At 34.4% G+C, this 72,089-nt stretch overlaps 5 protein-coding genes and 1 pseudogene across 13 annotated transcripts in view; 3 read left to right on the top strand and 3 right to left on the bottom strand.

Annotated features, from left to right (window-relative positions):
* Positions 1 to 8,912: 8,912 nt before the first annotated feature.
* Positions 8,913 to 9,817, bottom strand: LOC129886813 (putative RING-H2 finger protein ATL12). The gene has a single exon (XM_055961675.1). The coding sequence runs from the start codon at positions 9,570 to 9,572 to the stop codon at positions 9,132 to 9,134; it is 441 nt and encodes a 146-aa protein (XP_055817650.1). The 5' UTR covers positions 9,573 to 9,817; the 3' UTR covers positions 8,913 to 9,131.
* A 12,478-nt stretch (positions 9,818 to 22,295) lies between these two features.
* On the top strand, positions 22,296 to 24,721 carry LOC129886812 (uncharacterized). The gene is made up of 2 exons (XM_055961674.1): positions 22,296 to 22,527; positions 24,219 to 24,721. Exons 1-2 carry the CDS (start codon positions 22,360 to 22,362, stop codon positions 24,612 to 24,614), a joined length of 564 nt encoding a protein of 187 aa, XP_055817649.1. The 5' UTR covers positions 22,296 to 22,359; the 3' UTR covers positions 24,615 to 24,721.
* Positions 24,722 to 24,878: 157 nt separating this feature from the next.
* Positions 24,879 to 30,217, bottom strand: LOC129886811 (UMP-CMP kinase 3). Of its 2 annotated transcripts, XM_055961672.1 has the most exons (10): positions 30,067 to 30,217; positions 28,869 to 28,930; positions 28,140 to 28,191; positions 27,198 to 27,315; positions 26,746 to 26,902; positions 26,563 to 26,643; positions 26,306 to 26,413; positions 26,119 to 26,190; positions 25,221 to 25,271; positions 24,879 to 25,109 (listed from the first exon to the last, which is right to left on the bottom strand). In XM_055961672.1, the coding sequence occupies exons 2-9, from the start codon at positions 28,896 to 28,898 to the stop codon at positions 25,260 to 25,262; spliced, it is 630 nt and encodes a 209-aa protein (XP_055817647.1). In that variant the 5' UTR covers positions 28,899 to 28,930; positions 30,067 to 30,217; the 3' UTR covers positions 24,879 to 25,109; positions 25,221 to 25,259. The 2 variants fall into 2 exon arrangements, with proteins under 2 accessions (XP_055817647.1, XP_055817646.1); XM_055961671.1 differs by lacking the exons at positions 28,869 to 28,930; positions 30,067 to 30,217 and adding an exon at positions 28,446 to 28,647.
* Positions 30,218 to 37,405: 7,188 nt separating this feature from the next.
* On the bottom strand, positions 37,406 to 47,165 carry LOC129886810 (pentatricopeptide repeat-containing protein At1g06270). Of its 8 annotated transcripts, none has more exons than XM_055961664.1 (4): positions 46,985 to 47,165; positions 46,082 to 46,273; positions 40,846 to 42,009; positions 37,406 to 37,814 (listed from the first exon to the last, which is right to left on the bottom strand). In XM_055961664.1, the coding sequence occupies exon 3, from the start codon at positions 41,957 to 41,959 to the stop codon at positions 40,958 to 40,960; it is 1,002 nt and encodes a 333-aa protein (XP_055817639.1). In that variant the 5' UTR covers positions 41,960 to 42,009; positions 46,082 to 46,273; positions 46,985 to 47,165; the 3' UTR covers positions 37,406 to 37,814; positions 40,846 to 40,957. The 8 variants fall into 8 exon arrangements, with proteins under 8 accessions (XP_055817639.1, XP_055817640.1, XP_055817638.1 ...); XM_055961665.1 differs by having other exon boundaries at positions 37,406 to 37,974; positions 46,082 to 46,195; XM_055961663.1 differs by having other exon boundaries at positions 46,082 to 46,195.
* On the top strand, positions 42,062 to 44,640 carry LOC129884077 (very-long-chain aldehyde decarbonylase CER1-like; annotated as a pseudogene).
* A 23,494-nt stretch (positions 47,166 to 70,659) lies between the features above and the next one.
* LOC129884821 (uncharacterized) overlaps positions 70,660 to 72,089 on the top strand; it is a 1,480-nt gene continuing 50 nt past the window's right edge. The window contains exons 1-2 of the mRNA XM_055959099.1: positions 70,660 to 71,565; positions 71,896 to 72,089. The exon at positions 71,896 to 72,089 is cut by the window's right edge and continues 50 nt beyond it. Coding sequence (XP_055815074.1) covers positions 70,794 to 71,565; positions 71,896 to 72,011 — 888 coding nt within the window. The 5' untranslated portion in view covers positions 70,660 to 70,793 and the 3' untranslated portion in view covers positions 72,012 to 72,089. The remainder of the gene's footprint in view (positions 71,566 to 71,895) is intronic.

The following is a 72,089-nucleotide window of genomic DNA, read 5'->3' as shown; positions in this document are numbered from 1 at the left end:
GCATAGTGCCTATTTGGGAAAGCGCTCACTACTATTCAAATCCTAGTGAATAGAGAAACAGTTCATTTATTACACCACATTCTTTGATGGTTCTTCTTAAGTACACTTTCACACCTTGTTTACATGTATAATTTTTAATTGTTTTTGGGTTCCTATTTTTACTCATTATGTGTATAACATACGTATGCCGCATTATATAATTTATGTATAATGTTGTAATTATACTTGTTGTTGATCGAAATAACAATTATTCCGTAAAAATAATTGAGGTCGGCAGTATAATTTTAGTATGTAAATAACTTTTTTTTCGGAGTACAACTACGAAATACAACTTATGTATTTTCCCCTTAGTTATAACATTGTGTAAGATAAAAAGCTGGCAGGTTTAAACAACAAATGCCTCAAATAGATGGCAGATCATTTGGTTTTGGATTTCTTCATTTGTCCTTTTCTTTCCCTTTTTCACTTCTTATGAATCTTTTAGAAACAAAATGTAAAGGGAAACGCGCAATTTTAATTCTTGAGTTATTGTATTATTTATATTTTGATTCTTGTATTATTCAGCTAATTAATTGAGTGCATTAATTTGATCCAAATAAGTAGTTACTATTTTTTAATCCCTAAACGTAACTGTGTTACAAAACTTAAAATAAAAATTTAAAAGGTGATTGAAAGTTCTGCCATGGATAGTGACAAAAATTTTTATTAAGGAGTTCAAAATATGAAGAAGTGAACATACGAGCAAGTCGAAGATGGTTCAACACATAATATATATATATATATAAAATATTTATCATATATAAACAATATAATTTAATTCCGTCGAAGGGATTCATCTAAACCTTGGAGCCTTATTAGCTCCGCCCCTGGCCATAGACATGCTTCAGCAGTGGTGACCCTAAATCCAACATTAATGGTTTGACTAGAACAACGACCCCTTAAATAATGATTAATCTCTCTAATTATTTGATTTATTATTTCCTTATTTACAAGTTCAATTTAGGCAAAAATCTTGCTACTACCAAAAAACAAATATCATGGTTTTAAAACTTGAATTTTTCATGCTTAAAAACGGATGGATGGTGTACTAAAATGTACAAAAAAATAAAGAGGGTTTTTATTTATTAATAGAAAGATATTAGGGGAGGTATTATTGAAAATCTTACAAAATATTTAACCACTTAAATGTTAGGGGTTCTTTTAAGCTTGATACATGTCAGGGTAAGGAGGTTTAGAAATAGATCATAGAGTTTAAAGGGTTTAAGTTGAGCAGAATCAAAGTCAGTTATTTAAATTTAAAGTGCAAGTTTAATGACATTATTCACTAGTCAGATGTGGAAGTTAGCATTAATATTCAGGTAGTCATTATCAAGAGAACGTTTAAGTATCTTGAGTTCATAATCTAAGAAAATGGTGAGATCATCCAAGATTTCACACATCATATTGAAGCAGAGTGCATAAAGTAGAGGTTCGTATCGAGTGTCTTATGTGAATATACAAATTTAACTTTAAAAGTACGATTTTATAAAGTAATAATTTTTAAATTAATTATATTATATTGATAAAATATTAATCGATCAAGAACTTACACGTTTAAAAAATAAAAATAACAAAAATAAGGATATTAAGATGGACTTATTAAGTTTAAATAATACAACCTCTAACAAAATTCATGAACCTTCTAATTTAATATAAATAGCAAGTAAATAAGTTTTCACAGAATATGTATGTGTCCCCTATGATCCCCTCTTGACTCTTGAGTATATCCAATAGACACCGTATGGCTCGTGGGTGCCAGGAATGTAATTAAATTAACAGAAAAATTATCCTAAAGCCAAGCTGCTTAATTATAACGCACGAGAATTTTAGTAGTTTAGTTAGTTGATTATTTAAATTTTCATTTTATTGATGAGAGCTCGATTTTTCATCTTATAGTTCTCTTTCTATTTTTATTTCCCTGCTAGAATGTAATTTTTTTAAAAAAATTTATTAACTATATTATTTATACATAAACTTAAATATTCCTAGAAAAAAAAATCAAGTGATATCCTAGCAAATTTTACTGTCCTGAAATTGTATTAACAATAAACATATGTATTTATTTAAATTAATGACACACATTACAATTTTATTGATGTGGAATTACGCCATGATACGTGATTCTATATTTAAATTCAAGTAATTTTAGATTAATTTTCAAATTGTAGTTACTTTGTAAGATATGTATATAAACTTGAACAACTTTATCAAAATGGAAAAAATAAAATGACTTTTACTAGATAATTTTATTAAGTTAATTGATCATTTGAGAAATTAAAATAGAAATCAAGTTGATGCCAGAATTAATCAAGCTTCCTGATTTATTCAAAAGTTTTTTAAAATATTACAAAAAAGGTACAAAATAATTTTTTTTATATAATTGTCTGCTAAGAGCCCGTTTGGATTGGCTTAAAACATATAAGTTGCTGAAATAATTTATAAATTATTTTTAGTTTTTTCGAGTGTTTAATTTGTCAATATAAAGTAATTTTGTATTTAAAATAAGCTCAAAAAAATAATTGAATCTGTTTGTATCAGTTTATCTACAATAGTTTATAAACTGAAAGAAGTTTATAAATCAAAAAAATAAATTAAACTATTCTAATTTTTTTAACTTATAAATTATTTTCAACTTATAAGTTGTTTTAAATAAGATAAACGAAACATATTTTAAGTCTTGAAAAATTATATGGTCGAACATCAATGTAATCACCAAGAAAGCATCGACTGTTTTGAATTTAGAACACAAACAAGACAAATTATGGATAAGGATGTAAGATGGATTCACTCCTCTTTTTTTTAACCCTTTGACAGTTGAATTTATGTTGTGACATTAATAGTTATACAAACTAAAATTTTATCTGACCATAATTTAAGAGGTATTATGTTACATTCATAAATTTATATTTTGCAAAATCTCTTTCTTCACACAAATCTACTAATTAATCTAGAAAGCCTCGTAATTATTATTTTTTATTGTGTTATTATTGTAAAATTTCATATATTTTTTTCCGTCGTTCTTATTTTATTTTATTTTCTTTTCGGCCTCACTTCTGATTGTTCCCCTCTCTAATGTGACACGTTATAAAGAGCATATAACAGAAACAAAAGTGCAAATGACCTGAGATAAAGCACATGCTGCCGGGGGACCCAACATTTGATTCATAAAATTATCTTTGATATGCTCAAAAAAAGATAATATATATGTTATCATTCTTTTCAAACCTTAATGGAAATTTCGCAAATAACTTTTATTTTCTTATGGCAACTCTGCCATATAAGATCATGATATAAAATATGAGATTAAGTTAAAATTTTATTTGGATATATAATTTAGATTTTTATATATGTTGTATATTTTTTTATAAACATAAAAATTTTATAAGTTGTAAAATTATTAAAATTATTTCAATTCTTTAGACAATCTTACTAAATAAGCAAAGTTTATAAAATCGCATAATACATTAGTACAAAGTTATTTTTAAAATGTACAATATTTATTGATCAAACTTTAATTCGATAAAAAAATAAAAGTGAACATAAGTTGTAGTGTACTAGTCTTTAATATAATCCTCCCACATAGTATGGACAATCTCCTCACGTTGATTTAAAATATTTTTTTATCAAACGTTGATTTGAAGTAATAATAATGATTTTGGTGAATAAAAATGATAAAGTAGGAATTGATTTGAAGTAATAATAAATTTTTATATTGGTGAGAATAGTCGTTATATCAGATATAAATGCTTTAAAAAGTAATGTTATGATTTATAAATTTTATTATATATGAAATAAGTGGTTACTAGAGATAAATGTGGATTTTTTTTTTACAAAATAAAAATATGTAGGTCAATTTTTGTATTGAAATAATTTCAAATCATACTTTCGAGAAAATTTGAGATTTCATCTCATAATTTTACATCGCAATATAAAATCACATATCCAAACTCCTGGTTAGAGTTGCAAAATTTTGCAGCACCTTCTACGTATTTACTAAATCTTATATTTTTATATATAAAAAGGTATGTCACACATCGTATTGGGCAGGATGGATGAAATGGAGGCTCGCCTCCAGTGTGTTATGTGACAAGAAGGTGCCACCACAACTTAAGGGCAAGTTCTACAAAGTGGTGGTTAGACCAGCTATGTTATATGGGGCGGAGTGTTGGCCAGTTAAGGTCTCCCACGTGCAAAAGATGAAGGTTGCCGAGATTAGAATGTTGAGATGGATGTGTGGGCATACCAGAAGCGACAGGATTAAAAATGAGGCTATTCGAGACAAGATAGGAGTGACCTCGGTGGAATACAAGATGTGGGAAACGCGACTAAGATGATTTGGACATGTGAAGAGGAGAGTCTCAGATGCACCAGTGCGGAGATGTGAGAGGTTGGCCATGGATGGTTTCAGAAGAGGTAGGGGTAGGCCGAAGAAATATTGGGGAGAGGTGATCAGACAGGACATGGCGCATTTACGACTTACCGAGGACATGACCTTAGATAGGAGGGTGTGGAGGATGCACATTAGGGTAGAAGGTTAGTACATAGTGGCTTTATTCTCCATTATTCGTAGGCGTATTAACGCACTATGATTTCTTGTACTCTGATTTATAGGGCTGGGTGTTCGGTATTCGGTTCAGTATTTTTAAAATTTGGGTTCGATAATTCGGTAATCGGTAATTCAAAGTATATACCAAATACCAAACTTTCAAACTTCGGTTCGGTAATTCGGTAATCGGTAAATTAAAATTCGATTCGGTACGGTATTCGGTAATACCATATTGAAGTCGAAGTCCACACGGAATATGTTAGTACATCATATTCACATTAGCAACAATAAAGATGTGAAGATTTTTAATAACAAACTAAACAATGCTGCTGCTGATGCATCATCCAAGCATAGTCACAATTGCAGCAAAGTTCAGACATGCAGACTGCAGCAAAGAGCAACACACAACAACAGCAGCAAACAACACTACAAGAGCACTCAACAACATACAACATCTTAGAGTTCACACTTCAGAGTTCAGACCTGCAGTAGTGCAGCACCACTCAATTCTTTTTCTTCAGTAACATAGACTTTCATCCCTGCCAAATAGAAGCATCGGATGAATTTAAGCAAAAATCAAACTCAAAATGTCTTACTTTAAACCATCATTATCAAGATATAAAATTAGAAATCTATTGCATCCAAGTTTGACATACTCCACAAGTCAGAAAGCATATGGGAAGGCGAAAGAAGATAAAGTGTCAAAGACAACATGATCAGGTATACCAATTAAAAGCATGAGAAAACTGTAGGAAAGATGAAAAGTCATAGGACATCTGCATGTGAACATGGATAATGCTAATGAAGGACATCTAACACCTCTGCTAATTCATTGACAAGCAAATCAGAGAAGTGAAAGATGAAATGCTTCAGAGTTAGTATCGTCTGGACCATTTCTTTGAATAGAATTGCCAAGCACCATATTTATTTCTTCAACTAATGCTTCTATATCCTAAGTGAAAGCTAAATAGAGTAGAGCCTAAGAGCTGATACAGTGATCTCTGCTTCAACATAACTCCAGAGTGGAAGTTCCAAAGATTGGCTTGTCAAATGCACCAACTTTTAGCTACTGGAAACATACAACTTACTTTTACAAAAACTCAATCACACGATGTCCACTGTAGTTGATGTATGGGAAGGAATACATTAAGTTTCATGATGTTTTTGTTATGGTTGTCCTAGGAATTTTTCTAAAATCTGCAGATGAGTAAACAAAGAAATTGAAAAGGAAACAATAAAATAGTAAGTAAGAGAATAGAAGGAGGCATGAACATCCTTTGTGTGTCCGACGAAACGACGAGCAGTGGTACCAGCTTGAAGATCCCATAAACGGAGCTCACCGTCCAATGAATCGGAGAGTGCAAACATACCTTCCAATGACAAGACGACATCTTCAACGAAATGGCCGTGTCCTGTGAGGCGGCGGCGAGGGACACCATATTGTGCGCCGTATTTGGTCAAAGACCAGACGATGATGGACTTATCCATGGAGGAGGTGACAATCATGTCGGAGTTGTCAATTGGAGTTGCAATGGCGGTGACCCAATCAGTGTGGGCTCTCATGGTGCCGCGGAGGACTAGTGATTCTTGCGACATTTTTTCAGATAGGGGGCGGCTGTTCGTGAAATCACCTTTGGTGGCAGAGAACGGAGAGGCCGAAGACTAGAGGAGATGAAAGTGCAGAGGAAAGCTAGGGTTTTATGCGGATGTATTTATATGGGGAAAATACTTTAGGGCTTTTTAGAGTGCTGTGAATGGTAGGCAGGCAAATGGGTCTGGGTACTGAATTTTGGGTTGTTAACGCATAAAAATTGGGCTGGACTTACAGTGGGCCTATATCCCTTTATGTTTAAAATGAGTCTTTTAGTTTTAGGAGACCCATCCAACAGAAATAATTTCGGTATTCGGTATTTCCCGAATACCGAACGGTATAAACATAAATATCGAATACCGAACTCGAATATCGAAAATATGATTTTTGGTACCAAATACCGAATCGAATTACCGAATTACCGAATACCGAAATACCGAAATAGCCGGTTTGATTCGGTAATTCGGTTTTCAGTATTTTATGCCCATCCCTACTGATTTATGTTATTTATGGTATTTATGTTATTATCTAATAATATCTACTATTTTTTGTGCTTTGATTATACTATTGTTTGGACCGTTTTTGTTATCTACTTATCTACTCTAATATTCTTGTCTGACCTTTTTCTATGCTTCTATTGAGCCGAGGGTCTTTCGGAAACAGCCGTCCTACATTGGTAGGAGTCAGATCTGCGTACACTTTATCCTCCCAAACCCACGATGTGAAATTTCATTGAGTTGTTGTTGTTGTATAAAAAGGTATGCATGGAGCCTTCAATTTTGATAATGTTAAATTTAGTTAAAGTTTACATTATATGTGTGTAAATTTAAAATTATGCAATTTGTAGTGGGGCCCGCATTCCAAGAGGGGCAGGTGCCAAATGAGAATTACAATGAAAAATGTTTAATAAGACCCACTTTTTTATCTGACACAATTCCCTCCTATCACATGTGAATTGAATTTTATTTGTGAATGTCAATAAAAATTAAATTAAATTCTGATAAATATTACTTGGATTGATGAAAACTTATCTATTGTATAGTTCAAAAGGAAAAAAATACACAAAATCACAAAATATCAGAAATGCCCTCATCACCAGACCGGCACTTCTATGGGACATGTTCAAAACCTAACTTTTATCCCCGGGAAAATAAGGTAAAAGGGACTTTTGAGAGTGAAATGAAAGATAGGGGATTTGTATTTTTTTTTATTTTTTTTATTATAAATATTTAATTAGATGTTAATTATGAAGAGATGGGGTTGAATTAGAATATTTAAAAGTTTAGAATAAAAATTAAAAGATCAAAAACTTTTAATAAAACTCTAATTTTCATTCATTTACTCCACTTTTTTAAACTTATGTTCTCTATTTCCCTCTTGTCTTCTCTTTTCTTTACTCCATTTTTTAAAACTTCTGTTCTTCATTTCCCTCCTCTCTTCTCTTCTCTTTTCTTCATTTTTTTAAACGCTCTTGTTTCTTTTTCTTTCATCTTCTTCTTCCTTAACTTCTTTACTTTTTTTCTTCTCCGTTTTTTCCTTTCTTTTTAAACTTTTTGTGTTTTCATCTTCTTCTTCTTCGGATGTTGTCATTCTCATTTTTTTCTTCATTCCGATTTGATTGTGAAAATTATATTAAAAAAATTGATGAAAAGAGAAGAGAACAGAAGAGAGGATATGTTGTAAATGTTTATATAAACATGAGTTGTTCAAGCAACCAAGAAGATATTTAAACAACCAAAAGTTGTTTAGTTCAAACAACCAGAAGATATTTAAACAACCCTAAATTGTTTAGTTCAAACAACAGAAGTTGTTTAAACAACCAAAAATTATTTAAACAACCAAAAGTTGTTTAGTTCAAACAATCAGAAGATATTTAAACAACCTTAAGTTGTTTAGTTCAAACAATCAGAAGTTGTTTAAACAACCAAAAGTTGTTTAGTTCAAACAACCAGAAGATATTTAAACAACCCTAAGTTGTTTAGGTGTTTTTTACAACCCTCTTATATGTTGGACCTATTTGTAAATAGCAAAACTTTGGGGTGTATAAAAATATTCTTTTTTAAATTAGCATAACCCATTAATACCTAATTATACTAGAGTCCCTTTTACCCAATTTTTAAAACTTGTGTCCTATATCCTCAAATAGATAACTCAAAAGTCTCTTTTAATTAAAATCCCCAACTTTTATACCACTAGTCAAATTCCTCCTTGTTTTTTTTCCTTCTAAGCCAATTTATATCAAAAAATAAGATATTTAGCGATTTTTTTTTTATTAATGAACAACAATAAAAAAAATATTTATAAGAATATATATAGATATCTTTGGATAAATTTATAAAAAGTAATTTATAAATCAAAAGCTAAAAGTAATAAATAAGAGATATCCTACTTTTGCTTTGATTTATTTTAAAACTTTTTTGGTCTATAGGTGAATGCTTAAAAATATTTTTTTTTTTCAAACACTTTCAAAATTAAAAAGAAAAAGAAGCTTAAAAGTAAGGTAATTCAAACACTCCCTAAGTATAATCTCAGATTTTTGAGAAGAAATGAAGGGAAAATTCAGTAAGAAGCAAAATATATGCGAACTTTTAAGCTAATTTGATATGTTTGAATTTTCTTCTGAGTTCACATCCGTTTTCCTTTTTTTCTTCTGCCAATCAAACATTGCGGTGGTGGTGGTGGGGTTACAAAGAAGAAAAGAACCCAAAACTATCTACGTTTTATTCCCCAGTGCAATTTCGGATAGTACGAGGAAAAAAAGAAGGGATTATATCAAATTTAATAGGTAAAACATATGCATATGCTTAACAATAATTACAGGAAAATTAAATCATTTCCTCCTACGAATAAAGTATAATTATAATGCTAAATTTGATACATAGATTAAACAAAATAATAAATCTCTTTAGCCTCTAAATTGTAGGCAAGAAAAAAATAATCAAAATGACTAAAAATTCAAGGTCGAGGTAAAATTACGCTCTCGATCAAAGTCATCATGAGTTCTTCCGTAAAAGGACTAAAAATCTTCACCATAAAATCTTCACTCCGGGAAATTAGATAGGACAAAATTGTATTTTCATCTTGCTTCTTCGGAAGATCATCAGTAACTTGCCTTCTGCAAATTGGGCACGTCCAATTGCGCTCTAGCCACGTGTCCACACACTCGACGTGAAAAACATGACCGCATTTCGGCAGTTTCCGGCAATCCTCGCCGCCGACCACGTTGTTCAGGCAAACAACGCAGCAATTGTCATCGCTGTAGTTTTCATCGACGGTGAACGGCGGCGGTAGGCGGTTGTCGGGCCAGAACCACCGTAATTTGATACCGCAAATTATGAAAGCGGTGGCGGCGGCGGTTGCTATTGTCGTTATAAATAGCTGAAAAGTAAAATCCATTGGGCTTCTGATCAGGAATTTCCCCAATTGGTGTGTTGTTAGGAGAAAAAGAAAAAAGAAGGTATAGTGGATAAATACAGATGAATGATCTGTCGAATTGGCTATGGAAGTTGCTTTTTGAAAAAATGTAACACAATCAACTTGACCAGGTTCGATTGTAGATTCCTTTTATCTTTCTTTCTTTTTTATATTTATTATAATAAATTGATCAAAGCCAAATGGATAAGACTTACCAGTTCGCCCAGGGACTCTACGGATTCTGGACACCAAATAAGAAAAAAAAAAGAATAAGACTTATCCGATGAATTGATTTTATAGATCATTTATAACGTATAATTTTATCATCTTTTATAACAAATCTTCATTCATAAACATAAGAGATGGTATTATTTCTTCGGATTTAGTACAACAACAATATTGACATCGAGAAAAGATCATAAATATACTTAACGTATTAAAAATATTTTTAAAAGAGAATTAAATTTATCTCTCCTTTTATCTATTAGGTTTAAAATAGCTCAAAATATCCTCATTTCACGTATTGGATCAACGTACTTCTAACATCATTTGAAGAAATATTTTTGCTATAACTTGACCCTTTCTTTTTTTTGGATTAATTCACATAAATTTCTAATCTAACCCAAAAAGATCCGACCCATCCACGTATCAATCCAATAAATCTATTCTAAATTAATTCAATTAAATAATAAAATTATTTTTTCATCACCCCATTTCAGTTAATTAATTTCAATAATTTGCGTCTCTCCGAAGTGAGCATCTTGCTATTTGCTTAAATAAAGTGTTACGTTAAAGATTTGTTTTTGTCCTGGAAATGAATTGAAGTATAATTTGAGTATTTCCAGGACGTGTCGACCATGTTTCGTAGTTCTCGGTGTTGTGGCCTAACTAATTACTCCATCCGTCCCATGTTACAATAGAAAAAGGCTTAAATATGTCATTAAATTTTGAGAAAGGGTTCATTTATTCTATCAGCTAAAAGTTTGGCTCATCTATATCATTGTCGATTGAGAAAAGGCCCATCTATGCCATTATGTTTTAAATCGATTTAGCAAAATCATCCAAACAACTTTTAACACTTTTCTATTGGAATTTTGAATCAAATGTACTCTTTTTGCTTCTTCTGCTTCGAAAACACCAAGAACACACGAAGAACACCAAAAACTCCAAAGTTCCAACTTTTTCATTTTTTTACAAAATCACCTCGAATTTCAATAGTAGCATTCTCCGAGCTAGATACAAAATCCAATATCTTTTGAGCTCGAATTCAACATAACCCAACAAGACACACTTAAAATTTCTTCAAACTTTCAAAACTTTAACCTCTTTTAATGATAGAATTTTCCGTATAACTCCAAATTACTTGAAATTTTAAACATGAACTCAAAAAACACTATGTTAAAATTCACTATGTGTATGAAAAATTACGTGGATCAATATACAAAGGCTGCATATTTAATTAAATGTCATGTAATTGTGTCATTAATTGGGTGATAGTTTTAAGTTTCGAAACAGCATTTGGGTAAATTTTAATCAATAGGTGAATGAAGGTATTTTTGAGTCATTTTTCATACGCTAATGACTATTTTGATCCGATAAATAAAAACAAAGGGCAATTTAATAAATAAATACTTTTTAATCATTTTTAATTCGTTAAAGCATATTCTTTTTATCTCTTTCTGTGTTGACACTAATGGTATAGAAAGAGAATTTTTAAAATGATCACCTAGTTTGATGAATTTATCTATTATAGTGTTTTTTAAAAAAAAAAAATCACCTGGAAAACACACACGACACATTAGACACTGGTCACATCATTCATCTCCACTTGGTCTCTCTGATTTGTGTTCACCAATTCCTTATACAAAAAGTCATAATGATCATAAATGTATCCTATACTCCTCGTCCCTCTCAAAATATTTGCATATTTTAGTATTCGAGAGTTTATTTTTATAAATTTTAAGTTATATTATTTCATTATATTAGCATATGAAATTAAAAAAATTGTTCTCAAAACTATAATTTTTCCCTTTTAATTTATTTATCCTATGTTGATTTGACATAAATTTAAAAAAATTAAAGGAGATTTTTAAATCATGTGATCTTAAATTAAAAATATGTCAAAACTTTCAAAATATTTTTTAGTCTTGTAATTTTAAACATGCAATATGAAAATTAAAATTAAAGAGTTACTGAAAAAAATAAAAGACATGATCATTTTTAAAATGCTAAAACAAAAGGTAGGATAAATAAATTGAAATGAAAATTGTTCTTGTTTTAAAATATGTAAATTTTAGTTTTAAAAAAAATACTAAATTAGCATAATACAATTTACATTAAAAAGTTGATCAAATAATAATTTTTAAAAAGAAATATGATAAGTATTTTGGGACGAAGTGAATAAATGTAAATGTGTATTAGATGAACTACAGCTGGTGATGGGGATTGCGTTTACAGGTACTTCTCTTTATAGGTTTGGTTGTACATGAAATTAAAGATTCTCAAAGATGAATGACTTACGTGTAGTGGTCCTTCTATAGTAATTGGAAACCATTTTTATGGTCCTTCTATATTAATTGGAAACCATTTTTATTGGTATTCTGGTCACCTAATTAACTCATATATACCAATCCAGAACGATAAATAATTTGGAACGAACTGAAGTGTATTCGTCATTTATATTCAAATCGTATTCAAGTCGGTTGACATAAAATGGGGATGGTTCATATATCATTAATTACACGTTTTATTTGCCACGATTAACCATTTTAAGAATTGGCATAATACATAAATTGACTTCTAAATTTAGCTTCAAATTTTAAGTATGATCTTCAATTTTTATAATGCATAAATATGCATTTTAACTATTCATTTTTTAGAAAAAAAATTGCGTGAATCCAACAGTTAAAATGTGTGATATACAAATGCTCCTACGTGAATTTTTGAGCCATTCAGTGATTGTTAGGTAATTAAAAAATTTACACGTATTTTATAATTAAAAGAAGAAATTAAAGAAAATGGGATTTTGATTTGAAATATATATATATATATATATATATATATATATATATATATATATATATATATATATATATATAGATAGATAGATAGATAGATAGATAGATAAATAGATAGGGATTTACCGTTGTAGGCCTTGAAAATTACATTTGACGCACATGAATTGCATCTCGATCATGGGTTTTGTCAGGTTGGATTCGCGTATTTTTTGTCCGAGAAATAGATAGTTAAAGTGTTTATCTGTGCACTATGAATGTTCAAATTCTTTTACGCGGTATCCCTGAGGAATTTGTTTTGGTCCCAGCTCTAACACACAAAAAAAATGAAGTAGAAAAAAGAAAAACAACTCATCTAATCAGGTAGTTAGAGGCGAAGTCGAAATTTAAATTTTATGAGTTTTGAATTTTATAAAGACAATTTCAAGTGTAAATAACTGAATTTTAAACTCAATATTCCTATATATTTAATAAACTTCTTAATACAAATACACTATTTAAATAAAAATTTTAGGATCCGGCTGAATCCATACTTGGACTTCTAGCTACGCCGTAAGGTAGCCGGTAGCCACTACCACTGGGCAGCCCGGTGCACTTAATCTCCCGCTATGCGCAGGGTCCGGGGAAGGGCCCGACCACAAGGGTCTGTTGTACGCAGCCTTACCTTGCATTTCTGCCAGAGGCTGTTTCCAAGGCTTGAACCCGTGACCTCCTGGTCACATGGCAGTAACTTTACCAGTTACTCCAAGGCTCCCCTTCAACTCCGGCTGGTAGCCACTACCACTACCATTGATATTTAGATCTCTTCTCTGGATACTCTAGGACCACCTTAATTTATTGTTGGTCTTTGTCTAGTCCCAAAAAACAAAAGGCACCAACATAAAAGTTGGTAAAAAAAAGAAGAGAAGAGAATATAATTGAGGTATACTTGTCCTTGTCAATTGTACGTATAAATGTTTTCATAAATGATTCGAAGCCACCCCACCCATCCATGAGTTTAGAATTATGCTTACACTAAGTTCTAATTATAATCAAGTCTCATAGTAATTGGATTAAGGCAATCAAACTGTAATAGAACTGCAAGATTAAATTTAACACTACCATTTTCACAACGCATGCAACAACAAAACAAACATTACATGCGATGGAGTATGGACACTATATTCTGGTTTTACCAATTTAAGCATAACTGGCTGCTAACAACTATATATGTAACATAGAAGGTGCATATGGACAATAATATAGGTGTCTAGATACATTTTGTAATATTTACAAAGATTGCATAATAGTTATAGTAATAGTATGTTATATGAGATGTCTATATAGATTAGGAATCCGTGTAAACAATCTCTGTTTCATTTTATTTGGCTTATATTAATTTTGCAGAACCCTTGAAGAAAGGGTCAGTAAGGATATATTTTACTAATTAAACTAATTTTATTGATGATATTTTAAAATTTTAAATTTAACTACTTCTGCTTTATGTATGGAAAAAAGGTTATAAAACTCTTTTAATATCTTAAAATGGACAAGTAAAAGAATTTATTTATTTTTAACATGAGAATCAAGTAACTAAAAAAAGAAAGGAGTACAATTTATAACATTTATAAAGACTTTAGAACAACAACATATATATACATAAGAAGGTGCTACTGCAGTAGGGGAATGTTCTGCCCGTTAAACAGAGGTTCTGAATTCGAACTCTGAGTATGAAGAAAATAATATTGCACTATTTTTAAAATGAGTTTTGCAATGTGCGATTCAAATCTAATCTATTTTTTCTGTTCTAATTTATGCAACACTTTACGTTTTTTGAGATTTTAAACTATATAAATTTTGATTAATATTTGTTGATATATTGACATATAAAAATTATAATTATAATATTTTTCATATAATTTTAAAATATTTAAATTTTAATTAATTTAATTTATCAAAATTGAGCGTCGAACAATAAAAAAATATCACCTGAATTGAGAATGGGGGTAGTAGTTTAACTAACATAGAGAATATTAATGTTCAAGCCTCCAAGGTTAGATGTGTTTCTCCTTTTATCTTTTTGTCGGGTATAGTTTCTAGATCTGCAAGCAAACAAACAAACAAAGCAACTTTAGTTAATAGAAATAATGATAAATAAATTGTTTTGGTGTGGCAACTGGCAAGTGGCTTGAGTGTAGAATGTCTAAGCTTGACATTTAATCCAAATCCGTATCGTATTTAAAAGGGGGCGGCAGGGCACATGCTTCATAGCTATACCAAAGGAGATTAGGTCCAACCTAAAAATCGAGCGAATCAAAATAGATTGAGTTAATAAACGGAATAATTCATCTAAAAATTAAAATATTTTGAAATGAATTAAAATAAGGATCATAGTTTAATTCATTTAATTTTAATCATTTTATTAATCTTTCAAATGTATCTTTAATATTTCTTTCTATGTTACTATGATTATATATAACTTATCAAACTTAAAAAAATATCTTTTTAAAATATATTTTGATAAAATTTCTCATGAATTATTTTGATTAGATATCACTTAATTTTTTATGAATTAAAATATGTTAACCTAATAAATTAATAGGTCAATAAATTAGTCCAAACTTATCGATCTGTAATTTCATAAACTAATTTTATCAATATGGAAAAGGATACTTGAATTCTCTAGTTGAAATTTCAAGATTCCCATGGCCACTCATTAGGTTGCCGTCTTAATTTGGTTAATGTTCTATGTGAACTAATTATGTTGCCGTGTTAATTTGGTCAACATGTTCTCTGTCCTCCAAAACAAAGTTGGATGCATCGAAAACTCGAATCTCCATTTATTGAAATTTGAGGACTTGTTCAGTGGACAAAATAATTAAAATTTTCATCTCAATTTATATGATATTTTTATTTTTTAAAAGTTAATTTAATAAATTTTAAAATTAAATTAAATTAAATTAAGTCAATAATTATATTAAAAATATTATAAAACAATGAAAAATATATTTTAAAATATTAATTAAAATTTTATATAATTTAAATTTTAAAAAGATAAAAAAAATATCATATAATTGGGATTTGGATGCAGTCCTAACATAATTATTTTGATAAAGAGATATTAATTGACAATGATGGGATAAGAACAGCTCGGGCAAATTGCTTGTGTATAGTAATAAATATAGTTGGAACTCATTACTTGTCCATTAATTTAGGTTGTTTTTGACCTTATCACAGGTCGCCGGTCGGTCATAATTAAAACAGGCGGCGGATGCAATGTGCACGTCGTTGATAATTTTATTTACAATGAGTTGTTTGATTCTGAGTTTGTCATATTTTTTTTATTTAAATTAAAAATGTATTTATGTTAGAATATAATAGGAGGAATATATTTGGATTAAAAATTTAATAAAAAAAGTATATTTGAATTGAAAGTATAGTAAAGAAATATTTTAATTAATTTTAATAGTACAAAAATATATTTGACCTTTTTTTTATAACAATTGTCACTTTTTCCTTGTTGAAATAATTTGATTTAATTTTTTTTCTTTTATCATTAATGAAATTATTTATAGCAATACAAACTTTTAATATTTATTTTAGACCATAATTTTTTTTCAAAAAAATTTATTTTTTATATCAAGTCAAAGTCTTTCACATAAATTAAAGAGGAAACCACACAAAATACATTATTATTGATGTTAATTATATGAAGAAACAATAATTTTCCTAGTTACATTTTCTGCAAGAAAAATATTATCCGTTATACATGTATCTCATGAAACAAATATATGCATCTCAGATACATACGAGTCAAATCAAGTATAATTTATTGCAGAAACACTATAACTAAGCGTGATTCGCATGTATCTAAGATACACTGACTTTCTCGCTCTTCTAACTCCCCTCTCACTTGTCTCTCTCCCTATGTATTTATATTTCAGAATATAATATGTAGATGTAACTAAGCGTGATTCGCATGTATACAGTTTTCGTAATTACATTTAGATGTAAACTTATGAGCCTTTTAACTCTTATTATTATTATTATTATTATTATTATTATTATTATTATTATTATTATTATTATTATTATTATTATTATTATTATTATTATTATTATTATTATTATTATTATTTAAAGGCTTATTCGCTATCCTCCATCTCTCTCAATGGACTGAATGGAACAGAATTGTATGGAGTTATCTGTCCACAAATCATGGCCTAACCTGTTCTTTTCCGTATCAATGCAATTAGAGGCGTCAATTATGCGGATTCTTTTTTATTGAACTTGCGCGAAGTAATTAAACACAACCTTTGAATAAATAAATATGTTATTAACCCACTAAAACATTATTTAAATGGAGCTGAGTTAAATTGATCAGATGGATTATATAATTGAGTATATTCTAACTTCTTTAACTCTTATCAAGTTTTTCTTCTGCGCTTTATTTTTCTTATAATTTGTTTAACGGAAAAAAAAGTTTAAAATACCACATTCTAGGACAAATAGATCACAAATATCCTCATTCTTCTTTCGATCATCTTCTACAAAAAAAAAAAAAAAGTTATTGGTCATTGGTTGCATACCTCGTGGCCAATGAACTCATGAAAAATTGAACACATGTGACCTTCTCAACAGATATAACTCCCCCAGTTTCAAAATTAATGAATTTTGAAATATGATCTATTCCATATATAAGAAGCTTCATGATTGATATTAATTAAATAATAATTTGTCATTATTACTTCCTCCTTACATATTATTTGACTTTATACTAAAAATAATTATTTCAATTTATTTGTCCAATTTATAAAATTAAAAAAGACTTTTATTATATTTTCTCTCTTTTTTTAATAGACAAATTTAGAATTTCAAACCTTAATTAATAAAATTAATTTAGAAAATATATTTCTAATAAAAGTTTTCTTAAGAATTGTACCAAATTTACACAAGTCAAGTAAAATAAAATAAAGACACTAACAAGATGTCATATAGTGATTTCACCATGTTTTGGATTTACAATTATAGTCATTGTATTATAATGAGAACATATTTAATATAATTTTATATGTTGAATTTAAGATGAGTAATGTGTAAGCAATTTTATCTTTAGATCGTGATTGCAGTGGGTTATTGTAGTGAATTATATAAAATTAGATACAAATTATTTATCAATTGATGTTGATCATTGGTAGGACATTTCAGGTAAGGAAAGAGTCGTGGTGGCATTAAACGGATGTAAGGAATCTATCAAACTTGTGACATGTAAATTGCCAAAACTTAATAAAAATACTTATACAATTTAGTTAAAGTATTCTTTTTGTGATGAGATAAAAAATTCTTTTCTTCTTCAAGTATTAGAAACAGACAAAAGTGAGACAAAGAAGGTTTATCCCTACTTTTGTTTCTTTCCAATGATGGGGTATTTAAATAAAAATATAATGATACACAGAGATGAAATATCAAGTGCAAGGGCCCGATCGGTAGGGTGAAAGGAGAAAAATTATATTATTTAAATATTAATTTCTTTTAAAAAAATTATTTACACTTTTATATTGAAATTTTTATTAACTCTGTCACTAATTAGATGTCATAGGGTTGTATCGATTGATAACTATTTGCTTCGTTGTTAGAAATATATTAGTAATATACTGCGTAAATTTGCCCGAATTGAAGCTAAGAAAAATTGAAGTTCCATTGCGTAATTTCAAACATTAGATAAGAAACATATCTAATTATTGCATATTTGTGGAGATCATATTTATGTTAACAATAGAAACCAACCTAAGAACTATCTTTCCTACTGAAAAAAATTAATTATCCGCGTATATATTCGATAGCTAAAATCAAATTCGTCACTAACTGTTTTATTTAGTGATAATTTATCAAACAAAGTTGTTAGTTATGCCGTATGCTCACTTATGCGATCAATTTAGCGACGAAGTTTGTAAGTAATGCAGTGTTTTTATAGTGTTCTTTCTAAATGTGTGTATATATAGCAAACTAGCAATGTAGCATATTTTTCTGTCTCCAAACAAAGTTGGATTTGTCTCTAATCATGTGTAGCCAATAATGACTTGAGCACTTAATTAATTATACGGACTATTCATTCAACTTTTCTCTAATAATGTGTAGGCAATAGTGATTAGAGCACTTAATTAATTGTTTTAGATTTGTCCCCCCATTTTGACATCTCCAATATATAGAATTATTTTCCACTGCCTCTGCTTCTTATAAAGAATATAAATATATGAATTAATTAATCAAGTGTTGTGATTGTCTCACTTGGGACAAACCAAACGTAGTCCGCGATTACTTTAAGGTAATCGCAGTACTAATATTCTCTAACTTTAATAATTGCAATTTACATGAACATTCGATGCACATATCCCCTTGTTCTACTTTAACAGATAGTTTTAAATTGAAATTAAGGAAGAGAAGGGACTAAAAACCATGTGAAAGAACATGGAGAGGACTAATGAATTGGTTTCTCTGTTTGTTTATAAAGAAAATGAAATATGAACGCATATATGTGTGTGTGACATATTCTTTTTGGGTCATCAGTACTCCGCGTTCGAATATTCAATTTGTATTTAATTCATACTGAAAAATTTCACATTTAAAGTAAAATGCTTTGAATTGAAAAAAATAAATTTTAAAACTCAAACTCGAAATCTGTCATAAAAGGAAAGAAGAAAAGCATCTCACGCTAGTTCTTGTAATGATATTCAACTGTCATATTCATAGGAATTCAAAAAGAGTTAACAAAAAAGAAAAGTTATATTTTTTTAAAATCGACTAAAAAAATAAAAATACCATAAACAAATTAAAACGAAAGAAATATATATATTTTTGGTAATTAAATAAACTTTTTTATTAATCACCAAAGTGAAGCTTTACAGGATCATAGCTAGGTTAAACACAACCTGCTGTCTCATAAGAAAAGTACCTAGCAGACAGATCTGTTTGTTCAAGAAGTTGCAAATAAATTTGTCTAATCCTTTCATCCTACACCACAGGTGAGCCAACTGTGTGATTAATTGCCTGCTTGACACATTCTTTCCAAGTATCAAAGCTTTGACTACTCTATTTGATTGGAATGTCCTCTGTGTCTAACAACGAGAATTGCTTGTATTTTTATTTTTTTTCATATTTCTACATATATAAAGTGTTCTTATGATATAATTGAGATATTTATTAAAAATAAAATTATAATTCTTTATTATACGAATATATGTAAGTCAAAGTCGACAAAAAAAAAATAAAAAAAATAGACAGATAGATTTTGTCCTCTGCTTGTGGACTTGTACAAAGCACCAACGTAGGACCAAGGTCCAACAGGCAAGAGCCCAGTAGACATTAGGAGCAGCCCCTCTTAAATGGGCCTCTATAAGTTCATTTAGGCTTAGTAGGCCAGTACTTGGAATACATAAAGGCCCATTTAACATGGTATGCCGAGTTAAGTACTTAAAGGAAAAAAAAGTTACTGCATGGGAGTCAAATATGATCCAAAAATTAAGGAAATTCACTACATAATTTGACGTATTGAGGCTGAAGGTGAGGAATCGTCAATTAAAGTAGATGCAGCTTTTCTAGAGTAAAATCTCACCAAATTAATATAAATGGAATTATGAAATATTATTATTTTGTACAGGTATTATTTAATCGATAAATTGATATTTATTAATTTAAAGAGTGTTTTGAGATTTAATGAAGGTTAATTTGATTACATTAAAATTATTGTATTTTACAAATTTATATATCATATTTATTGATTTCACATGAAAAAAATTATTATACATAAAGTACAATGAATACATCAAAATCATTGTATCTTACTAAATTATGTATCATATTTATTGAATTCATATAAAAAATAAACTCATTGTACATAAAGTACAATGTATGCGTATGATTCATTGTAATATATTTTTTTTGTGAAATGATTCATTGTAAAATAAATTCAAGAATTCGTTGTAAAAGTAAATTCATTATACTTAATATAATTTTTTTTAATAATCAACTATTATTCATTGTATCTTTATTAAAAACATTCAATGTATGATGGTTAGAGAATAAACTATATAAGCAACATAGGAAATTTTATAGAAATCATATCCAAAAATGGCTTCTCATTTAAAAGGTCTCAAAAAATCAACAATGATAGATCAATTACTTAAAGCATTATGTGAGTACAAAAGAGATCATTACACATGCACCCAAAAAGATTTGCAGTCATGACAACACCACAACTTTTGGATTTAATAAGAAAAGTTAGAGATGAGCTTTAACTAAATATAAATTTAACAAAAAACGAAATAATAAAATCATATTTCACTAAATTATCTTAGATATATTTGTACTTTTAAAAAATTATTAATTTATAATATTAATGAGACCATATATTTATATAGGGTTCTTCTGAAAATATATTATTTTATTATCTTATCATTTTATCGAAATGTGTTAATTTTTCCGTTGGCCCAAGTTAGGACAGGAGAAAAATATTATCTTAGGGAGATTATTAATTTACCAAGTATTAATTTAGTGAGGTTTTAGTGTACTTCACTCCCATATATACTATTATAATCTATACTTTCAAAATATCACGTATCTTACCATTAATTAAAAGTTTCCAACCATATATTGAGGAGGATACGCTTAGATACGTGTATTTTTGCTATCAGATACACTAAAATAGGAAGAAAGGTGAGCGCGATGGAAGGATGCAAGTGAGATTCATTATTTATCTCGGATACATGCAAGCCACTAGATATATGTATTTGTATGTATATGACGTGATTCACATGTATTTGAGATACCAGATACATAGGAGAGTGGCGAGCGAGATGGGAGAGAGACGATGGAGGCGAGCGAGGTTTCTCATATATCCCAGGTGAGCGAGGTTTGTTATGTATCACAGATACATGAGAATTCACTTGTATACAATGTATCTAGAACATATTACTTCTAATTTTAATCTCATATATCCTGAGATGCACGTATCTGGATGTATCCAAAAGTATCTGGACGCATCAAAATCTGGTAAGATACGTAATAATATAAAATAGAGTGCATCTAAGTAATTAGCTCGTAAACTAGTGAAATTTAAGCGAGTTTTCCAAAAATTAATGACACTTTCAATTTGCCCAAAACTTATGAGTTGGCTTAGACTCTTCTTTTTTTAGCACATCCAACATAACCCAACACCCAAGGCCGACAGTAGTTTCCTTGTGTTCTTCCTCATCCTAAAAAGGAGAATTTGGCAAATAGCCATTTGATTTGGGATCATTAAATAAATTTTAGTCAACATTTTAAAGCTATTCAACATTTTGATAAGAATATTTATGTATGTAACACGAAAAAATTCTACAAAATATGAATAATTTGAAATCCATGATTTATTCTTGAATTCTGAATAGAATTCAAACTCAAATCGTAAAAAAGTTTAAACTATATTAATTAATCCTCGAGTTTAAAACTCTAGCAAAATCTTAAACTCCAATACTTTTTGCCAATGCTTCAAATTCAAGTATTGTATACTATTATTATTTCGTATTTGAAATTCCAGCAATTTTTTAAACTCCAAAATCTTATTCAAATTTTATTTTCGTATTATCAAGTGATTATTTTTTTTAATTTTTTTTTTTGGGGGGGTGGCGGGGGGTGGGGGGTGGAGTAGGCCTATCCCCTGTGTTCTTTGGTTGTTTTCTTTTGACAGGAATTGGCAAAATAAATCTTCCTTTACCTTACTGAAGAAGAGTTCACCAACAATGGCTTCTTCTTCTTCAATGGCACCTCTATCTTTCTCCCTTTCCTCCGAATTACTTCCATTTGGGTCTACACACAAACCCAATTCCCTTTCATGGTCATCTTCCTTTCCCCAACTCAAAATTTCTGCTTCTTACATTCCATGCCCTTCAAATCCCTCACTCCCCAAGGTATCTTCTCTCTTTCTACATCTCTTTAGAGAATTTTTTTCTACTGTAATTTCTAGTTAATTCTGTCAATTTCTTGCTCTAATTTGAATCAATCTGCATACAAATTTCATCTTCTTATTTTTTTGAAGAGTGAATGGGGCAAACTACATGAGAGAAATTTTTTTGAACTCCATACGTTTCAAGGAAAATGGGACAAGTATTGTTGACTCTAGTTAGTAACTAGGTCAAACAAAATGTGAAAGAGGGCATAATAGTTTGTGATATTTCTGCTTAACTGCAGCTATATGTTTCCACCTTATCTGATTGTGAAAAACATAGGATACTTTGATATTAGAAAGGAAATTCAGCTGAAAGGACAATGTTCCTTTTGAAAGATTGGATTTTTATGAGATTTAAGGGTCAATTTAAGAAATTCTTAAGCAAAGCCCATAGGTCACATGTTTATTCTCATGCATAAAGAGATTGACTCTTGTGGTTTCTAAGTTTTTGATTGAACTGCTACCTCTCTTGGGGAAGGGGAAAAAGAAGGTGGTCGAAATGAGGACGTAAAGATGGGAAAAGGGATTATCCAAACAGTTGCTAAATATGTTCCGTATTTTCAACTTTGCTATTTGCACTCTCAAGAGTCTGAATATCTTCGAATGATCATAGTTAAGTAGAGAGTGCTCAATGAAGTTCCTGACCCGTGTAAAGATTATTAGATCCGAATTGGAATGTATCTGCCTAATCGATTAACACCTCTTTTAATCGTTAACTTAATGTTCATTGCTGCTTTAGTGTATCATGACATAAGGTTAGCTTCGATCCACTAGTATTGCATTTGCATTTTAACTGTTAATGTGGGATAGAGTTAGTACATACCAGGCACGGGATAGATCTTCCAATTCCTTGAATAAGCCAATTCCTTTGGGACCATGCATCCACTCTTTTTCCTATTCAAAGATTGCCCCCCTGGGTGTGTTTTCACACCGAGAACTATTTGCAGAGAAACCTTGTTATAGTTTCATCACTGTCTCACCTTTACCTTGTATTGATGCATCATGTTTCTGTCATCTTTACCTGCAATTATACTCAGGAAAGCAATATTCACATGTGGAGGTTTCTTTTACGAGTATTGCTTTGCTTGTTTATATGTTGTTTTTATTATTTAATTATTAAACAGATGTGCTGCTTTATGGAAAGTATCTTCTAGAATTGAGCATATGTGATGTATAGTAATCAGTCATGTGAGTAATTTGAATATCTTTATCTTGCTTTTCAAAAAAAAATTGTAGAGTAATTGACTTCAAAATCATATCCATTGTGTTTCTTCATTACTTACCTAATAGCATAGCTGCCTCAGCTAACTTTTTTTTCTGCAAGTACATATCTTTTTGACTTAGAAGACAACTATTTTGTTTGATATATTATAAAGAGGTCACAAGACGAGATTCTTTCAAGTTGGGGAACTTTTATCTATGAAAGAAGTCATCATTTTGGTCGAATAAGGTACTTTCTCTAAGAAGAGATAAGATTTCGGATAAAAATATGAGGTATTCATACAACTTACAATTTCCAAAAGTATAGCGTATTCTGACATGTTAATGTCCTAGCTTAGAATGGATAACAGATAGAAACAAAAGAACTTAGAAACTGCAGCATTGATAGCTGTTTCATGTGGATTTGAGAATATACATGTTCATGTTTTGTAGAAATTTGTCATTGAGGCTGCATGGACTAGAAGATCTCGGAGTGAAGCTGCAAAAAGGCCCAACAGGAAATCATGGAAACAAAGGACAGATATGTATTTGAGACCTTTTTTACTAAATGTTTTCTTTTCAAAACGATTTATCCATGCCAAAGTCATGCATCGAGGAACCAGCAAGGTGATCTCTGTTGCTACCACAAACTCGAGAGACTTGAGGAACACATTGCCATCCCTTACTGATAACGATGCTGCTAGGGTTATAGGCAAATTGATTGCAGAGCGATCAAAAGAAGCTGATGTGTATGCCATTGCATACGAGCCTGGGAAGGATGAGCGAATAGAAGGCAGACTTGGGATTATTCTTGATACTATTCAACAAAATGGCATCATATTTGTTTAAAATTTCACCTTGTGTACTTCTTACTTGCAATTAGCTATATTACATATTTTCAGGATCAGTTATTCCCAACTATTAGAACATATACATCTTCTTCTGTATTCTTCCAAGCTCATCTTTGTAGCATATGATAACGTTATTTGCCAAAAGATTGTTCTGTGGAGAAAATCCAAGGCAAGATAGGACATTGTTAAATTTAACTAGCCAAATAATAAATATTACTGAGTTTTAAGTATTTGTTCGTTATAGAAAGCAAAGAGAGAGAGGGAGAGAAACTCTTATAATTTTATTTATCAGAATTCAGAATCGACAATGATAACAATACAGAGACAATAAGCCAATAATACAACATTGTGTTTCCTTCAAAAGAACAAAAAATGGAGAGGGATAAAATAGAGAAAATTTTGCATAAACTTCTATAAAAGTGATATCTATAAAGATACATCGTTTGGCTGAAGACGCACAGCAAGCACCAATATGCAAACAATACTGATATACCTGGAGAGAATGGAATGACAAAAGAAAAGGTTAGTTAACATTAAAATCATTTCAGAGCAGCAGAAACAGATCACACATTAACGCACGCCCAAGTTTAGAGTTCTCAATTACCATAATACTTAATCGTGATGCCTCTCTACTAATGAATTTTCAGGCAGCAACCTGTAACATACAAGAAAAATCTGTATAAAATTCCAAGAAAAAGGAAATAAAAGATGTGCAGAACCAAAAATTGATTATTTTGACAATCAAATAAAGACGGGGCATAATGGAAAGACAGAATATCTGTCCATACAAATCAATTGGGAATATATTTTAGCCATGTAAGTACGTTTACTTAGGTCCAATGCTTTCCAGGAGTCTCTTAGCTCTGGTAGAGACTTTTATAACAGACAAAAGTTAAGAGAACTAATAGTACTCTTCAGTTTTATTTTGTATAAAATGCTGGTCTAAGATGAATTTTAATTGGATAAAAATATGGTTAATGAGGATTCATATAGCCAACCCCAACTTATTAGAGACTGAAGCCTAATTGTTGTTTATACAAATATATTGAAGATCTGTTCATATTATGAGCTCAATCAACAGCCAACCACAGTGAATCATCTAATATACTCCATTATTATGGAGACCGTTCTCCTGGATAAGGCAAAATTTAGGAGCAAATCTAACCATACCAATCATGATAACTCAAAATAGATGGCAGAAGTTGTTTGAACTCTTTTTTTGAAACTGAGAAATTGTTTGAACTTTGTAAGGCAAGAATCATAAAAAAAAAAAAAGACAGTTATCCCAGTATCACTTCAAACAAGTTCATAGGATTCCCAACAAAGTGTTAGTTTACTAATCTCATAATGTAGAAGAGATCTAGCTCTGCACAAGCCCTAACATTTGCAACACAGGACATTTACCTCCCAATTACATTACATACGCCAGATATCATTTTTCATGCAAGTTACTAGGTCTTCATATCCTTATAACATTCACTAAACCATCATTAGTACTTTACCTTCTCATTAGCTGGGGAAAAAACAGCTTTAACTGCTTCAAATACTTCTCCAACAGGCTTTGCAGCATCAATCTGAAGGCAAAAAAGATGTCAATTTCTGTTTCATATGCAGAGTCTCTCTCTCTCTCTCTCCCCTCTGTGGTGGAGGGGAGGAAGATAGTAAAGAGGCTGAAAGATAAAACTGTACCTTTCGAACCTTCCCCTTGGACTGGTAATATTCAATAACAGGTAGACTAGATTCCATGTAAACCTTGAATCGCTTCCTTATTGTTTCAATATTATCATCTTCTCTTCCCTAAAGAACAAAAATTTCAAAGTTTATGAGAAGAAAACCAAAAATGATACTAGGAAAGAAGATTAACAAAGAAGAAACAAGAATACCATAAAGATTTAAAGTACTGTAAACATGACGAGAAGTCTTCTACCAAGATATTAATGTCTAACCTGGTTACGACCTAAAAGGCGTTTCTCCATCTCTTGTTCAGGACAATCAAAGAAGAGCACAAACTCAGGCTCAATTCCAGTCTGGGAGACATTAAAGAGTGATAGTCAGATTTTAACACTCTTAACTAAATAGGAGAATCCTCAAGATGCAGCTAAAAGAGGGTGGGGTACTGAGGAACTCACAACTAACTCAAAAGCAGCACGGTTCTCCTCATTCCGGGGAAAACCATCAATAAGGAATTTATCATTGTCATTTTCCTCAATTGCTCGTTGGAGAAGCTTAATTGTTACCTCTGATGGTACAATTTTCCCTTCTTTAATCATGTTCGAAATCATCGTCCTGTACATAGAAGAAATGAACAGTTTACAATGCTGACACACAATAAGCAATACTCTAGTAATATAATGAAATACAAACAAAACTATGACAATTCAAACTCTATGCACCACATTCAAAAGCACAGTACTGAGGATTAATCCTTTGTATACAATAAACATTGCTTGAAGCTATTGAACAAAACTCAAAGAGATGATGCAACTTAACAAACAGCTATCACAGAATGTTGGTTGAAATGACAAAGGGTAAAAAGTACAGAGAAAGATAAAGCAACACAATCAAAAAACAGATATCCTACCCATTCTCGGAACCAGAATTTCTTTCTGCTCGGAGAAGATCACCAGCACTTAGATGGGTGTACCCAAAGTTTTCAACAATATTAGTACACTGGGTGCCCTTACCACTGCCTGGGCCACCTGTCCAAGTAAATAGAGAAAACAAATCTTAGCACAGGATAAAATCCAATATCAATGGTACAGATTGCATCAACAAATATGCCATGTCCAATGAGGATGCATATTTGATCCACAAATCAGTACAGGTTGCATCACCCTGGGATATTTCCTAATAAATCTTTTGTTCACAATGCCCAAACACTCTTTCTTGAGCGAGTTAGATAAAGAAGAAGCAGAGCAACTAGCTTAAGAGGATATTAAGTTTGAGGGTGAAATTGATATACCTCCTTCAAATTTTCTTAAGTAACCTCACAAGTCAATTACAACAAAATCTTCCTTCTGTCAACTTGTATGTAAATAATCACAAAGATGAAGCCCCGTGACTTCAGAAAATCAATTCTACCATCACAATCTATGCTAGAGTCAGAATTGTCCCAAACTTATCTGATCTGGCTTTTACAACCATCCTTCAATATAGCTTCCTGTTTCATTTTGATCAAAACTGGATGTAAATGCCCAAAGGATCCTAATGGTCATACAGCCAATCGTGTATTATCATAATAAATGGGTTGTGGCAGTTTGAACCAAAGGAGCTAGAGTATGGTGTCAAAGCCTAAAAGTTAGATAGTTATAACTGCTAAGAGCTGCATTATAATTGGAATTAGTGGCAGCACTAACTGACCATGTAGATCGGATAACGGCTACAATAGAAAACATATGATTGTCCAGTGAGTTTCACCTCTAATCCTCACTACTACATATAGGGCCAAAATACTTTGCCACACTATGAGGTGCTGTATCGAGAATACCACAAGATCATGTGAGGTTGATGTTGATAAACTCACCGAGAACAAAAATAACAGTGACCTTCTTGTTGGTTGGCAGGCTTCCTGCTTCCTGCAATTCATCATTAAGAAAATATCAAACTAAGGAGCAATGTGGCATCTGGGTGATACTTTGCGGGAGCAGAAATCATGGATAATTATACTATTTATCAAGAGTGGAGGTGGTAATTTATGTAGGGGGGAATTTCAATATCCAACAATAATGTTTTTTATGATAATAGAATAAATGCCTAGCGAGAAGTATTCATAGAACTATATGAGAACTTTTTTATAAATTTAGAACTTCAGGGGGGAAAATAGTTGGACCCTTATTTCCACTGTTTCTTGGTGTTGCCGTTGGTACATGCATGCTGCAAATCTAGAAAATCGGTATCTAAATTCACAGTGCAATTGTTGTAGCCCCATCTGTTGCAAGACACCAGAACTGGACACCGCAACTCCACTATTTAAAGTCTTGAAATCTCATAATTTTTTTTGCAAGCTTTTTTAATTATAATAGAACTTCTTTCAATTCATTTTGACTATGGAGAACTTAGTGATAGCTTAAAGGTCCAGCATCCCTCCAATAATGCTGTCTGGTGTAGAAAGCATTTCACTTTTGTTTAGATTCCAGATGCTTAGACCATATGAAAATGAGAACACATTAACAATAGGAGTGGACACCAATAATCAAGGTAAGAAGAATATTCTTTAGATATATTTAGCACATTTAGTTGTAAAGAAAGCTACCTGGTTAACAGAATCGACAACAGTCCCCATGAATGTCTGGTAACTTGGTCTTATGAAATTGTCTGCAGTAAGACCGACTCAATCAATTACTCAGGAACGTTACATGCACATTCTTCTATGTTTAAAGTAAGTGAATAGGAACTCAAAAAAGGGTAAGGCAGCAAAGAAAGCCACAGTGACACTAAAAAAAAAAGGAGGGGGTGAACATCTTGAAGGAAAAGACTTGCACTTTCATTTATCTATCACAAGAAGATATAGAGATCAGATGCTAGAATCTTCACTTATTATATTCCAGATTCAGATCACATAAGAAAATTGAACATGTTCACATTAATAGGCTTCCTATTTCACAGCTTTTGTAAAAAAAAATCCAACTGACAGAGAAAAACAGAATCTTTTGCAGCAACAATATCTCCAGAAAATGTACATTACTAAGATTGAAGAAGCACTTATAATGTAGAACTATAAAACATCAATCTTCATAATAGATGACAATAAAGCAAAAAAAGAAAAGAAGCCAGAACCCACGTCTTTAAATATGTTTGGTTACATGCACCCGCTGCTATATCATGAATTTATTCCTGCTCACATACATTCCTAAGTACCAGCCTAAACTATTCTCAAGCGTATTAGCCAGCAACATTCCACCATTGAAATTGAAAGAGATCACCCGTCACTCTGAGAGGACGCAAAACATTACAAGCACAACAAACTACAGGACTAAATGATGTACAGCAATGTATAAGTTTTTGGTCACACCATAGAGACTCATCACTCTGAGAGGACGCAAAGCGTTACAGATATAACAAGCTAACAGACTGCATCAACTCAAGTTAAACGGAAACCCACAAGTATCAAAAAATTAAAATCTTTAACGGAGAAACAATAAATTTGTCGGTGCAAAATCGAGCACACGCAAACCAGATGAAATTACAAGAGATCTGTTCAAACATAATTAGACAAAAAAACAAACAAACAAATTCCTAACCAGATCAAAGCAAAACTAGCGGCAAAATACAAAATCAAATCTCAAAATTCGGAAAGGAAGAACAGCGAGCTATGATAAATCAACCGGTCCGGAAATGTTGCAGATCGGAGCAAGGAAAATGCAGTAAATTAAAGAATGCAAGGTTTGATATTGAGGAGATGAATCAAAAAGCATAGATCGGGAAAAGAGAAATCAAGATCTGAAGCTTACCAAAGAGAGAAAAATGGAGGCACAAAAAGGGAGGGAATATGTGAGATTGTGAACAACTCCCGAGTCTGTTTGAGATATATTTATAGCCCAAAAACCAAATTTGGTGAACAGGTAAACTCTGCCCTTTTTCCTTTCGCACTCCACACGTTTGCCTTTGAATGGTTACTCTTTTTTTTTCTTTTCTTTTCTTCTTTTCACTTTTTAGTGAATTGACTAGCCTAACATAATTTCATTTAAATTTATAATTTTAGAATCATCTGTTTAGATATATAATTTGGGACCATGCTTTCAAATTCTAAAAAAAAATAAACAAATTTAGAGATTTCAAAACTTTTTAAAATGTAAACTTAATTCATAAGTTTATATTTTCTAAAAAAAAAAATCTCATTATTGACGTAAAGAAATTGTTCATATAATGTAAAAGAATTACATCAAAGGTTAGTTGCTACTATTAGATTAGTGAATTTATATAAAATTACGTGTATTTAAAAGTTTGTGATTGTAATTTTTTTATTTACAAAATAAATATATAAATATATGATTTATTAATGCGGTACCTTAAGATATTTCAATAGCTTATTCATGAATTATAATTTGCTCATTTAGTAAGATTATATAAGAATTAAGTAAATTTTAATAGTTTTAACAACTTGCAAAGTTTTCACGTTTATAAGGAAAAAAATATAACTAATTTTTTTAAAAAAAATACATGTCCAAATAATACTTCTATCTTCAAATTATATCTTAGGCATCCGCTTTTGATCATTAAGTACATCATTTTTAGCATAAACTAAGAAAGAAGGGACATATTCAATTTTAGATAGGATTGTTTATTTGTTTACAATTCGGAAGTGGTTGTTGTTTGTACGAGAATCAGTTCTAGAAATAAGAATATAAATGTGTGACTTGTTTATGCTCATGGCTCTTTGATAGGTACTTTAAACTTGTTTTTTTTCCCCTTTGTTTTCTTCTTTTTTGGCAAACTAAACAATGACAATTCCCTATTTTTAATGGTATGTGGAGAAAGAGCTGGTTTGGTTTTTAGCTACACTCCATTTTAGACTAAAAGATTATTTATATGGTGATTTGTAAGAGATTTTGTTTGCACTTAATAAAGAGTTAAATTTTAGTAATTATTTATATTTATATATTCAAATTCACTGAGTGATTTTGAAAAGATATGCATATACATTTAATGGTTGAAGATATCAAATATTTTTATTTTTATTTTATTGAAAATATATGAAGTTAAAGTTGAAGATATATTGTATTTGATTATACTCGTCGTAAAAAGATATTTGCAAATATGTACTTGAAGTTTGTAGTTGAAGTTCATAAAAGTCCAAACACAATTTTTATATAAGTCTGTATCTCATCGTAAAAGTGTGTATAAATGTAACACTCCAAATTTTTTTCGCCAAGACTCGAACCGTTCTTCATACGTGTGTAGATTCGAACTGAGTGACTTCTAATTGTATTTATGAGTTAGGATCAATTCCTAAGTATTTGAAGAGTATTAGATGTGGTTTAGGTTAATGAGGGATCTCTAACACCAAGCCGAGTCTAAAGAATTTCTATCGGCTAAGATTTCGGTTGAGTTCGAATAAGGGTCAACTTCAAATGAGCATAACTTTCATAATATTAAGAGTTAGGTATCCCATGAACTATTAAATTAAAGGTCTTTGAGTCTTCTTTCCAACGCCCCAAAATTGCATTTTTTGGAGTTTGGAGTCAAAAGTTATGACCATTTTACTATAGACTATCACTGCAGCAATTTCAGGCCTGGCGCTAGAGTGGCGCCCGGCGCCACTATAGCGCCCGAAATAGCCTCAGTAGTTTGTGTGATGGCGGCGCGCCACTATAGCGCCTGCAGGGTTTTGAAAGCATTTTCAATTTTTCTTGAGAAAAGGGAATTATGGACCTTTTTCACCCATCCTATATCAAACCTACTACATTAGGGATCACCATTTCCGCCCCATATCAATTTTCTAAGGATTTTTCTCTCCAAAAATATCCAAGAGCATTGAGAGTAAGAATTGGAGGATAGAAGAAGAGTTAGGATTCAAGATCTTCAAGCCATGCCTTTGATTTCATGTGAGATAATCTTCATTCTAGGTATGTAAGACTACTCACAACGTTGGATTGATTTCATCCACGTGCCCTACATCTTAATTGATTCGAGTTGAGTTGAGTTTGAGGTTCCATGAGTTGAGTTCTTGAGTTATTTATAATTTCCATCTAGTTTTGTATATAAGTTTATACGTATTAAAGATGTTCTTGAGTTGAGTTTTGTTGAGAGTAAGGATTCATGTATTCATTCACATGAAACCAAGATGAGATTTTATTTTTATCATAATTTGTCTTGAGGTTGAGATAGATGGTTTTTATGTACAATAAAAACTATATTGCTTTCAAAGTGAAATGATGTATTTTTTTAATGAGTTTGATAAAATTGAACATAGAGTTAAATGAGAAATTTTGGAGCAAGATGTTTGATGATGATGTAAATGATGTTTATTTTTTAAAGTAAAATGATTGATGAATAGGTAATGTTGATGTGATATTTTGAGATGGAGTGGATTGGAGTCTAATGTGACTACATGATATAATTTGCATAATTCAATTTGATTGGAGTCTTATGAGGATTTTGAGTATAAATTATTGTTTGATAAGGAGTTTTAAAAACGATTTGTGAACGTTTTTGAATAAATTATTTATGCACTATTTTGAGTTTAAAGAATGATTATTTCCATCTTTGATTTAGAAAGAGTTTAAGCGTGAGTTGAGTTTGAGAAGTCTCTTAATTTTCATTTCAAACATGAGTATTTTGAGTATAAATGAGTTGAGCATTTTTACATTAAAACGTCTATTTTGAGATTGAGTTGAGGAGCTTAAAATTATGTTTTTAATGCATCTAATATTTACTGTATTCATTGAGTTGAGATTGTATCAAATTTTAAAAAAAAGTTTGATGATTGAAATGAGTTGATTTTGAAAGAAGGTCCAATGAGACTAGATTGATTGGGTTTTGAAAAGAGTCCAATGAGATTAAATGAGTTGATTTGAAATCAAGTCCAAACAGACTGAATGAGTATTTTGAGTATTTTGCTCACCTGATAGATATGAGCATATTGAGTCTTGGGAGGAGTATTGAGCACCGAATTGGGTATGAGTATAGTCCATACTTGAATCCCATGAACTACATAGCCAACGTAGGAAGGGATTGTACCGTATCAGATGTTTACCTATTATATTTTCTTGAAATGATAAGACTTGATTGATTATTGAATCCATGATTTGGTTGATTCATTCATACCCTGGCAAAGTATGGACGGACGTGGAAACAACATCGACTTGTTGTACATCACTGGCTCATAGGTGATGTTTGTCGGTTAGAGAAACTCCCAAATTGAGTGTATTGTGCATGATATGATTGGTTTGATTGAGATTGTAGATGATTGAGTCGAATTGTAAAACATTGCTAAATTCTAATTTGCTTATCTATTGAGTTGAGCCCTTTGACTTTATTGTTGATTGGATTGTATACGATTGGATTGGATTGAATCGGATTGTAAATGATTAGATTGAATTGAATTGGATTGTACATGATTGGATTGGATTGTATATGATTGGATTGGATTGGATTGAATTGGATGGTATGTGATTGGATTGTATACGATTCTATCAGATTGGATCGGATTGTATATGATTGGATTGGATCGGATTGCATATGATTGGATTGGATGATATGTGATTAAATTGAATTGGATTGTATATGATTGGTCTCTGTCTAAACTGTATTCTTACTTTAGACTTATGACACCTTGATTGAGTCTCTCTTATCTTTCTGATTTGAGATATCTGAACTGATATTTTTCTACCTTGATATATGTTTCATTCTGCCATATTACATACTAATACATTCCATGTACTGACGTCCATTTGGACCTGCATCATTTCATGATGCAGAGACAGGTTTAAGAGATCATCAATAGGCGCACCGTTGAGAATCTGTTCACACTCAGCTTATTAGTGAGTCCTCCCCTACATTCGGAGGATACCACTTATGTTATTCTTGTGTTGAATTTAGTCTTTTCATTCTGATTTGAGGTAGCCATGAACCTGTCATTGGCAAAATTAGATTGTAGTGATAGATGTTTCATAGACTAGATAGCGATGGGTCGATTAAGTATTTTATTTTTTTGAATTATTCTTGTCAGACTATTTTAATGACATAGATTGGAGTTTGATTTATTGGCCCATGGCTTTCTTTCTTGAGTTAGATTATTGATTGGGATTGCCCACCTAATTATCTCTTTATTTTAAGTCTTCCGCTGATTGATTGAATGAATGGATGTGTGATCGGTCAAGTGGTTCGCTTGGGAGCCAGTAATGGTTTCTGAGTGCCGGTCATGTCTAGGGTACCCTTCCGGGGCGTGACAATAAGCACCTCTTATACATTTTTATACGACATGTATCGTAAATGTGAAATGTTGTATATCATGTGTATAAGTAGGGGTATTTATGGTTCGATTTGGATCGATTATTGGTTAAAACAAAAACCAAACCAACTTAGTCAGTTTTTAAATTTCTAAAACCAAACCAAATCAAACCAAAGAATAACAGTCGGTTTGGTTATTGTCAATTTGGTTTGGTTTGATTTGATTTTTTCGGTTAGAAAATAATAAGTTTGTTAAGGCATACGCATCTCGATAGACATCCATACCTAGTACATGAACAATTAATCCATAGGAAAGTTACTGTAGATTCAATTAAACAATACTAGAATTATTATTATACGAGTAAAGTGATTTAGTTAAACAAAACTAAAGTCATTATATATCAAAGATCAAAAGATCAAATCTTTATAGCAAAAAAATAACCAAGCTCAACAATTGAGGAACTACCCAAGGGAGGGATACCAAAATTTAAGTGTTGGACTTGAGAAAATGGTTAAGTTAAAGAATTAAGTTAATTAAAATTTAAAATTTATATAATTTCTCAATTCAGTTGGGTTATTTTTGCTGTTTGTTTTTAGTAAAACCAAAACCAAACCAAAATCATATCGAATTTCAAAATTTGAAATCAAAGCAAATCAAATATCGATTTTTTAAATCAATTTAATTTGAATTGCGATGGCATATGTAATGTGAAAATATAGACTACATAAATATTATATTTTATAATTAGACTGTATATTTGTGTAAAAATTCCTAATTAAACTTCAAATACACTCAAAAGGAAGAAATGTGAATAGGGAAAATTTAATTAGAAGGTTGGTATAATAAATGATTATGATTCTGGTTCTTCACCCCTAAGACTTGTTTTCACCATAATTACAAATTTTCTATCAGCCCATCACATTCTTACGTCTCTCCCAATTATTTTTCTTACCTAATTCTTACTGTCACATGCCTAGCTGCCATGTTCTACATCTTAGAATCTATAGGAAAATAAACAATTGTATAGGTATGTGTAAGACTACATATTTTCAATTTATTAGTTGTCTTTTGAACAAAACACTCACGAAAAAAACGGTTTGATTCTAAATCAGTTTAGTTAAGGAGATGAGACCAACAATAAGCTATAAAATATATTCAACCTAAAGTTATTCCATGCCCGTCACATATCGTAATTTGTAACAAACACCCAATCTAACTCTCAACCTCGACTCGACCTCAAACCCAATTTGACTCCCAACACAAAACTAAACTCTCGATCCCGACTGCAACTGCGACTTGACACAAAACTTGCCACTGAGTCTAGGTTGGATCGCAGGTTAGGGTCAAAATCGGGTCTTTGAACTTATGCCAGGATTAGGTCTCGAGTCGACATCAGGTTCCTAGTCATGGATGGGGTCGATTATCGGGTCGTGGGTTAGGCTTAGGTCAGGGTCGGGTTGGATTTTGAGTCAGGATTGAAGCAAGGGTTTGGGTTCGTATTTAGAGACAGCGTCCTGATCCAATGTCATAGTATTTGTCCATATTATACCTAAGTGCTTCTGGAATAAAAAAAATTTCTCCTTACTACTAAAATACCTAAGAATAAGTAAAAATCCATTTGTTTTTACACGAAAACATTTTCCTACGTACCAAACATACCAAAGTGTTTACATTAATTTTTTGCTCTCTAGGATCTACTATTAAAAAAAGGTGTGACTTTAAAACTAAATACTTTATAGACATTTTTTTTTCCAAATAAAAGAAATATTTACTACAAAAGCAAATTATAAAACTTTACTTTGCGATGGAAGAGAAGGTCAAAAGGAGTACTTGTCAAGACAACAATTTAAAAGTTCAATGCTAACTTTCTGGTCAAAGCAAATTTGAAAGCACAATGGAACGCTTAAAGAACCATCAAAGTTGATATTTTTATGCTAGCTAACATGCTTTTATGTGATAAAAGCTTATTTTCATACTTTTTTGTCTAAAATAAATTATTTTCTATATTGGAGTAATAAAAATTAGAAAGGGTCTTTATCACAAATTCCTGAAATAACACGCACCCTTATTGATTGCCTAATTTCTTTGGCTATTAGCATTCTAAGTCGTTGTAGAATATGAAACTTACGTTAAAAAGAATATGAATATTACAATAGCAAATAGAATATTCTTCCTTTTTTACCAATCAAAAAATATTCTTTTTTTTTTAATAATGATAATAGTGTATTGGCCAGCTTGCCGCACCTTAACTATTTTATTAGGTATATTTTTATCTTCTACCAACATATATATTAGGTTAATCAACTCATCAAAGCTTAGGCAGATGATAAGATATCATCTAGCGTTTCTTACCTCCACTAGAATTTGAATTTGAGACACCATAGTTCGCTTCACTTCATGGACTACTAGATCACACCCATGATTGCTAGAATATTGTTGGAATTAAGAATTCAGTCCACCTTCGTCGTATTAATTTTATATATGAATAACTTATTTCTTATCTACCTACCAAACGTCGTATAAGTTAAACGGAATTTAACACATGAATAACTTGTTTCTTATCCAGCTACTGAACAATCCCCAAGTAATAAAATGACGAGTGTTTCAGTTCAACGAATCACCCTCACTTTTCACTGATAGGCCGAGACTTCAAGTCAAATAGTAAGAGTTCAAAATCAGTTCTAACCATTTTGAGGTTGGAGTTGACTTGTTTAAAAATATAGGAATGGTGGGGACGGATTGCTGGGGTTGAAGGCACTAGCAAGCATGAGAATTAAATGAAACAATTCATCCAACATTGACACATAAAGAATAATTAGATTCAAAATAAGAAAATCTATTGATGAATGACACCTACCAGTGTCACGTTTCTGGTTTAATCAAAAGTTACGATGATATACTACAACACAACCTTTAACAATTTATTTTGCAGAGAACACAAACTGTCTGTTAAGCCAGTAAAGGTTAAATTTCGAACAAGAAAATGCCTTTAATTTGAAGGTAACATTTGCACAAACGGGGACACATTTAGAGACCTACTTGAGATCTAGCAGCAAAGCTCAAACATTTCCTGCGACCATTCACTCTTAGTGTGCAAACACAATTCTCAAGGAGCTCATAATCCTCGTTCCAGAATAACTTGGATGCCATGTCTGGATTTTCCAACAGCATCTTTGAGGTCAAGTATCCAGCAATTTTCCATGTCTGACACAATCGAGCTTGCTTGCCAATGAATCTTCCATGCCTTGTATCATAATATTCAGGCCAGTGGTCTGCTGAAAGCCTCTTTTCAGCCAAATCTCCCTGCTGTAAAACAAAACATTTGATAATTCTCTCTCAACAATTAATGCTCGAGTGAATTTTGCTGGCATCAAATTGGCCATGCCTGGGACACCCATCAACCTTTTGAGATATTACTACAGATTTGGGAAGGAAATAGGAAGAACAAGAAGGTGATACACAGTCCCTGCGTGCATTTGGTGGACAGTTTTGTGTATTAGACTTCAACTCTATTGAAAAGATAACGTGCAAGTGTATTTTGTCATTTTATTTTTAGAGAAGGGCTTAAAATGCTCTTTAAGTATTTGAATTGGTATAAAACTATCATTCATTCACCTTTTCAACCCTCAAATATTCCTGACATCAGCCTTTTGGCTCAAAAATACTCTTATTTCTAACGGGTCACACTCATAAAGTGGATGGTGGGCAATATTGTACCAAATCCCATAGTTTAAGGACATTTTAGACCCTTCTCCGTTAAAATAATACTTAATATAATTTGGGTTCCAATAGTAAATCAAAAATAATAAAAATAGTTTAGCCCTCCCCCTCACCCCTTTCACTTCCTCTCTCTTACATTTTTTCTTCTTCTTGAATCTTGTCCATCATTTTAAATTTTAATTTTTTTCAATGCCAACACATATTGGTTTATTGGTTATATACATCAAAATGTAACTAATTTTCAACTCCTTCTAGATCACTTTTCTTGTAACAAGAATCTTGTTTAGGGATGGCAATGGGGCGGGGCAGATTTAAGGTTTCGCAACCCGCCCCGCCACATTGCCATCCCTATTCTTGTTGATTCACAATATACCACCACTCTACTTTTACCTAACTGTTTCTCTATTGGGAAATGCTTGAAAAATGAAAAATGACTTGCAGACATTAGAATATGATTAAATACCAGATTGCCAAATAGAACTTTTCAATTCAACTTTAATCTCTCATGAAACTTTAACTCAGTTTATTATAGGCGAAACCCATCGGTGACCCCCTAAAGTTGGCACAAACTTTCAATTAGACACCTTAACTAGGCTTTGTTCATTTTAGACACCTCAAGTAAAGCTCCGATGTGTCATTTTGACACTTTTTTGACAATCACCAAAATATATTAAGTGTGTGTAATGCACTCGCCTGACGTGTCAAAAACAACAAATTAAATAAATACACGTGGCATATATATATATATATATATATATATTTTGATTTTGAGGGTCTTTCAAAAACAACCGTCCTACCTCGGTAGGAGTCAGGTTTGCGTACACTTTACCCTCCCCAGACCCCACGTTGTGGATTTCACTGGATCGTTGTTTTTATTCAAATAATAATGTTTTAAAAAAATAAAAATTAACAACTATTAACCCCACCCACCCCGTCGTTATCTTCTCCAACCCCACCCACCCCAACCCCTCCCCCACCCCACCAAATTTTCTTCTCCTCCAACACCCACCCAACGCTATCCATATCATTTAAAGAGGAAAAAATGGAGCTATAATGGCAAACAAAAATATAAATCAAATTGGATCAAAAAATCCAACGAACCACCATTTTTTTCGGCAAGATTAATACAAATCTAAAATTATTTTCTTTGAAATTGTTAAAGAATTCAAACCTTAAAGAACCCACAACAAAATTCGAAGTCCAATTAAAAAACAAATGGGCTATTCTCCAATTTCTCAGATTTCTAAGAACAACTTCAATAATATAAGTAGTAATCTTTGACCCAACTCATCAAGTTCTTGGCTTTTTGATGAATCAAGAGGCTTAGTGAATATGTGAACAAGTCTATCAACGATTCTTGAATCGTCTGGAGAGATTGGGGGAGGGGAATTTATGGATTTTGGACAAATGGGTGTTGAAGAAAATGGAGAAAGATTGTGTTTTGTAAAAGAAGAACACGCAATGAAGAAGAAGAAGAAATGAAGAAGAAAAAGAAGAAGAAATGATGGCAGAAATGAAGAACAACAACAACAAAAATATATTTTAAAAAAAAAAATGTTTTTCACGCGTTTAAAATGGGTGCAACACACGCAATGTGTCGAATCAGCACAAAGTGTCAAAATGACAAATCGGAGCCTTACTTGAGGTGTCTAAAATGAACAAAGCCTAGTTAAGGTGTCTAAGTGAAAGTTGGTGCCAACTTTAGGAGGTCACCGATGGGTTTCGCCTTTATTATAAGTTTATCATGGTTTTCTTTATAAAGACTTCAAAGGATGACATTGGACAGTAACAAAAATTCTTGATTTTAACAGTTCATCACATGTTTTTATTATATCTCAGCGCAGGAAAAATTTAAACTATTGAACGGAAATGAGAAGTCATGATTTACACTCAACAAACTACATTTCAATCTCAAATTACTGGAGAATCTATACAACTTCTGTATCCAAACATTCAGAGGATTGATTATATAATTAGATTGTTTCTTTTATCATCAATTTATCACAAAGCCATGCTCATTAAACAACTTCATGATTATATATATATATATATATATATATATATATATATATATATATATTAGGTGACAGATCATTGGATGCTTTAACGATGAACAAAATAAACGTTGAACCATGAGAAGCCATTCGATTCACATACCAGTAGAGTTGGGTTCCAGAAATCCAAATGAGCAATTGACTTCTAATTTTTAAGAATTCAGTTAGAAAACAAAATACAGCAAATTCTCCTTTCCACTTTGAAGACCAAAGTCTACGTCCAAACATTCATAATATATAATTAAGTACAATTTTTCCAAAGTTGTATAAAGGAGGTTAGACGCTTGTAACATAATTCACATTCATAATATATAATTTAGTACAATTTTTCCGAAGCTATATAAAGGAGGTTAGACGTTTGTAACATAATTCAACTGACATTTCTGTTTTTCCATTAACGATTAAACCAAGTTTACTCATGTGAAGTATAAGGTCATGTCACTGAATGATACTCTCACAGAAGCAAAAAGTGTATAATTTTCCGTCTAAACACATATGAAAATGCATAAAGAGCTTTGAGTTTGATAAACTAATCAACAAACTATAAAAGTGATATACAGTACCTAGGTTCTGAGAGGACTCCCAACGGAGGTGCTGAAATTACAGTCATACCTTCAACATGGATGATGATCTTGATCCCTTTCTATAAAGCTTAATTCACATGTATGCATGAAACTACGACCTTAGTTCTGCAAATCTCTGCCTCACGGCATTGGCAAGTTCCCATTCACCAATACTTGTCAGGCCTTCAACAACCTTTTGCCTTGACCTTATGTATGGTATAAAGCCTCTCTTGGTCATTTCTATCACAAATTTTCCAGCCAAAATAAACTGGCGGTTCTCTAAGCACCCTTCAAGGACCAACTCGTAGCACTCGAACCCAACATGCACACCCTCATTTGTTAAAAGCTCAATTACTTCAATTGCTCTCCATATCTCTTTGTTAGCCCGTAATGCTGTCAAAGCTTTCACCAAAGTTTCTTTTCTGGGGCTCAAGCCAACTATCGCAACCATTTCATTCAATGTATCTATGATAGAAGACGTTATTCTTAGCTCGGACAAACTGTCAATTAAAGAACCGTAACAATCCAAATCTGGACTACAACCAGCACGACCTATGCCCTTCAATACATTAACTGCTTCATCTATCTTATCAACCTTACAAAGCGATGAGATCAGGTAATTGCAAGTGCCACCATCAGGTGCATATCCAATATCCTGCATTTCCAACAATATGCTTGAAACAGAATGGGATTTACTCCGACGTTCAATCCATGCAGTGGAGAGTAGGAGGTGAGTTTGAGGTACCGGAATGCAGCCAGAGCGAAGGGTACGCTGGAGAATGGCAAGAGCAAGTGGAAGAGGATTTGAGCTTTGGAGACTGTAAGAAAGGAGAGAGGAATATGCAATTTGAGGGCGAGAACGAGGCCTGATTGGAGTAAAAGACTGTAAAATTTCGTCAACAATTTTGACACTTGTGTTCTCAGGGAAAGTGGATAAAAATGAAAAGGGATTCGGATTGTGGTGAGATCCTTCAGAAGAGGTTAGAATATCAGGAATTTGTTCATATCTTTTAGCTTCCACCACAGCTCTAATGGATTCTTCAAGCATTCTTGCTGAAGAGACAAAAGAACGGCTAAAAGGACGAACAGAGACCTGTAGCTTTGCAACTGCCATCACCCTATCCCGGTTCTTCTTACTCTCAAGTGTATATAAAATTAGTCGAGCTGCACATAAATAATAGAAGATAAAGTTCAGTGACCACACCATATTATATCAATGGAGGAAAACAGAAATAGAAATGTTAGCACAGCTGTTTAATTAAAAGTGACAAGAGATATGCAACTTGTGTACTGCAAAAGTTAAGAGGGCTCAGTGAACAGAAAATGTATATTTGCTTCTAACTTCAAAGGAAACACAAGTCTTCTTTCAAAAAAAAAAAACGATTTCCCTGCTTCACTTGAGCCGAGGGTCTTTCGAAAACAGTCACTCTACCTCCACGAGGTAGGGGTAAGATCTACGTACACTCTAGGCTTCTCAGACCCCACTTTATTGGATTTCATTGGGTATGTTGTTGTTGTCCTACTGACTAGCTGACTAGTAATCCCTGAAGAATTTTTATTTGTGAACAATCTGTTTTTTTTTCTTTACCACTAATATTAATACTGTGATAGCACAGGTTCCACTTACTACATCACACTCAATTTAGATCAAATTATTCACTTTTTATGCCAATGTATGACTATCTGTATGGTACAATGGATAAGTCCTCAGATACATTGTATAAAAAGTCACTTGAGAGGAAAGTAGAATTGTCTGATGTGGTGCACCCAACACATTTAACAACCCCAAAATTCATCTACCATCTCCGTTTAGGGCTTGCATCCTTGGCGTCAAAGCCTCAAGCTTCCAAAGTGGTATTTTTGGTTAATATGGCCTGTCACGCTATGGTCGTTTTTGATTACTTATCTTTATAGTCACACATTTGTTGTTGAGAGAAATTTATTCAGAAATCTCAAAATACAAACTTGGGCAATCCCAAAATATAGTATACAAGTAAGAACTTATTGTTCTGGGTTATAGATTATTAAAGAGATTAATTGGCCTAATTTTTTATCTTGTTCAGTACTTTATGCAATGGCAAAGAGATACTATTAACAACTTGATTGAGGAAGCTATTATGGAAGCCGATCAAAAAGGCGTAAAAGTTTTGAGCCTCGGACTCCTAAATCAAGCAAGTAAAACTATCGAAAATCAAATAATGTCTCATCCTTTCTTTATCTATAACAGAAATGCATGATCTCTACGTAAAATATAGGGGTGGCAATTAGGCGGGTTGGGTCAAGTTTGGGCGAGTCATAATGGGTTAAGACAACTATTGGGTCAAGATCCAACCCAACCCAACCCAACCCAAATTAGGTTGGGTCAAAATGGGTTATATAACGGGTCAAGACCCAACCTAGCCCAATTTTTACTAAGCTTAATTGTTTTATTTGTTCTTTTGAACTATTTTAGTACTTAATAAAATTATTTTTTTCTTTATTATTATTATTATATATAACATATCAAATTGAAAAAAAAAATATTTTAACAAGATTTATGAGTCAATGCGAGTTACATATCAACCCAATTTTTAATAGGTTGAGCTAATGAATGGACGGGTCAATAACCAACCCAAACTTAAACAGGTTGGGTTGGGTTGGGCGGGTTTGGTTTTATTTTGCCACCCCAAGTAAAATACAATTTTCTTGAGAATGGCATTCCGTTAGCTAAGGCTGATATTGACTATTAGGGATAACATGAATTAAAAAGAATTCTCCCGTCACCCTATATTGTTGGACGGACAATAGAAGGTTTCAGTTGATACTAACAATTATACACAAGTGTAATGTTCTAGCAGGAAGAGCAGCTGAATAACAATGATGAACTTTACATAAGGAGGCCTCCTAAGCTGAAAGTGAAGTGATGGATGGAAGTAGTTTAGCTGTCGCCATAGTCCTAAACTCCATTCCTAGAGAAACTTCCCAAGTGGTCCTTAGGTGTCGTTTATCCAAATTTGCATACTCCATTACCCTAGCCATGTGCCACAGAGGAACTCAGGTATATTTGACTATATATTAAATTATTAATCTCCACAATGATTTTGGTATCCCAGTCTCTTTTTCATTGAAATTTTAATATACAGGTTATACTAGACGGAGAAGAGTACAAAAGACTTAAAGCAACGCTTAATCCTGAGGTTGTTACTAATTTGGTCCCCTCAAAATCTTATGCATCACAGGTATAAACCATAATTCAGCTGATCTCTGAACCATTTTGTTAAAAAGTTCAAAGAGAAAAAGAGAACACTTTCTTCCCCTCCCCCGCATCTATACCCACAAGAACAACCCAAAAGAATACTTCTTGATTAAAGTATTATATTGCAGATATGGCTAGTAGGGGAGGGATTTAGTGAAGATGAGCAATTGAAAGCCCCAGAAGGAACATTGTTCATTCCTTTCTCACAATTTCCACCAAGGAAAGCTCGCAAGGATTGCTTCTATTTCAACATACCAGCTATGACTATCCCAAAACATCATGAAAATGTAGTCTCTTGTGAGGTTAGAAAAGCCATTTAATTTCCAGAAAAAATTAGGACATTCATGATTAATTTTGTTATAATTCCAGAACTGGCTACCAAGAAGGGTGATGAGTGCATGGAGAATAGCCGGGATTTTGCATGCATTGGAAGGTTGGAATGAGAATGAGTGTGGTAACAAGATGTTTGATATCGAGAAAGTGTGGAAAGCCAGCCTTCAACATGGTTTTGGACCATTGACCATGCCTTTTGCTACTGAATCGAAGGCTTAAAAATACAAATAGTCTTCATCATGATCATATCTTGAATTAGGGCCGGCTTGATGCCTTTAACAATAACGCATCCGCCTTAGGTCCCAAAATTTGAGGGGCCTCATTCTTAATAATAATAAAATTATTATGCTGATTTTTATTTGTCTTACTTTTTTTTAGTTGTTTCAAAAATAGCTCTTCTTTCTTTTTTGTCAATTTTTTTAAATTTTAACTTTCCATATTACATATTTAAGACCACAAGATTAAATGATATTTGGTGAATAAAACATATTTTTAATTTAGGATCATAAGTTTTGAAAATCTTCTTTACTTTTTTTAAAATTTTGTATCAAGTCAAAATCCGTCAAATGATTAAAACAGATGGAGTTCAATTTGAAGAAAAAAGTAAATATTTTCATTAAAAAGAAAGAAAAGAAATATGTTATCTCGAAAATAATTTCCAATATATTAACAATTCTACCTCTTAAAAAGCTAGAAGAATAGACTTTCAATAAATTTATTTTAAAAAATAAAAATCTAACGCCTCCGATTCATTTTTGGCTTTAGACCCCTGAGATGCTTGAGCCGCCCCTGTCTTGAATCAGTAGTGATTACGCGTTTGTCATCCTATCTGAAGCATAGATGCTAAATACAGTCAATAAGAATAGCGAACACATTATTGTAATTTTACAAATAGTGTTGAATCAATAGTGTTTTCCCTAATTATTGTAATTAGCAGTATTGTGGCAAAATTTCCCATGGATCAATCTAGCTACCTAATTTTGCCACCCCTATGTCTAACTGCAAGGGCAGTCATTATTATATACTTTTTCTTACAAGTAAGAGTAATTATTATACTTCTAAGAGCATGTTTAATGGAGATCATTTGGTTGAGAACTTCACTCTATTTCACCATGTTCATTCAAATATATCAAATGACAATCATCCTCAGTTTATGTGTGAGTCCATATGTTGCATCCTCTTGTAAAACAATATGAATTGGATATTTAGTTTCAATGCAATTGTTTAATTTTGGTTCTTGGGATAGGCGGAACTTTGTCAATTTGGGCTTCCTTTCACTTTATGGTTGGGATGATTGAGAATGCACAGGAAGTAACAGATTCTTACAACAAAGGAAAGGTGTCAACTGCTATCAGTTTACTGGCTGTTTTTACTGCTTTTTTCCTACTTATTAAAAATCAAATAAAATCCTTCAAGAAAACATGCAAATAGCAAAGCAGATAGAAGGTACAAAGATCAAAACAGAACAATGAAGCCATCAATCAGCTTTGTTCTATTTAAATGCTCATTATGCAAGTTTCTACAAGTCTTCTTTTACTACTAGTCATATGGCTGACATAAATAAGTAAGGTCGACAGCAAGCGGAGAGTAATCTCATAGTGTGAATAAAATAGAAGCATTCTCAAGGTGATAAATAAGAATAAATCTGGGATGCGGAATAGCACTTACTGCATCAACGTTTTCACACACATGCTTTATTACATGGCCTTTATATAATTTTCCTCCGTCAAAGCTCAATCTAGAGGTGATAAAAATCATCCTGATCAGTGAGGCAGATTAACCCTGAAAGGAAAATGAATGGTTCCTATATATTGCTAAGTGGGAAATGTCCAAAAGAAATCCAACAAGTAACTGATAAACCTGTTATACAGAAAAAAAGTGAGTAACTATTATGCCCTTTTCTAGCTAAAAGTATAGTTTTACAATTTCACCGACTAATAAATAGGTTATCAAATGAATTGTAATTACAAATGAAACGATCGAAAAGGAAATGTGAGTTAATATATGCTAAGGTTGAAAATATCATTAAAAAATCTTTAAAAAGAAGTCCCTTAAATACATGATTCTAAAATGGAAATAGGGAGTTGATTTCATTATAATATCTGTTTATCCTTTTTTAGAAGATGATACAATAGCACTGCTTCCTAAGAGCAGTGTGTCTATCAATTTCACCATAATGGCCTGTCTTGAACTCCCTTTTACATCTCATTTAAACAAGAGCTTTATTTTCTTCGAGTACAATGTGAAATCATTTCATAGAGTTTTGTCAATTAAATAAATTTCTAAACTCTCGTTACCTTATTGGTATTAAAATAGCAGATGGCTCCCTGAACCTCATTAAAAAAATGAAGAGTAAAGGGACAAAGCAAATATCAAAAGTGACAACATAAACTGAATTACAGTTACAAAAGCTCGAATAGCCAAAACTAAAACTCATTTAGATCCCAAAACAAAATAAGAAAAATATCTGAGCAGATCGCCAAAAAGGACAAAAAAAATGAAGTTTGATGTACAAATAGTAACCTCCAAACATACAAATAACAGTTAACTAAGCAAACAGAAGAAGCAAACCTCAGCAGATGGAAGACCGATGGATCGACAGTGGCACATAGACGGAGATGAGAAGAGGGAAAACAACTCTTGCTAAGAAAGCTCCAAGAGGAGGATCACTTTGATGTTCTTTTAGCAAGTGTTGTTTCTCCACTTCGCCATTCCTATTAGCCGTATCTCATTTTAGGGTTTCAACTCACATTACGAGGGCATTCTGCCTCATTTAAAAATAAAAAAAAATAAAAACTCACATTACATATTTCCTTTTTGCCCGAATTTGAGTGAAGTGTGAAAAAAACACAAATAGACAATTTTATAAAAATTATTACACATACATGGCAATATTAATTACTCAAAATCAATTACAACATATAAAATATATACTGTTATAGCAGTTTTGAAGGGGGGCCTTGGAGTAACTGGTAAAGTTGCTGCCATGTGACCAGGAGGTCACGGGTTCAAGCCTTGGAAATAGCCTCTGGCAGAAATGCAAGGTAAGGCTGCGTACAACAGACCCTTGTGGTCGGGCCCTTCCCCGGACCCTGCGCATAGCGAAAGCTTAAGTGCATCGGGCTGCCCTTTTACTGTTATAGCAGTTTTATATACGACTCGTGCGTTAAACATGGATGAATGGTTCCTATTTTCTAGGTAAGAGTTATTATCTTCCATACAAGTTTGTTTGTAGGCGGAACATAGATGGTCCTTAAAATTGTCATCAATTTTTAGTTACATACTTCAATTAGGTTTTGTTTACTTTATTTTATATATATAATAAGGTACTTCTTTAATTGTTTTTAAGGATATAAATGAAAAAACTGATGAGAAAAAGATTAAACGTTAACAACTTTATAAAATGGAAAGTAGAAGAAATTTCAGTATCGAATTGCAAAATTCGTCACATAAGATTAGAAGAAATTAGCTACTAAATCAGTGACGCTCCCAATTGAATTTTCTCCGAGACTCAAATTCAAAACCTTTAATTAAGAATGGAACAATCTCAAAACCTCCGTCATTGAAATTGAAAGAGAACCAAAGAAATTTCTAACCAGATCAAAGCAAAACTAGCGGCAAAATACAAAATCAAATCTCAAAATTCGAAAAGGAAGAACACCGAGCTATGATAAATCAACCGGTCCGAAAATATTGCAGATCGGAGCAAAGAAAATGCAGTAAATTAAAGAATGCAAGGTTTGAAATTGAGGAGTTGAATCAAAAGGCATAGATCGGAAAAAGAGAAATCAAGATCTGAAGCTTACCAAAGAGAGAAAAATGGAGGCACAAAAAGGGAGGGAATATGTGAGATTGTGAAGAACTCTTCCCTTTTTCCTTTCGCACTCCACACGTTGCTTTGAATGGATATACGCAGAGAATATAGGGATGTCTTCCCTTGGACTTATAAAGAAATGCCTGGCTTGAATCCTAAAGTAGCAGTCTATCAATTGACAGTCAAGAATAGTGCTCACCCTATTAAGCAAGTTCAAAGACGGTTTAGGCCAGACTTGGTTTCATTGATCGAGAATGAAGTAGTTGCTCTTAAATAAGTGAAGAAGGAGAATGTTGTAAATTTCATTCGAGTGAATACCATCTACTGATTTGGCATTCCTCGCTATACAATAACAAACAATGGCAAGCCATTTGATAACAAGTTGATAAACAAAATTTGTGATCTCTTCGGTTTCAAGCAATGCAAATCTTCTATGTATCATGCTGCTGCCAATAGTCTAGCTGAAGCTTTCAATAAAACCCTATGCAATCCATTGAAGAAAGTCATCTCCAAGTCCAAGAGAGATTGGCATGAAAAAATGGAAGAAGCTTTATGGACATATAGGATGACATACCGCACACCGACTCAATCAACCCCATATTCACTTTCTTTTAGAGTTGAAGTTGTCCTACCACTTGAGCGTCAAATACCTTCCTTAAGACTTTCTATCCAAGAAAGGCTCACTGAGGAAGAAAATGCTCGATTACGTCTTGCCGAGTTAGAAGCACTTGATGAAAAGAGGCTAGAAGATCAACAAAATCTTGAATGTTATCAAGCCCGTCTTTCTCGTGCATTCAACAAGAAGGTTCGTTTGAGGTGCTTCCAAGTTAGAGATCAAGTCCTTGCAGTAAGAAAGACCTATCACTTCACATGAGTCTGAGGGAAAATTCACCTCGAAATGGGATGGACCATATGCCGTACAAGAAGCATACACAAATGGTGCTCATAAACTTGAAGATGATGATGGATGAGGATCGACCCTATTAATGCAAAATTCTTGAAAAAGTACTACCCTTGAAGTGAGATGACACTCATTAAGGTAAGAGTATAAAATGCATGTTACTCCTGGACCCTAAGAGTATAAATTATGTACGTCACCCAAAAAAAAAGTGTTCGCTAAGTTGAAAATCTCGAAAGAGGCGGCCTAGGCAAAAGATAGAACCAAAAAAAAATCAGCTAGGTTGAAAATATCGAAAGAGGCGGCCTAGGTAAAAGTTAGGACACAAAAAAATAATAATACTAAAAAAATATCATTCCCCCAGAGCTACATTGTGACTTGATCCTCTTCACCAAGGTACGTAGGCGCTTAGAATTATATTCTGAGTTCAGTTGCATGAGTATCAAAATCCCATATGTTCTCACTTGATCTATCACATGAAAGGTAAGGTTATGAGTACTCTCTCTCATCGAACTTCAGACTTGCACCAAAAAGTGATGACTCGATGGGGGAAAACTCCTTTGAAATATGAGTTTCTCTAACAAGAGTTTAATTCTTCAAATTCTTCAAGTCTGCAAGTTAGAGTCTCTAATCAACCAGGTTTGCAAGCTGAAGTCTTCAAGTTCTTCAAGTCTGCAAGTTAGAGCCTCAAATCCATCAAGTTTGGAAACTTGAGTCTTCAAATTCTTCAAGTCTGCAAGTTAGAGTCTTCGATCAGCCAAGTTTGCAAGCTGAATTCTTTAAATTCTTCAAGTCTACAAGTTGGAGACTCAAATCAACCAAGTTCGCATGCTGAAGTCTTCAAAATCTTCAAGTCTGCAATTTGAGGTCATAAATCAAAAAGTACATTGAAGTCTTCAAAATTCTCTAAGCTTGCGAGTTGAAATCTCAAATTGACCAGGTCCATAAGTTGAAGTCTTCAAATCCTCCAAGTCTTCTAGTTGAAGTTTGGAATCCACCATGGTTGCAAAGTTGAATTCTTCAAAGCCACTAAGCATACAAACTTCAGAAGATCTTTTAAGTCTGCAAGGTCAAAATCTTCAAATAGAAGTTTTAGATCCATTATGCCCACAAATCGTCAAGTTTGAAAGTTGAAGTTTTTAAGTCATGACCTTTCGTATGGCGGGAATGCGTATCCATTCCTTTTCACCACAAGAATACCTTAAGAATACCCTAAAATTACCTTTCTTAGGGAGGAGATGCGTATCCATCCCTTTACACCGTAGAAATACCATAAAATTACCTTTCTTAGGGTGGAGATGCGTATCCATCCCTTTGCGCCTTTAGAATACCATGAGATACCTTTCTTAAGGCGAGAATGTGTGTCCACTCCTTTGTGTTGTAAGAATACCTTCAAATTACCTTTCTTAGGGTGGGGATGTGTATCCATCCCTTTGCGCTTTTAAAATACCATAAAATTACCTTTCTTAGGGTGGAGATGTGTATCCATCCCTTTGCACCTTCAGAATACTATGAAATTACCTTTCTTAAGGCGGGAATTTATATTCATTCCTTTGCACCGTAAGAATACCTTCAAATTACCTTTCTTAGGGCAGGGATGCATATCCATCCCTTTGTACCGTAAGAATACCATAAAATTACCTTCCCCAAAGTGGGGAAGAGTATCCATTCCTTCACACCTCAAGATCAAATTCTTGTGTTATGATAAAACTCTCCATTATGTAACCTCTACAAAGCATAAATATTTTTCCACTGATTTGAAAAAAAAATCGAGAACGAAAGAGATCATAAAAAAAATACGAAAGAAGGGAGAATTACCTGTTGTGGCGCTTACAAATCGATTTCAGGCAAGAGTTTATGGTGTTTAGATTATGAGGAGCATGACCCTATTTATAGATAAATAATAATGGTTGTTCGCTCCTAATTGACAATGGATTTTGTATCATAATTCAAAATGGACAGAATATTATTGCATAGGTCCAACAACAACAACAACAACAACCCCCCAGTGAAATCCCACAACATGGAGTCTGGGGAGGGTAGAGTGTACGCAGACTTTATTCTTACAAAGGTAGGACGGCTATTTCCGAGAGACACTCAGCTCAATAAAAGCATAAAAAGGGTCAGATAAGGTTAAGAAATTCAAAGCGATATAGAAAAATAAATAACGAAAGCGTCATAGATAAAATAGAGTAATCAAAGTACAGAAAGTAATAAATAATAACAGAAATAACAGCAATGAGAGCACAAGAAATTGTAATACGTTAATGCGCCTACGAATAGGAAAGAATAATGAGACTATGTACTAGCCTTCTACCCTAATGTGGGTCCTCCACACCCTCCTATCTAAGTTTATGTCCTCGGTAAGCTATAACTGCGTCATGTCCTGTCTAATCACCTCTCCCTAATACTTCTTCGGACTACCCCTACCTCTTTTGTAACTATCCATGGCCAACCTCTCACACCTCCTCACTAGGGCATCAATGTCTCTCCTCTTCACATGCCCAAACCATCTCAGTCGTATTTTCTGCATCTTGTCTTCCCCCGAGGCCACTCCTACCTTGTCCCGAATAGCCTCATTTCTAATCCTATCGGTCCTGGTTTTCCCACACATCCATCTCAACACTCTCATCTCGATAACTTTCATCTTTTGAATGTGAAAGATCTTAACTAGACAACACTCTGCCCCATACAACATAGTCGGTCTAACCACCACTTTATAGAACTTGCCCTTAAGTTATTGTGGCACATTCTTGTCATATAGCACTCTGTAAGCGAGTCTCTATTTCATCCACCCTGCCCCAATACGATGTGTGACATTATCATCAATCTCCTCGCTACCTTGTATGATAGACCCAAGGTACTTGAAACTACTTCTGTTTTGGATGGCTTGGGCACCAAGCCTAACTTCCACGCCAACCTCCTGAGGTGTCTCACTGAACTTTCACTCTAAGCACTCTGTCTTGGTCCTACTCAGCTTAAACCCTTTAGACTACAAGGTATGTCTCCAATCCTCCAGCTTAGCGTTAAGTCCACTACGAGTCTCATCGATCAGGACTATGTCATCCAGAAAAAGCATACACCATAGCACCTCACCTTGAATTTGTCGCATCAATCAATCCATCACCAAGGCAATTAAAAATGGACTAAGATCTAATCCTTGATCCAACCCCATCACAACTGGAAAGTGCTCTGAGTCCCCTCCTATTGTCCTTACCCTGGATTTTTGGCACCCTCATACATGTCCTTGATCACCCTAATATATGCCACAGGTACACCTGTAGCCTCCAAACATCTCCATAGTGTCTCTCCTAGAACTTTATCGTAAGCCTTTTCTAGATCGATGAATACCATATGCAAGTCCCTCTTCCTCTCCCTATACTGCTCCACCAGTCTCTTTATAAGATGGATGGCTTCTGTAGTTGAGCGTCCCAGCATAAATTTGAATTGGTTCTTTGAAATAGACACGCCTCTCCTCACCCTCATCTCCACCATTCTTTTCCATACTTTCATAGTATGGTTTAGTAGCTTGATACCTCTATAGTTGTTACAACTCTAGATATCCCCTTTGTTTTTGTATAGAGGGATCATTACACTCAACCCACATTCTTCAGACATCATTGTCATTTTAAAGATGACATTAAATAACCTAGTCAGACACTCCAAACCTACCGAGCTCGCACTCTTCCAAAATTCCCCAAAAATCTCGTCAACACAAAGTTTCTCTTTCCTAGTGCATCCTACGAACAACACCCTTAACCTCTTCGACCTTAATACTCCTGCAATACCCAAAATTGTGACGCCTCCCTGTATATTCCAAATCTCCCAACACAAAGTCTCTGTCTCCTACGTCATTCAAGAGTTTATGGAAGTATGACTACCATCTATGTTTAATGAGAGTTTCCTCTGTCAATACTTTTCCATGCTCGTTCTTAATGTACTTCACTTGATCCACATTGCGTGCCTTTCTCTCCCGTGCCCTAGCTAGCTTGAATAATTTCCTATCCCCACATTTCTCTTCTAGTTCAGCATAAAGATGTTCAAAAGCTGTCATTTTTGTCGTCGAAATAGCCGACTTCGCCTTCTTCCTCGCTATCTTATAAAGTTCCTTATTCATCCACTTCTCCACCTCATCCGTGCTTTCTATCAACTTTGCATACGTGATCTTCTTTGCTTCCACCTTTTCTTGCACTTCTCCATTCCACCACCAGTCCCCTCGATGTCAACTACGACTACCTGTCGAGACTTCCAACACTTCCCTTGCTACAAACCTAATATAACTAGCCGTCCTATCCCATATACTGGTCGCATCCCCACTACTATCCCAGGCCCCCATGTCCTTCAATTTCTCTCCCATCTCCAGGGCACTAGCCATGGTCAAACTCCCCCATCTGATCCTAGGTCGATCATCCCCAACCCTCTTCTTCCTCATCATTTTGATCCCTAAATCTATCACCAAGAGCTTATGTCGGGTTGTAAGGTTGTCTATCGGAATGACCTTACAGTCTTTACACAGACCTTTATCATCCTAAGGAGTAAAAATTCTATCTGAGTCTTAGCCACCGAACTACGAAAAGTTACCAAGTGGTCCTCCTTTTTTGGAAAACTCGAATTGGCTATCACCAACCCAAAAACTCTTGCGAACTCCAAAAGTAAAACTCCTCCTCTATTTCTGTCCCCGAAGTCAAAGCCTCCATGCACATCATCATACCCTCCCGAAATAGACCCGATGTGCCCATTGAAATCCCCTCCCACGAAAAGCTTCTTAGTAAGCGGTATGTTTCCAACTAACTCATCTAAATCCTCCCAAAAGCACTTCTTCTCCTCTTCGGCTAAGCCCTCTTACGGTGCATAAGCACTAATAATGTTCAAAATTGTCCCTTGAACGACTACCTTAATCGACATCATCCTATCAGTGATTCTTCTAACCTCCACCACCTGATCCCTTAAATTACTATCTACTAAAATGCCTACCCCATTCCTATACTTCGATCTACTAGAGAACCAAAGCTTATACCTATCTACCTCTTTAGCTTTAGTACCTACTCATTTGGTCTCTTGGACACAAGCTATATTAATCTTTCTTTTCTTAAGAATCTCAACTAGCTCTATGGACTTTCCCGTTAACGTCCCAATGTTCCAAGAACCTACTCTCAGTCTAGACGCTTTTTAACCCACTTACCCCTCCTTAACTTCATCCCCGACCCTGAATGAGAATATGACCCTAGTCTACCATCACTATCCAAAGCCACGAAAATACGTATAATCTAATAAAGTATTCAATAGTCTAAAGTTAGCAAAATATAGCGACAAGTGTATGAACAGAGAATATATGGAAACCGAAGGTACCAACTCCAGTTGAAAAGAACCTGATTCACGCCGAAAAACACTGTTCACGCTAGAAATCGGAAAACCACTAGACGTCACCAAAAACCAATAGATCTAGGCCAGATCTAAACAGGTCCAATAATTAATGAGAAAAAAAATACAATGGCGGCGTGTTAAGATTAACGAGAAAAAGGTATCATTGTTGGAGTCAAATAAGGAAAAGTAAAGCTTGGTGTTACGACCCGCCACTTGATCATGAAGAAGAGAGAAGAATCTAGAGTCTTGGAGAGGTTAAAAGAAAACTCTAGCTTCTTGTAGAAACTCGTAGAGAAGTCTTGAAAGACTTGAAATTCTCTAGAGTGTGTAGAAAATTCTAGAGAGGGACTTCTTTATAAATATGGACGGACTTATATAATAATTTTTATTTACACTCAAGCCCCTTAGGAGTAGTATAAATAGAGTAGACATTCATTTGTAGAAAACCATCCAGAAATCAAACATTCTTTCAAGCAATACAAAGCCTTCTTCATAAAACTCCCTTGTCTTTCTTACAATCTAGCATTCCCTTAGTGATCTAGTCTTAAAGGTTTACTTGAGCTTGCAAGATTGTAAAAGATTCGTGAGTAATTTTTCAAGTGCCACACGGAGGTCTTAGTTAAAGTTTAAGTATGTGACAATGTGGTATCAGAGCGAGGTTCTATTAAGGGAAATGACAAGTGAGGAAAACATCAACACCAGTACCGCCACCAATGTCAAGCAAAATATTAGAAAGAAACATCGTAAAGGAAAGAAGAACTCTAAGAGGAATGAGGAGGTACCGCTCAAGCCTACACCAAGTAAGGCCCTAACATCCTACTCACTCTCGGCCACTGAGGTGAGTGACGATGAACGAGCTAAGGAACCCGTGGATGTCACGTTCGACATAGAATGGATTACAAGGATGGATGCTGCCAGGCAGGCCGTAGAGATATTGGGCAAGCGCATGAACAAGTTCGATGGAAAGTTCAAGGCTCTAAAGGAATTCACCTTTGAGAAGAATGACAACATTTGGAAGGAGTTGGATGCGTGCAAGATGGCCAAGTATGAGATAAAAGAGACGATCACTTTCTTGGAGTGTCGGCTCATGGACGCGCTAAGTACGATAGAGACCATGAAGACCGAGATAGCAGCACTCAAAGAAGACATAGAAGCTGGGAGGTGCGTGACGTCTAGTGCAGACAGGGAGGCCAAGATTGAGGCTCCAAGCCACCGATGTTCAAAGGTGTCCGTGATGCACAAGAGGTGGAGAACTTTCTTTGGCACGTGGAGAATTACTTCAAGTGTAACAAAGTGAAGAGTGATGAGATGAGGATTAACATGGTCGTGCTCTACCTTTTGGAGATGGCCATGTTGTGGTGGAAGCGCAAGGAGTTCGAGATCGGGAAGGGCCTATGCACAATCAACACCTAGGAGCAGTTTTGGGATGAGTTTAAGAAGGCCTTCTTCCCCAATAATATCATCTATGAGGCCAAACACAAGTTTCAGGAATTGAAGCAAACGGGCAGCATACATGCCTATATGAAGGAGTTCACTACCCTTACCCTTCAAATCCATAACCTCATAGATGAAGACATGTTCTTCCACTTCACGGATGGGCTGTAGAGTTAGGCCAAGACGGAGTTGGGGCGTCGCCAAGTCAGCACCATCGATGAGGCCATCATCCAAGCTGAAGCCCTAACGGATTTTAGGCATGACCGGAGCAAGGGCAAAGAAACAAGGAGTAGTCATGCCAAAGATAGGAGAGACTGTGGCAAAGGAAAGGAGAAACACCCTCTCACCAAAAGCCATGATGCCAACAGGTCTAATGACAGGAGGTTCGGGTAATAAGGCTATACCGAGAAGAAGGAGCAGACCACGAAGGGCAATGACTGTTATATATGTGGAGGTCCTCACGGTTATGCTAGGTGCCTAGAGATAAGAACCTTGGTGTCATACTGCAGGAGCGAAAGGACAAGGAAGTGTACCAAAGGCAAAGTTCAGGCATAACCCAGCTAGGTATGATCGGGATATGCAGAGCCATCATGAAGCAATCTGAAAAGGTAGGAGACTACTCTGCACAGTATATTGACATCTCCATCAACGGACGGCCAGCTTGTGCTATGGTGGACTCTGGAGTGGAAGCCAACATCATGACCAAGACAGCGGCAACAAGGTTGGGGCTAAGTTATGGGTCAAGAAACACTCGCTTGAAGACGGTCAATACCCCATTAACTCCCATACACGGAGTCGCTCATAGAGTGGACATCACGTTGGGCAAGTGGCAAGGTAAGACCAGCTTTACTGTCGCCCCCTTAGATATCTTTGATATAATACTTGGGCAGAAATTCTTATGATGGTACCACACGATAATCGATCCCTATCTCTAACAACTCTTGGTGATGGAGCGAGAGGGACCCTGCATGGTATCTCTAGTCAAGATGTCGAAGAAGGAAGGACAAGCCCACCTATCGGCCATACAGCTTGTGAAGGGCCTAAAAAAGAGGGAGCCGACGTTCGTAGCCACCATTGCGAGCCTGGATGAAGATAATGGTGCTAAAGAGGCATTGTCACCTTGCATAAAAAAGGTAATTGAAGAAAATACGGGCGTGATGCCCGAAGAGTTGCCAAGACACCTACCTTCAAGGTACGAGGTAGATCAACGGATTGAACTAGAGCCAGGAACAAAGCCACCTGCATACCCGCTATACCGCATGGCTCTACCCTAGTTAGAGGAGCTGAGGAAGCAGTTGAAGAAGCTCCTCGAGGCCGGTCATATCCGTCCATCCAAGGCACCTTATGACGCGCTAGTTTTATTTCAAAAGAAGAAGAATGGCTCATTGCGCCTATGCATAGACTACCGGGCGCTCAATAAGGTGACCATAAAGAACAAGTATCTCATCCCTCTCATTGCCGACTTATTTTATAGACTTGGATAAGCCAACTACTTTACCAAAGTGGATTTAAAGAAGGGCTACTCAAAGGTATGCATAGCGAAGGGAGATGAACCGAAGACGACATACGTGATGAGGTACGGAGCTTACGAGTGGTTGGTGATGCCCTTCGGCTTAACCAATGCACCCTCCACATTTATCACACTAATGAACAAGATCTTTCACCCCAACTTGGATAAGTTCGTGGTAGTCTACTTGGATGACATAGTCATCTATAGCAACACCTTGGAGAAGCACATGGAGCATTTGACAAAAATGTTCCAAGTCTTGCGCGAGAATGAGCTATTCATCAAGTGGGAGAAGTGAGAGTTTGCCCAACATGAAGTGCACTTCTTGGGATATATTATCCGCCAGGGAGAACTATGGATGGACGAGGTAAAAGTTTGGGCCATCAAAGAGTGGGAGGTGCCCACAAAGGTAACCAAACTTAGATATTTTCTTGGACTTGCTAACTATTACCGCAGGTTTATAAAGTGCCTACTCCGCCAAAGCTGCTCCAATTACCGAGCTAGTGAAGAAGAATAAGCTGTGGGTTTGGAGAGAAAAGTGCAAGAAGGCCTTTGAAGACCTCAAGACTGTCGTGATAGAGAAACCGGTCCTAGTATTGCCTGACTTCTCCAAGGCATTCGAAGTGCACACAGATGCCTCTGACTATGCCATTGGAGGAGTATTAATGCAAGAAAGACACCTCATTGCCTTTGAGAGCCACAAGCTGAACGAGACAGAATGGCGGTACACCGTACAAGAGAAGGAGATGACGGTCATCGTTCATTTCCTACTCACGTGGAGACACCACTTACTTGGCTCCAAGTTTTTAGTCAAGACCGACAATGTGGTCACTAGCTACTTCCAATCACAAAGAAGCTCACACCGAAATAAGCTAGGTGGCATGACTTCTTGGATGAATTCGACTATAGTTGGAGTACAAACCAAGCAAAGGCAATATTGTGGACGATGCCCTAAGCAGGAAGTTCGAGCTGGCTGCCATCACTACAACACATTGTGACATCCAAGATGCAATCAAGGATGGCCTGCAGCACTATCCAGAGGCAAGGAAGCTTATGGAGTTAGCCGCTCAGGGTAAGACAAGGTGTTTCTGGATAGAAGACCGACTTTTGCTTACCGCTGGATGAAGGATCTACATGCCAAAATTCGGAACCATCAGGCGGCAGCTCATAAAGGAGAGTTATGACACGTTGTGGGCCGGGCATCCAGGGTAGCATCGCACGAGAGCATTGATTGAGGCAATTTACTACTGGCCACGTATGCGAGACGATATCAAATGCTATGTGTAGACTTGTCTTATGTGCCAGCAAGACAAAGTAGAGCAGTGTCAACCAGGAGGACTCTTGAAGCCCCTACCCGTAGGAGAGCATCCATATGAGAGTGTGACCATGGACTTCATCACTTATCTATCGAAATTTGATGGGTATGGGATGATTATGGTTGTGGTGGACAGGTTCTCCAAGTATGTTAGCTTCATGCCCTCTCCACGGCAGGTTGCACTGCTAAGGAGGCTGCCAAGCTGTTTTTCAAAAATGTGGTGAAGTATTGGGGATTACCAAGGCATATCATTAGAGACAGAGACCCACGCTTCACCGGGAACTTTTAGAGAGAATTATTCGAGATTCTTGGCATGGAATTGCATTTCTCTATTAGTTTCCATGCGCAGGCGGATGGCCAGATGGAGCGAGTCAATGCTTTGCTACAAATGCTACTTGAGGCACTTTGTGAGCTCCCATCAGAAGGATTGGGCGAGGCTATTGGACGTAGCCCAATTCTCATATAACCTGTAGTGGAGTGAGGCAATAGGGCGGACACCATTTGAGCTAGCCATAGGCCAACAACCACAAACTCCACATTCACTACCGTCCGCGTTTGAGGCCAAGATTTTGGGGGTTTATCACTTGGCCAAGGGATTTGAGGAGCAACTCGACACTGCCAAGTCTTCTTTAGACAAGGCAATAAAAAAGAGTAAGAAGTTTGCCGACCGCAAGCGTCGTCTCATAGATTACAAAGTTGGAGACATAGTCTTGGTCAAGTTCAACCCAAGGCAATTTAAAGCATTGCGAGGTATGCATCAAAACTTAGTGTGAAAGTATGAGGGCCCGTTCAAGATTGTTGCCAAGGTTGGCAAGATCTCATATAGGTTGGAGCTACCACCACATATCAAGGTTCATCCTTTTTTCCATGCTAGTGTTTTCAAGCCGTACCATAAGGACAAGGATGATCCTAATCGAGGAGAATCAAATCGGGCGCCACTCACAATTACCGCCCTCCATAATTGAGATATCGAGGCCATTATGGACTACCAAGCTAAGTAAAAACAGGGACAACAGGCCACTGCTATGTTTCTAGTCCATTGGAAGGGACAATCACCAGAGGAGGCCACCTGAGGGATATATGAAGACCTATGGTAGCTTAAAGATAAAATCTGAGAGTTCTTGCAGCAGTAGTGCACTGCGGTCGTCGCCACATCAGGTGGGGGAGAATGTTACGACCCGCCACTTGATCACAAAGAAGGGAGAAGAACTTAGAGTCTTGGAGAGGTTAATAAAAGACTTTATATTCTTGTAGAAGCTCGTAGAGAAGTCTTGAAAGACTTAGAATTCTCTAAAGTGTGTAGAAAATTGTAGAGAAAGACTTCTATGTAAATATGGAAGGACTTGTATAATAATTTTTAATTACACTCAAGCCCCTTAGGAGTAGTATAAATAGAGGAGACATTCATTTGTAGAAAACCATCCAAAAATCAAGCATTCTTCTAAGCAATACAAAGCCTTCTTCATAAAACTCTCTTGTCTTTCTTACAATCTAGCGTTCCCTTAGCGATCTAGTCTTAAAGGCTTACTTGAGCTTGCAAGATCGTGAAAGATTCGTGAGTAATTTTTCAAGTGTCGCACGAAGGTCTTAGTTGAAGTCTAAGTCCGTGACATTGGGATCCATAAATTTGTGTGAATTAAAAATTTCCCACCAGCATTTATATGATTCTTTCAAAATCATTTAAAATATTTATATGTATTGGAATTTGAAAGTGCTGGCACTACGTATAATTGAAGTGTTCTAAAGCCATTGGCATTAGTTTGAATGAATAAATAAATTACATGGATGATTTTCATATTTAATTTAATCCAAAATTGATTTAATCATTGGTTAATACTTCAAGTCTAGCCTTCAAAAGATAAAATATCTCGACAAGATTTGAAGCAGGGGCATCTGTAATCATTTAAAAATTTATTAAATATAAATTTATAAATAATTTAAATTATACTAAATTCAAAATATATTAGTTGGAATAAATTGTATGAATTAATATAATTGAGTTAATTATTTAAATTCAACAAGTATGAATTTAATTAAAGTCCAATTTTATTGGGCTACTCCATTGATTGGGCTACAAATGATGGGCCCATTTTGCTAAGCCCAAAATCATATCATCCTAGAGGCCCATTTTTGGTGCCACGTGTCAAGCGACGTGTCATGCCAAGGCAAATAAATAAGCCAATAGTAGCATGTCATATGTCAAAATGACAAACTCATTCACTAAAGCCCACTATGCAATGTCACTTAAATCTGATTGGCTAGAGGAAAATCTATTTTCATCACAATTCCTCTATTCCACAACTATAAATAGGGGTCCTCATAATTCAAAAAAGATACCAGAATTCTAACAAGAAGCCAGAGAGCTTGTGGATCAAACACCGCAGATTTCTCTACAAGCTACAAGTTTAAGAATTGAAGATCAAGATCATCAAGTTCAAGAACAAGTGAAGATCAAGATCATCAAGTTCAAGAACAACTCAAGATCAAGACCACCAGATTCAAGAACAAGCTCTAAATCCCTTGAATTCAAGTACAAGTCAAGATCAAGTTCAAGAGCAAGTGAAAATCAAGATCGTCAAGTTCAAGAACAAGTGAAGTTCAAGATCATCAAATCAACAAATCAAGATCAAGACCATAAGATTCAAGATCAAGCCCCAAAGCCCTTGAATTAAAGGAATAAGTCAACATCAAATCCATCAAGTTCAACCAAATTCAAGATCAAGCTCAAGAGCCCTTGAATTTATATTCGAAAAGACGAATCAGAGGATACATAGAGATTGTAACACTCATATTCAAAAAATCAAATATTAAGATTGTTGCGATATTTTTCGTTTTTGATTATTACTTTCTGGACGCGAAATTTTATTGTCAACAACATCATATACCTTTTTTTTGTAATTTTATAATGAAAATATTCTAACGTAACAATTCTTCAATTGGAAAAATTATGGTTTTTTTAAGAAAAAATAAAAAACAAAATTGGGGTAGGAGAAGGGGAAAATGTGGGAGCGAATTACAAAGTAAAGCCATCTTGTTCTGAAAATTCTAGCTATTCTTAGCATGATATTGAGAAATCTTATTGCTATTACTTAAACAGGCATGAAACGTATATTTGCATATTCGTTTATAAGGTGAACCAACTGAGAATCCCGTAAATTGAAAGGCATGATATTGAGATATGTAATTATTGCAATAACCAATATAAGGTGAACCAACTGAGAATCCCGTAAGATAAGTTAAACATTCATTTTAAGGAGAACTTTTATGATGCAAATCATGTTGCCTTCCCTTCCAATTTAAATGGTGCTAACAAATAATTTTAATTGTTGGAATTAATACTAATAGCAAGTAGAGGTATAATGTTGTTCATAATTAGAGAGTTTGGTCTTACATAAGTCCCCCATTCCTATTTAACTGTTGCTCGAATCATAAAACGCCATCATGAGTTTTGATAAGATAGTTTGAGATATCTCCATCTTTAATTAGAGATTTCGAGTTCAATTCTAATGAATGAATAAAATTTTGTTAGAAGCGTCGCCCACAGAAATAGGGCTAGCTATGCGCATATTCGAATTTAGTCAGACTTTAATATGAGTATCAAACATCAAATAAAAAATCAAAAAAAGGAGAGAAATGAGCATTATAATGCACGAATTCGAAGTATTAGGGTGGATCAAGCTATGTACTTATTGCCTTCAATTGTCTGATTTTGAACGATGTCATTTCCCATTTATCTAATTGAACGAGTTTTATAACTTGCCTCGACAGTCTCCCAAAGCTTTTAAAAATAACTTCTCCGTAGTCTGGCAACTTACTTCGTGACATGTACAGTTTTGAATCAGCCTGTGTAATAATGTCGTTGAAGCCTTTGGTCACACGTTGTTGAAGTTCAAATAATATTGCTTGGTTTTCAAGCAAGTTGTTCTCGTGCCAGAACCAGGAAAAACATAAGAGTTTTTCATTGCAATATCTTATAGTTTCTCTAGTACCATAATTTCTTTCTCGACAGCTTCCATCAGTATTGATTTTACAGAAAAATGGTAATGGATTAGTCCATTTAACTAGTTTGAAAGATCTACTGTTCATGGGCTGATAAATGAGATACAGTACTACAGATGTTCCAAAGTAGATTGCAATTTTAATTTTTTCGAACCTTTTAGCTAATTATCTCAGCTAAGGCAAAAAAATATCAGGGTCTTTGGCCTACGAAATTATGGAACTTCAACTCGATATCTCGATACAGACCTCGAACTTCATAGTTTTTCGATAATCACAACAGGGAGGACTTTAATTTGACCATGAAAGAGGCTGGAGACAACGTTCAAAGTTTTGTGATTCCACCATAAGTTATTTTTAAGGCATTGGCTAGTTGGTATACAAATAGACTAGCAAATTTTGACCATATAGCTTGAGTAAAGTTGCTTGAGCAGAAGAGATGTTCAGCAGTTTCTATTTCAGTTAGAGGAGGGGAGCAATAGTAGCATTTTGGTATTAGATTGAGGCCAAATCTATTGAAATGTTGATTCTCGTGGTACGTAATTAACGAAGTATATTTAATCAACTAAGAGTGTGTTTATTTGACTAAAATTGTGGTTCTATCTCACACACAACCACAGCATTATAAAAAGATCGTATCCTTAGGGAAATCCTCTCTCCAAAAAGCCCTAACCATGCCCCTTCTCTGAAACCTAACTAGACCATGGCCGATTTGGCCGCCGGCCAACCAACACCGGCGGCTACTCCACCGATTACGAACCTACTACACTTCCCTCTCCTCACTCAAACACCCCACAATACTCAACCAGCTCTTTCATCCACTGTTTCTTCTCCAAACTATGCTCAGACACTTATGCATGGAACCTCTCCTAAAGCCAAAAGTCATCCCATACCAATGAAGGAGGTATCGTACCTTGAGGGTACTCCGGTGGTGCGCTGGACAACTTCAGAAGTATCAAGAATAGAGCAGATGGAAAATCTACAAAATGCTATAGTGGGTAAGTTTTCTTATGGATGGCCGGAATTGCAAGAGTTGAGAACAATCATCCCTCAACAGTGTGGAGTGAAGGGAAAGTGTGATATCGGCCTATTGAGAGATAGACACTTACTGATAAGATTTTCTCTAATGGAGGATTTCATCAATATGTCCTCGAAGGGTGCCTATTGGTTGAAATCTAAGAATGGTTCTACATATCAAATGAGGCCATTAATTTATACTTCTACCTTTAAGGTTGAGGAAGAAACATCAGTAGCCATGGCCTGGATCTCTTTCCCGAATCTACTCCCCACATATTTTGTTAAAGAATCTTTATTTACTTTGGCATCTGCAGTTGGGAAACCTCTTTGTTTGGATATGGCTACCATAAATAAAACTAGACCTAACTGCGCAAGGGTAAAGGTTCAAGTTGATTTGCTATCTGATCTACCGAAGAGTGTGCTAATGGAAATTGAAGATGAGAAGACAAAGCAGATCAGGGTGGAAAAGGTGAGAATATAATATGATCACTTGCCAAAATATTGCACACAATGCATGTTACAAGGATATACAATTGATGACTGTCGAGTACTGCATCCTGACCTGGTGGCAAACATAAATGAAGATGCAAAGAAAGAGGTGAAGGAGCATGAAAAGGGATATGTATCAAAAAGCAGAAGACACCAGGGAAGGACATATCCCTACCAAATATATGTTCCTAAAGTTCTATCCAGTGGGAAGGTTGTTACTTATCTTGGAAAAAATGAAAAACGCAAAAACAACAATAAGAGACCTGGTGAGATTGGGATTGCGGTTTCAATCCGTAATAATTTTGATGAGTTAGGAAAAATCTTGGATGAAGAAACTGATAACAATGTAGATGTCAAGGGAGCAGATGACAAGGCCAAGGAGGAAACAGTGCAGATACAAGTGAATGAAAGTGAGAGTGAGGTGACTGATGAAGGTCTCTGTGCTATTAATGAAAAAGATCCTAACAAGAAGGAAATTGTAGCAACTTATCTGCCTAAGAATTTTGCATACACAAGTGCAACTTTACAATAAGTAAATGAAGAGAGTGTCAGTGCTACTCAGGAGGACATACTTTCTGAGTACGGCCATGACTCAAGATCTAATATGGAGCAGACAGAAATGGTCCTAGATGGTGATAATTCATATGAGCAGATGGAAAATGATAATGGTATGCAGGGTACAGAATCAAGTGGGTATGAAATGCAGATTGAAGCTAACATGTTGACAACAGCCAAGAAGGAGTTGGAGGTCGATCACATAGACCAGACTCCAAATCTTGCACCTTTGGATCACATCCAGGAATGCTATCCTAATGATACAATGAAGGAGGGAGAATTGAACATTTTAATTAATGACAGTGGGATAGGTTCATTTCCTCCTCAAAGGGAAGTGATTATAGAGTTAGCAGTGGCACAAGTGGAAATGAACAACTCTCAGTCAGCAATCCATCAAAGAAAACAATCTCATTTGAAGGAACTTCATGATGTAATATCTCATAACATCCCTGTGAGAACTGAGGTGCAAATTGTAGAGGGCAAGAACAAATTCTCTAAAAGTGAAGAAGAGGTTTCTGTGGAGCAGGTTTTAAGCAATGTGGTCAAAGAAGCTGATCTTTCACCAAGATCCAAGCAACAAAGCTATAAGAAAGGAAAGAAACAAGTAAACACAGAAACTATTCCTATAAGAGTGGTACCAAGGAGGGGTTGTAAGCCTATTTTTAAATGATGATGAAGACACTTTTTTTTAATATCAGATCAGTGAATACATAAAAAGCTTTTCACAGAGTTCAAATGTTACACAGACATCACAAATTTGTCATTATAGCTTTAATGGAGCCTTTCCAACATTATAGACATATTCAAGCATTCAGGAGAAGATTAGGCATGACATATGCCCACTACAACAACAATGGTAAAATATGGTTTTTTATAAGTGAAAATATAGATGTGGAGATACTACAGGATCAGGAACAACAGCTTACTATAAAGCTGTTTTTCCAACAAATGGATAAATCACTAATGGTAACCATGGTCTATGCAAAGTGTGATCACCTTGATAGAATCAGTTTATGGGATAGTCTGTACAGTTTGGCTGATCACATGGAACTACCTTGGTTGGTAGGTGGAGATTTTAATGTCATTATGAATGAAGATGAGAATATTGATGGATTACCTGTTTTCCCAAATGAATATGAGGATTTTGCATTTTGTATCAATTCATGTGAGCTGCTTGAGATAAATTATAAGGGAAGCTTGTTTACTTGGTGGAATGGGAGGACAAGGAGTGACTGTATCTTCAAAAGGCTGGATAGGATGATTGCAAACTCAAAATTACAAGATTGGTTTGCACATATGGAGGTGGAACATTTATCCAGAACTGGCTCAAACCATGCTCCTTTAATACTTACTTGTGGTGGACTTTCACAACACATAAGGAAGCCTTTCAGATTTCTAAAATTCTGGACAGAACATGACACCTTTTTGGATGCAGTTAAACAAGCATGGATCACAGATTTTGAAGGAAATGATTTTATCAGTTTCAAGCTGAAATTGAAAAATGTGAAATCTGCCTTAACTCTTTGGAGTAGGGCCACTTTTGGTGATATCTTTAAACAGATAACAGTAAGAGAAGAGGTGGTTAGAATTAAGGAGCAATGTTTTGAAGAGGATCCTACCCCTGAGAATAGGATGGTACTGCAACAAGCACAAGCAGCATTAAAAAAATACCTTCATTATGAGGAAGAATTCTGGAGGCAAAAGTCACACATGACTAGTTTTGCAGAGGGTGACAGAAACACAAGATACTTTCATAGTATTGTGAATGGTAGGAGGAAAAGATTGCAGATCAGAAGAATTCAAAATCAACAAGGAGATTGGGTAGAAGGGGAGTCACTTTTAGCAGAAGAAGCTTGCATATTTTATCAACAACAATTTTCACAAAAGGCTACCACTTTTGATTCTCATTTGCTATAACATGTTCCTAGTATGGTGGATCAGGATACTAATGAACAACTGGTGAGCATACCAACTTTAGAGGAGGTGAAGAGGGCTGTGTTTGTATTATCTGCAGATAGTACTGCTGGTCCAGATGGGATGAGTGGTACCTTTTATCAGGTATGTTGGGACATTATTGGTATTGATGTACACAAAATGGTGAAAGCCTTTTTTGTTAGCCAAACTCTGCCTAAATCAGTCACCCATACCAATCTTGTACTGATATCAAAGAAGAACAATATTGAAACTTTTGCTGATATGAGACCAATCAGTCTCAGCAATTTCATCAATAAGGTCATTTCTAGAGTGGTTCAGGATAAGCTGGAATACATTCTACCTTCTATAATATCTCCTAACCAGTCTGGATTTGTTAAAGGCAGAAGTATCATTGAAAATGTCCTCCTAACTCAAGAAGTAGTGGCTGACATTAGACTAAGAGGAAAACCAGCAAATGTGATACTCAAGCTTGACATGGCCAAAGCATATGACAGAGTGTCATGGAGTTATTTAATCAGAGTCTTAAGGAAGATGGGATTTGCAAAAATATTCATAGACATGATTTGGAGATTGATAGCAAATAATTGGTACTCAGTTCTCCTTAATAGTCAAGCACATGGTTTCTTCCATTCAACCAGGGGGGTGAAACAGGGAGACCCTCTCTCTCCTACTTTATTCATCTTATCTAATGAACTTCTTTCTAGATCATTAAACTCTTTATTTGAGAATAATGAATTTAGAAGTTATGGAATGCCCAAATTGAGGGAAAATCTGAATCATCTGGCATATGCAGATGACACAATTATTTTTTCTGCTGCTAATGATACCTCTTTAAAATTAATTATGCAGGTGCTACAAGAATATGAGCATTTTTCAGGCCAACTTATAAATAAAGACAAGAGCTCCTTCTATGTACACAGTAAGGTGTCTAATGGACTGATACAACAGGTGGAGAATATTACTGGCTTCAAAAGAGGTACTTTTCCTTTTAAATACTTGGGATGCCCTATCACACATTTAAGAAAAAGGAAAGCTGACTACAATGATCTGATCAAGAAAATCAAGAATAGGCTGCAGAATTGGAAAGGAAGATTATTATCATTTGGAGGAAAAGTTATCCTGATCAATAATGTATTAATGAGTATACCAATACATCTACTATCAGCCATCAAACCTCCAAAATATGTAATCACTGATATGCATAAAATCTTTGCAAGATTCTTCTGGAATAATAGTGAGGAAGGCAAAAAAAGGCACTGGTCATCCTGGATGCATCTGTGTAAGCCAAAAGAAGAAGGAGGAATAGGATTTAGATCTTTGTTTGATGTCTCTAAAGCACTATGTGCAAAATTGTGGTGGAAATTCAGGACAACAAATACACTATGGGCAAATTACTTGTGGATCAAATATTGCAAAAGACACAACCCTCAAACTGTGCAGTGGAAGGGGGGCTCTCAAGTATGGAAGGCTATGATAGAGGCTAGAGATAACATAGAGCATGAAATATGGTGGGAACCAAGGAGTGGAAACTGGACAAAACTGGGGGCTCTATACTACATCATCCCAGAAGACTTTGAAATAGATGAGGGTATTCAAGATGTAAAACAAATAATGTTGCAGGGTGGTTGGAATATGGAAAAATTGCATCAATTGTTTCCTATTGATATTGTGGATCATATACTAGAAGACTTGCACTTTCATGAACCAAATGAGGAGTGGGATAAGCCAAGATGGATGATGACAGCATCAGGTAAATTCAGTTTGGGTACTGCTTGGGAGTTACTGAGGAGCAAAGCAACCAAATCAGATATCTATAAAAATATATGGATACCAGGGGTACCATTTAAGATCTCTTTCTTTGTATGGAGGTTGTGGAAATACAAAATACCAGTTGGAGAGGTTGTAAGAAGGATGGGGATCACTACAGAGGCAACATGTTATTGCTGTGATAACAAACAATATGAAACTGTGGACCACCTTTTTGTTACAGGAAGTTTTGCAACAAAAGTTTGGAACTATGTTAAAAATGCTGCAGGGATCACAACACATTTTCAACAACTGAAGCAACTACTTCAAATCTGGTGGAACACAGAGCATCCCTCAAAGTTCAGCACCATTTTTAAAGCTATTCCAGTGGTTACCATGTGGCAGATATGGAAGTGGAGGAACACAATTCTACATGGAGGGAAGATGTCCATCAACAAGGTGATATATGAGATAAACATGATCATATATCATATGACCAGAATGAGGTTCCCATGGCAGCAAAACTTACCAAGATGCCTACCTCAAATTCTTCAAACATTTGAAGCATACAGGCCAGAATTGTAAGCAAGATAGTGAAATGGGACTTTCCTAAACAAGGATGGTATAAATGTAACACTGATGGAGCTTCAAAGGGAAATCCTGGACCAAGTTCTCTGGCATTTTGTATTAGGAATGCAGCAGGTGATCTCCAGTATGCAGCAGCAAGAAGGATACCAGATGGTTCGAGCTTGATAGCAGAAGCAAGGGCAATACATGAAGGTCTTCTATACTGTGTTACACACACAATGCTGCCAGTGGTGTTGAAAACAGATTCATTGACTATGAAAATGATCTTAACTGGGCAGTGGGAGGCTCCATGGAGTATATCAATGATCATAAATGACATCTCAAGGCATAGGAGGGATAAGGAAGTGACGGTGGAGCATGTTTTGAGAGAAGGAAATGGACTGGCTGATTTTTTAACTAACTATGCTTTTGATTTTGTAGGTGATCATCAATTTGACAACTTTACTTCACTTCCTGTAAAAGCAAAGAAAATTTTAAATACAAAAAAATTACACATACCATACATGAGGATTAGACCAGCCAAAGATCATCACATACCTGGTGATTAGCAACAAGTTGAAGAACAGCAGCAGCAACCAAATGCTCTGGCTAGTAGATATATCTGTAAGCTGAGACAAGGAAAATATTCAATGCAATATGTTCGCAGTTACATCTCAACGAATACGAAGGATTTCTACTCAATCCTGGAAGCCTGAATAAATATTCTTTTTGACTTTGAACCATAGCACCTGGTGAGAGATTGTAGGTGTCTGAAATGGCAAAAAGCCAAGGCCAGAGGATCCGCAGCAGAGTACGCTCCATTCGACATTAGATGTAATTCATCAACTTGTTTAACTTTCAAATTAGGATAGTTGTTCTTGCCTTTCCTTTCTTTTAACTTATGTACTTTTTTTATATTACAATTTTAATATACTACCAAAAAATTTCTTTGGTAGATAAAAAAAAACACAGCATTATTACTTTTGGATCTATAAACTTGAGTCCCTTTTTTTGGTTAGACAAAAAAAGAGTCTCATATCAGTTGTGAGCCTCATAAAATAATTTTATTTTTGAATATAGTATGAGATCTGTAACAGTAAATAGATTTGTGTATTATCTGACTCCTTCTTTGACTTTGAACTCCTGCATGATGTCTTTTTATGAGACATTATCATAAACTACAAATACTTTTGATTGCTTCATTTTCTTTCTACTCCTGTATCTAATTGCTTGGTCCTTTTGCTAGCTTGTCATATGCGTTACCTTTTTAAAAAAATACATTTACCTTCGTGCTTTTTCGAATTTGAAGGAAAATCCGTGACCGCTCGAGTACTGCATAAAATCCGCAATCCAATATAGTAACTCCCAAATAAAATGTAAATTGTACTAAATAAGCCGGTGGAACGAACTTGATTAAAAAGACATTGATTGATAAATGTGCTAAAGAAATTGAAAGTGGTTTATCCTTTATTCCTTCCCTTAAATAAGAAAAAAGAATTCTTCACTCCTTGATCATCGAATACTGAATTTTTCCAGTGTGGAGCCCATAAAAAGACAGTGAAACGGCGGGCCAACGGTCAGAAAAGCAACTGTTAATAGGCGAAAATTGCGGACAGCTGCTCACCATTTGCTTTCTGCAAAATCTTTGAAATCTGCGTGTGAAAAAGAAGTTGCGCTTTGTAGCACATTAATTCTTCAATTTCTAAAACCTTTCACAAAGTCCCTTCTTTCACCTTATCAATAATGGCTAACCAAAAATCACATTTTCTAACAATATGCCTCATTCTGTCGCTACTATCACAATCCCCCCAAATTCATTCAACATGCCGCAATTTCTGTAACAACATTCCCATTAACTACCCGTTCAGCATCGACGATGGCTGCGGCGCACCGCAGTATCGCCACATGCTAAATTGCTCCGCCACTGATTTATTCTTCCTAACCCCATCAGGAAATTATAAAGTCCAATCAATGGACTACGAAAAACAAACCATGACAATTTTCGATCCTTCAATGTCCACTTGTTCAATCCTACAACCTCACCACGACTTCAAAATGTCAGAAATTCAATCAGCTATAATCCCGCCTACGCCCGACACGATCTTCATCCTCGTCAATTGCTCCATCGATTCGCCGGTACTTAACCATTACAAGTCGCTCTGTTTTAATTTCTCCGGTCATTCGTGTGACGAACTCTACGGGTCGTGCACTTCGTTTAAGTTGTTCCATTTGCTGTCTAACAGTACGCCGGCGTGTTGTTTCACGGGTTACGAAACGGTGAAATATATGAGTATGGATATATTGGATTGCACGCACTATACGAGTGTTTATAATACGGATAGATTGGAAGGTGTTGGGCCGTTGGATTGGCTTTATGGGATGAAATTGTCATTTAGCGTGCCGGATACTGGATGTGTCCGGTGCGCTAAATCTGGCGGGACTTGTGGATTTGATGTAGAGACTGAGATGCCGCAGTGCATTTGCTCAAGCGCTAGTAATTCTACAAGAGATTGTGGTATGTGATCTGGTTCACTCAAATACTTCATGTGATCTAAAATGTCTAATCGCATTCACAATGTTCCCAAAATGTTTCCTTCAAATGTTGGTAAAATGGAGTATAGGGTAGACAAAAATTTAATGTACTATAAATTCTGTGTGGAAAAAAATAAATTTTAAATGTATATATATGGAATTTTCTTTATTCTTATTTTTGACACACACATATAAATTCGACTTCAAATTAATGGTTTTGCCGAATCCATAACTGGATTTGTCACTGGCTAACCATGATTCAGAATTCTTCGGTCCTCAGACATTAACAGTGTGTTTATGTTGAATTTTGCAGCTGGGGGCAGAGAAATAAACTTTGCGGATAGTTATAGAACATCCTCATTTCCACGACTACATTTACTATACATTTTAGCTCTTGTGGCCATTTCTTTCACCATCCTATTGAGATGATGAATCTTCTATTAAGTTTGTTTATTTTTCTTCTCTTTCTGTATTTTATTTTTCTAAACTAGTTATTACACTTTGAAA

This window comes from Solanum dulcamara, chromosome 4 (assembly GCF_947179165.1).
Source record: "Solanum dulcamara chromosome 4, daSolDulc1.2, whole genome shotgun sequence".
NCBI lineage: Eukaryota > Viridiplantae > Streptophyta > Magnoliopsida > Solanales > Solanaceae > Solanum > Solanum dulcamara.
This window is presented reverse-complemented; position numbering and strand designations above follow the sequence as displayed.

Coding starts and splice junctions, on each gene's coding strand:
- LOC129886811 (XM_055961671.1), bottom strand. CDS start 28,544: ATGGGGCTACAACAATTGCACTGTGAATTTAGATACCGATTTTCTAGA. Junction 26,903..27,197: donor AATTCTGGTTCCGAGAATGG/GTAGGATATCTG, acceptor TTCTATGTACAG/GACGATGATTTCGAACATGA. Junction 26,414..26,562: donor GCCTTTTAGGTCGTAACCAG/GTTAGACATTAA, acceptor TTTGTTCTTTAG/GGAAGAGAAGATGATAATAT.
- LOC129886810 (XM_055961664.1), bottom strand. CDS start 41,959: ATGGCAGTTGCAAAGCTACAGGTCTCTGTTCGTCCTTTTAGCCGTTCT.
- LOC129886813 (XM_055961675.1), bottom strand. CDS start 9,572: ATGGATTTTACTTTTCAGCTATTTATAACGACAATAGCAACCGCCGCC.
- LOC129886812 (XM_055961674.1), top strand. CDS start 22,360: ATGGCTTCTTCTTCTTCAATGGCACCTCTATCTTTCTCCCTTTCCTCC. Junction 22,528..24,218: donor CAAATCCCTCACTCCCCAAG/GTATCTTCTCTC, acceptor CATGTTTTGTAG/AAATTTGTCATTGAGGCTGC.